General features: G+C 43.5%; 2 protein-coding genes across 3 annotated transcripts; one reads left to right on the top strand and one right to left on the bottom strand.

The window, feature by feature from the left end:
- Window positions 1–445: 445 nt before the first annotated feature.
- EAF1 (ELL associated factor 1) lies at window positions 446–26,024 on the bottom strand. The gene is made up of 6 exons (XM_075921943.2): window positions 25,891–26,024; window positions 20,609–20,703; window positions 17,582–17,718; window positions 15,615–15,781; window positions 8,162–8,392; window positions 446–3,265 (listed from the first exon to the last, which is right to left on the bottom strand). The coding sequence occupies exons 1-6, from the start codon at window positions 25,991–25,993 to the stop codon at window positions 3,219–3,221; spliced, it is 780 nt and encodes a 259-aa protein (XP_075778058.1). The 5' UTR covers window positions 25,994–26,024; the 3' UTR covers window positions 446–3,218.
- Window positions 25,958–40,327, top strand: METTL6 (methyltransferase 6, tRNA N3-cytidine). 2 transcript variants are annotated; one of them, XM_075921942.2, is made up of 6 exons: window positions 25,958–26,097; window positions 27,168–27,546; window positions 30,342–30,476; window positions 32,260–32,430; window positions 33,790–33,931; window positions 37,570–40,327. In XM_075921942.2, exons 2-6 carry the CDS (start codon window positions 27,265–27,267, stop codon window positions 37,716–37,718), a joined length of 879 nt encoding a protein of 292 aa, XP_075778057.1. In that variant the 5' UTR covers window positions 25,958–26,097; window positions 27,168–27,264; the 3' UTR covers window positions 37,719–40,327. The 2 variants fall into 2 exon arrangements, with proteins under 2 accessions (XP_075778057.1, XP_006120971.1); XM_006120909.5 differs by lacking the exon at window positions 25,958–26,097 and having other exon boundaries at window positions 27,092–27,546.
- The last annotated feature ends 10,548 nt before the right edge of the window (window positions 40,328–50,875 follow it).

Here is a 50,875-nt window from a genome sequence, read left to right as displayed (position 1 = left end):
TCAACTCCCTGCCCGTGCAGGATTTGTTCCCTACAATACATGCTTTGTCTAAACTAAACTGAAAAGGCCCAAGCAATTTTGTTTCCAATGACTCCCTTAAGACACTACTTCATAATCCAGCATCTGAATCAAAAAGAGTTTACTGATGTTCAGCCTCAAATTTTCCCCTTGATAATTCATCCATCACCCAAGTTCTGATTCCACACTGAGAGCTGAATCTGGGATCTCCAGTGTTAATAAGCATGAACTTCTATCACTTGAGCTAAAGGAGTGGCAGATGTAGTAGTAGACTAATGTCCTCTGGATCAGCCACTAGAGAGGGATACATAACCCAGTGAACAAAGTAATGAAGCACGAAGAGCTGCTGTAAATAAAACATCCTCCACTCCAAGTAACTCCAAGCAACACTTCCAATAGTTTCCCAGCTAAAAAGAACACAAACACATTTGGATTGCTAAACTTCATTTTTTATTTAAATAAACAATTTAAAAGAGAAAAAACTAAAAAGCTTTACACTGCAATTTTTTTTACATAACTGTAATAAAGCAAACTATGCAAATAAAACTTTAGGCACAGTATTCTCTAATAATTATATGCAATTCAACTTTGTATTATTCCTGAGTATCCATTTCTCTGACCCTAGAGAAAAGGACACAGGCTGAGAACATTTTCCTATCAGCCTTTCCTCTTAGGTCAATTGATTAAGGCTGGTTTCTGAGAACATGGGATTTTCCTCTTAGTTTTTCTGGAATATCAAGGAATACAGCAAGGGTATACAAGAAGCCATAAAACTTTCTGAGAGAATGGGATATATTTATGGCCTTAGTTGACTTTTGGGGTACGTATGTTTGAGGTCCGTTGGCTTCATGTGTGTCAACTTGGTACTGCTAGTGTGCCCATAATTTCTTGAATAAGTGGAAAGATGGGCAACCAGAATCTCAGACATGATAATAGAAATATCTGGTATATTCCATTGTATGTTGTCTTATCCCCTTTTAAATTGCATGTAATCTCTGAATAATCAGAACACATACTATGAAATACCCCATATTTTAGAAGGCACAATGCAGCCACTGAATAACTTATAATGCATTGTTACAGCAATTAGATACTTCATTGCTTATCTAAAATGTAAGTCAAGGGAAATTCAGGATGATATTTTGAAAGCAACATTACTACTAATTAGGTTGCAAACACACATTCAGATAAATAACTGCTATACCAAATTTTAAAACCAAAGCTTTTGCAGCTTGCTAGAAGAGAGCAACCTGTATTCCCTTTGCTCACAGAGGAAAAAAAATCAAATTATTTTGGTTATAAACCCAATGTATTTCTTAATTGTGTTAAAATATGCATACATATATTCTTTTATAACAAGATATTTTTAAAAACATATGTACAAGAAAATCCCTATTTAAACATATATCAAATGCAGATTGTATAACCTCCTCTCAAAATCCCCATAGTGGCCCCCAATGCATTTTTTTTAAAGGAAAAAAACCCTAACCCATAGGGCAACAAAACCACACAAATGACAGCAGACTTCCACTGATAAGGAAAAGCACAGGCAAGAAAACATTTAGCTTTGAACTTCCTGGCTTACATTAGAACTAGGGCTGTCAATTGACCTATGTTAATGCCTGCACGTAGGACAGGATTAACGAGTTACAAAAATTAACACGTTAATCACAGGTGTTAATGCTGCGCTGCCTCTTAATTGCCGCTCCAGCACTTCAAAGGGGCAGTGCAAGCAGAGACAGGGATCAGCTGGAGTGCCCAGCTGATCTCAGGCTCCATCCAGCACTGCCCCCATTGAAAAGCCGCCGCAGCATTTCAAAGGGGAGTTGTGCACGATTAATTGCAATTACAGTTTTTAATTGTGTGATTAATCACGATTAAAACTGTTAATAATTTGACAGCCCTAATTAGAACTATACTGCCTCTTGCCGAATGCCATGTAGGTAACAGCTGAAACTGAGCCCTGTGCTAAGTGGGCAGCACCAACCTCATGCACCACCTCATGTAAGTCCTAAGTAAGCACAAACTGAAACAAACAGAAACTTAGAGGGGTAAATGTCTCTTGCTCTGAAGAATGAAGGCCCATTGACTCTCCTGAGGACCACACCAAGGAGCAGCTTGGGAAAAACCTCCATGTAGGAAACCCTGGAGACAGTGAGCTTCTTCAAACTGCATCTGATAGCTGTTTATTTTTCTCCTCAGTGTAATCACCTTGTAGCAGTGGGCTCTAGCCCTGTAGTTGCAAATATTTTTTTTCTCCAGTTCCTACTGGAGGATTTTGGAGTAATTTAAATATGGATGATATCCTATATTTAAACCATTTTTGTTAGAGACTGAATACCTGAATTAAATGAGATTGGGTGATGTACTGGAGAAAGTTGTCCTGTTTCTTATTTACATAGGTAGGTACTGTTGTTACTTAAAACAACTAAGCACGTTACTTTGAGAGAATACCTGTCTCCAGGGCCCATTTTAAACATACACAGTGTGTGTGCATACACAACTGTGCAGGGTTAGTTTATTAAGGTAATTTGAACAGCTTCTAGTATTGTTTCCTTTAACAATTGCGGCAGCAACTCAAGTTTCATTTAAAATCATTCTGTAAGGCATTGGTGCAACAAGGTAGTGATTGAAGAGGCAATTTTATGACTTCTATTACAACTGTTTAAAAACACTCCCACATCACAGTTAGCCATAAACAGCAATCAATAAGCATTATAAAAGCCCCAAACTGAAGAAGACAGTTTAGTGATGAAATTTAGATTACACTCCAGCTCCCACATGAGTTTTTTAATGACTTGTTGGCTCATGTCTGTTCTAAACATGTATTTTTCCTTAATGTACTACTGTACTGAATATCTCCTATGAACAAGAAACATTCAGATTACATCAGGAGAATCTGCATTATGCTTTACAGATTGTTAACAGACAGGAACACAGACTGAGTCATCCACTGTACATATCTATTTAAAATTTAAAGACTAAGAAAAGAATATACATAAAATATACACTTAAAACACAAAGTAAAATCCTTCTCAGTGTCTAAGACAACATTTGATATTCCAGAGGGTTACACATTACCTCTGTTCACATTCCATGCATGGAGCTATTCCCATGCCAGTCCCCGCATCAGTAATAGACTCACTGAAAAATGAATTAGTTCTTCATATATGTGCAGCAGAAATCGAGAAACCTCAGCCCTAGTCATCACTGTCACTCCCAGACTCACTCAACTGCAAGTCATTTCCTATTGGGGGGAAAAAACAACAAAAACCACCAGGCCAGAAGTTAATTCATACTTGGATTATATCCACATTGAAAAATTACTGTATTTAAACAGGAGATTTAAATCAGATTTAAAACAGAAATCAGCAGTTTGTCTAATGTAATAATTCACCATATTCAAGAACATTAAAGTTTTCACAGAGTTTATTGAAGACCAATCCAGGCAAAGAAGAGTCTCCTTGACTCCACAATCATAAAAGGTACTACGGGTTGAAACTCTCTAGTCCGGCATCCCAGGGTCCTGACTGGTGCCAAAGCACAGAATTTGCCAGGGCACAGGAGGTCAATTTGTCTAGCAGCATTAACAACACTTCCACTGCTTAGGGGGCTATTAGAAGACATTTAAGGGTAAATTAGAGCTAAACAACAGCAAAGAACACTGAGAGCCAAGCCTGGTGGCTGTAAACAAATTGTATGGGATGGCAGGAAACATGGCCACAGGAGAAGTTGACATCCGGCTAACTAAAATCATGTAGACCACGGATATTGCTGGATCCAGCGAGTGCTGGACTAGGGAGGTTCAACCTGTAGTCCCTGTTCAGAAAGAAGCATTCCCCTTAGCAGCAGCTGTGGAATTCCACCCAGCCAAACTGCCATTTATGGCTTTTGGGCAGGACACTAGAGAAGTCCCTGGCTCCATCTACATTATTAAAATAACCCCTTCAAAAGGCAGTAGTTTCAGTTGTAAAGAAGGGGCTGTTCTTGGGGCAGTTCTATAGCCTGGGTCATTCAGCATATCAGGCTATTTGATCACACTGCTCCCTTCAGGCCTGTGGCTAAAACAAGAAAGAATATTAGAGCTCTCTATTTGAGAGCTCTGCTTCAGAAGTCAGTGAGGAAGGGGAAACCAAGGGGCCATGAGGCCCACAGACAGTCACAAGCAGGGAGGCCCAGAATCCTCCACTGTCTTTGTAGTATATAGCAGAGATTCCCCAAGCCGTGGAGTATGCTGCTCCTAGGGGTGCAAAGAAACATTTGGGGAGGGCACAGCTGGGCCCAGGTCAGCCTCCATGGGGGATGGGGAAGAAGTGATACCCAGCTCCGCTCTGCCCTAAGGATGTTAAGTAACCGTTAACTGACTAGTCGATGGAATTTCCATTGACTAGTCGATAGGCACTTCTGCATTCCTCCTCTGAAATGCACATAGCCGCCACTGACCCTGGGGCTCCATGCTGTGCTGCCAATTTGAAATGCCATGCAGAGTTGGGCTGCTGGCCAACCTGCTAACAAATTTACTGGTGGAGGAGGAAGGGGGGGCAGGGAAATGCATGTAGTCGATTGCATTAACCAATAAGCTTTTGCTTATTGGTTATTCGACTACACTATTACACCTTATTTCACACTATAGCAGGCTTTCCCCTGAACAGGTGGTCTCCATCTTACAGAAATATCCATGGATGCATGTTGGATCCAGACTTTGAAATTCAAGCACATTCTAAGCATAATAAATCTGAACTCCTAAATAAGGGCCTATTCAAAGCCCACTAAGTCAGTGGAAAGATTCCTACTAACTTCAATGTGCTTAAGTTTGGTCTTTATCTGTATCCACATCTGCGGATGCGGATACCTGCCGATATCTGTGGATTTTCAGGAGTCTACTAATTAGCTAACTTCACATTTCTCTCTATATACTCGATTAATCAAGGATGATTAGCAGTACCAGATTTTCAATGGACATTCTACACTGAACTGATAATATTTGAGAGTTCTTACACACTTGACCCTCTTCCACCCAGCAACCTTGGAAAACAGGGTATGCCAGATTCAAGAATCTGCTGGACCAAGGAGAGCACACGGAGTCTGGGCATGAGAGGAATGCAGCGGGGGTGCCTACCTGCTGCTCCTAGGCACCACCGCCTGCTGCCGTGGTAGTGGTGGGGGAAAAGCCTCAGGGATAGTTTGTCGTTACACTACCGTTCCCACAGCTGAGGGAGGAAGAGGGTGTGACTGCACACAGAGGTGTTCCCTGATTAGGGACACTCAGAGTATGGAGGTTCATCTATCTTCTATCTATCTATATGGTAGTGTGCATCTGTCTGTGAGTTCGTCTCTCTGTGCATCTGTCAGTCCGTTTGTTCAAGAACTCCTCCTAAATGGTGAGAGGTAGGACCACCACATTTGGCAGGCAGCTTCCTCTTACCCAAAGTCAGGGTTTGTTTGTGCCTGGAAAATGGGAAGTGTTGGGAATGAGACTGTTTTCGATAACATGGAAAGGGAGGGGCAGAGAGCAAAGGGACGCGAAAGAGAGGGGCACCGAGAAGTGGGACATGATACTTAAGTGGCCACTGGGGGCAGCTGCAGCACAAAGAGAGTGGGCAGCAGGGCCTGGGCTCTACCATCTTGCCCGCATCCAGGCCGGGTATGGAGCCCCCCTGTCCCGAACCTGGAGCCTGACCCCTCGTGGAGAGCCTGCAGGCTGCATTGGAGCCTCAGCCACTCCCTCAGACAGTATTCAGGACATGGGGGAAGGGCATGGGAGGAGGGGCAGCCCCCAGAACGTCTCCCCTCCCCAACAGCCTGCAGTTGGGGGGAGGGGAGAAACCCCTGGAGCCTGGTTCCCACCCAGACAGCCTGCAGGCCATGGGAGGGACCTGTTGGAGGAGGGGGCAGCCCTGGAGCCTCATCCCTGCCCCCAGACAGCCTGCAGGCTGTGAGGGGGGAGGTGCAGGAGGTCAGGGGCAGCCCCCAAAGCCTAACTCACCCCCCAAGACCGCTTGTAGGCCACAGGGGGGCGTTGGAGGGGGCAGCCCCTGGAGCCTGCCCCCCTGACAGGGGGGCTGCAGCAGAGTCTCCCCCCCGAGCCTGCAGGCCTCAAGGGGCAGCCCACAGAGCCTGGGTCCCCTCCCAGACAACCTGCAGGCCACAGATGGCAGCCCAAGGAGCCTGGCCAGCCCCCAAGATGATGCCCCAAGACAGGCTGCAGGCCGAGGGGGACAGCTGGCCTCTTTACCACCCCAAAATGTAATGTTCCCACTGCTCCTGTCCAGGTAAGGACAGCAGAAGAAAATGAACCACCTCCTCAGTACCTCATTTCAACTACCTTTTAGGTACCAAAACCCAGCAACCCTATCTCACACCTGTCTGGGTTCCCCAGCTGGAGCTGGATAGTTTTTACAACACAATTTTTTCAGTACAAAAACCTGCAGTTCAACAGAAATATAGACATAGCATGAAAAACTGAATTCAGTATAAAATTAAATAATACAAGCAACCCTGTACTGATGGCATGGTTTATTTTTATATTTAATTCACCAAAACCCTCCACATTTGAATTTACCTGAATCTGCTATAGAACCATGGGCACCTAGCATACATTTTAGGTCCAGTTTGTCACACAGCATATGGAGGAACCACAGATGAGACTCAGCGATTTGACTAGCCATAATCTCCTTACCCTGGCCCATCTCCTATGGTGCACAGAAGCAGGTCTCTCTATAGTTCCTCCGCAGCCTCACATTCTTTATGCATTTAAACTGGCAGTGAAAGATGGGGCAGCTATGAGTGTGGCTGGGTACAGTAATGTAGAAGGGGAAAACATTTGAGAGAAGAGTGTTGCATAATTTAGCTGTACCTCTGACCTCTCTGAATGCACCCTCTTTAGATGCTGGCCTCATCCCTTTACCTCTTGCAGGGTGGAATCCTGATTCTCCCACCCTTATACTTGGTCTCAGGATATAGAGACAAGACAGCAGGTAACAGCCTGTGTGAGACAGGGGACACCCTGCCCGCCTGCGTCTCTCCACACTGATAGTCCCCAAGGACTCATGAGTGAACAGTACACTAGCGAGGGATACTACAGTGTAAGAGGTTTATTATCTGGTATGAGCTGTACTCTCCTACGTGGTGTATGATTAAGTAAAACAGCACAATGCTCTGTGTAGGGTGTGGATGTTAAAACCTCTTGCAACACCTTCATGCCCTTTTGAGAGCTAAACTGTAATCAGAAGCTGCACACCTCTTGGATGGCATTCTGGGAGAGGAGTATGGTGGAAAAACTGGGTTATCTCAGAGGTCAGCACTGGTCCTGGTGACCTAGAACAGATGGGCTGAGGAAGCTCCATTTTGGAGAAGGGGCAGAAGAGAGTCAGGACCCAGGAAATATACCAGAGAAGGAACAGCACTGTTGCCCACTCAGATTCAGAAGTTTAAACCACCCAGGGGAATCCAGAGACACACAGAGTTGAATTCCCCTCCCAGCTCTCCCAGGGAGTGGTCACAAGGGGATGCTCACTACGTTCTGTAACACTTTCCTGCTGGTTTAATAGCTTTGCTATTAAATTAAACCAGTCAGTGTCCCAATAACCCAACACAAACATACAAGAACTACTTCAACATTGAGGCCACATGACATATTGATGGATTATTACACATTAGTACCACGTCCTTCATGCATCTATATCAACTTCTAGCTAACTGACACATATACACAGATACTTCATGAAGAGTTTTACTGTAAACGCCCAAGCCCACAATTTCAAAAGCTCAGATTTTTTTTTTCTATTAATTTGAAAAGCAATTCTTCTCCTTCCCCATGTGTATTCTACTTCTCCCTGATGGAGCTTTCCTGCACGGTCACACTGAGGACTGGCTCTGAAACCCATTGATACCGATGGGAGTCTTTTGGGTTTTGGCTTAAGCCCCTAACATCTAAGGAGCCTCTATACCTTGAAATAAATGAGAAATAAAATAGAGCTTTTTGTTAGAAGGTCTCTCTCCCCTGTATTTCAGGCTGCCTGCATGTAATTGCTTGGGGGTAGCTATTTGGTAAACTATGTTCTGCAGCTGTATCTAAGCCGTCTATGCCTTTTGGTGGTGTCACACAGGTTCCCACAGTGCCAACACACAAGCCTTTACTTACGGAGAGTGTTCATTAGCTGATTGCTTCCTTGTGGCCTGCTGGTACCATTAGCAACAGCATTTCTGTTGTTGTACTGCTGGGGTGGTGGCTGAGAGGGGGAGGTGCGTGCAGTCTCTTCACCGTCACTGCTAGAGCTTTCATCATCACTCCCAGAAGAGCTCTCAGAGTCCGATGAGCTGCTACCACTGCTGCTACTCATCTGTTCAATAATTTCAACCTCTGCTCTTAGCTCTGGAATAAGATGGCATGTGTTAGGTGAAAACATTAACGGAGAGGGAATGTTAAAATGCTACAGCTTTGTCAAGTATAATTTGCCAAGCACAATGAACAAGTCAAACTTCTCAACCACAAGGAGAGAAGGAGGGAAGGAAAACAAAAGACATACACAACTGTGCCTAAGTGCTGCAGCTGAATCTGAGAAGAGGTTTATAATCATTGGTTCTCTAAACTTCATTTCTTTCACGACCACTTATGCATTTTCTATTTTTAAAACTATTCCTCACAGTATTATTCGTTTACTTAGAGCTCATTGTGCCAGGCACTTCACAGGCAAAACAGGCATAAAATGTAAATCTCTTGGAGACAAGGTATAACAGCTGACATAATGGGTACAAATTTCAAAAGCATCCAATGGCTTAGGAGCCTAAGTACTATTGGAAAATCAGCGGGATTTAGGCTCATTTGAAAATGGTATCGGATGCCACAAAAGACAGTTACAATTAGGAGAGAAGGTGACTATAACAACAAAATTATGAACTTCTTTAGATTTGCCATGCATACATTTTAGTGGTTCCAATGGTAATATGTAAGTCATATCAGAACAGTCACATTACTTACCATGGATTAGGGATGTTAGATATCGGGTAACTGAATAGTTGTGTAACCACATCAAAACTTTGCGGTTACATGACCATTCGATACTCCGCAGGGGGGGGGCTGGCAACTAATGCACTCCTGGCCGCACTCCCAGGGAGTCCCCTGCCACCTTGAGCTGCTGCCTCTTTATCAGAGGCAGCAGCGTGGAGTGGCAGCAGCCCCTGTCCATGGGGGTCCCCACAGACAGAGGCTGTTGCTGCAGCAGGGGCAAGGAGCCCTCTGTGGACAGAGGCTGATCTGGCAGTAGCCCTGGTCTGAGCTCCCAGTGGACAGAGGCTGCTCCACTTCCCATAGACAGAGCAGTTGCTACGAAGCAGCCTCTGCCCATGGCAGGCCCAGGCCTGCCGTGGATAGTGGCTGCTTTGTGGCAGCCTCTCATGGGGCAGGGAGAGAATGCAAGTAGTCGACAAGATTAAGCAATAAGCATAAGCTTATAGGTTAATTCTGTAGTCAACTACTCATTGACATCCCTACTAGTGATTACGATTAGTCATCTGAAATTACATCACTGTTGTGTACTTTGAATATTCCACATTACTAAAAAATTGGAGCATCCACAGAACTGGCACTTTTAAGACCACCCTTTCTGTTTAAAGCATTCCCAAAATGATCTTGAATAGCTTTTTTCTATACATACAAATATCATGATATTAAAGTCCATGATCCTGTTCCTTGCAGGATTAAGGCTAAATATTGTATCTGATTGGAAAGGAGAGGGTTCCAGCTGCCCAATGATATAACAGCCCTCCAGGGTCAGGAATGGAGATGAAAGTAATCTGCTAAACTCTAAGCCAGCACTGTACTTTGGCAATGAAATCCATTGGGTAATTATGCACCGTCTAAAAGTTTCCTTTGATCTATTTAAAATTTGTTACTTTTCATTTTCTAAGTCAGTGACATTTGAGAAAAGAAAAAACAATATTATACCTATACAGCAGATAGGGTTGCCAGGTGTCTGGTTTTGAACCGGACAGCCCAGTATTTGAGCTTTCTGTTTGGGAAACAAATTGAGAAAATATAAATGAGAAAATATAAATGTCCGGTATTTTCTAAATAAGATGTAATGTAGATTGTGATGTAATGCCAAGTGTGTCCGGTATTTTTGTTGAAACCATCTGGCAACCCTAACAGCAGAGCAATAGACTGTCTAAATCCAATTGTATTTCATGAGGGATGGGAAGGTTGTTTTTGCTATTTGGCTGCCGAAGCAAAACATACCAGTTATGTTACCTGTAGTTCATCTGTTTGCAAAACAGCCTGTAGCAGGGTGCTGGTGCAAGATCACCCAATTATCCCCTTCCCTGTCAGCTCCTATCAAGGGGAACAGATTGGGGCTGATGAAAAGGCCTGACGCTGGCCTGAGGATTGGCAACACCTGCCAGCCTGAGCAGCCAAGGGCTATTAAGGCTGAGAAAGCCAGAAGAGAGGGGGAGACAGAGCAGTAAGGGAGGGAGCTACAGGCCTCCTAGCTGAAGACCAATTCTACCTGTAAGAGAAAAACTCTTTAAAGACTGCATACAGTTTGGCACTGGTGGTGGGACAAGCTAAGGTGAATAAAGACATGGGTGCTGCACAACCCTGAGGTCTATCTGAGGCTGATTTTGGAGGACAACTAGTGCCTGAGAAGGGTTGACTGGACTTGCACCCTGTGACACAGCCATTTCTGTTCAATCTTTTAGGTTTAAAAAAAACATGCCATCTGTTTCTGTTGGATTTACATAACGGGGATGATGACAGGAAATAATGCATCTTTCAAAAGTGATTTCTTTCTCTCTCAGTCTCTTCTCCACTTATTCTTGCAGCTCTTAGAATTTCATTTCCTGCTGGAGTTTGAGATACAGACAAGGAGCACTCCCAAATTTGGGTTCTCAATTTCTTTCCAAGTGACACGTTTCTAGAATCCCATAGCAACCTTCTGGTTTAGAAGCTCTCTTCTCAATGTTTAAACTGAGCATCTTGGGGAAATAAAGCCAAAGGAAACTAGAAATTCCAAAGAGTAAATATATTTTGTGCTAACTTGATTCTGTAAATTTTCCACATGCCTCAAGTGATACTTTATATCAATGGAGCTGATATTTATAACTACTCCCTGCCACTAAAAATGAACACGGTAAACATTTGCATAGTCTCTAACTCAAAGAACTGAGTCTAATGGACAAAGAAAATGCATGTTGGGAACCAGAGGAAGGGGTTTCCCCCCATTTTCCTGTTTATCAGCCTTGTGGAAGAAGCAACTCATTGTAGAAGATTTGAATGAGGAGTTAGGGCAACTTGGCACACAGACTGGGAGAGCCCTCCAACATCGGTGTGCGGTGCTCTTCTCAAGTCAGCCAAGAACTGTAAGCCACTGTTACCCTCTGCCTGAGCAAGAGAGACTGGCCGGAGATCAGCCTGCATGGGAGTTCCCTGCCAGCAAAGTTCTTGAGATTCTGCCAGTCTTAACTTTGCTTTGCAGGTAACAAATCAGTGAACCGCTGTTCCTGAGTTCCCCATAGATCTCTCTCTGAAGTGTCCAGCCCCCATCACTGGATACTCATGGAAATTAAGTATGCTGTCTTAAGAGACGGTATGCACACCAGCTGGTTAGGCTAGCTGAGGAATCACTCTATATTTCAGTAGAACAGTAACAAGGTGGTTTTCAATAAAACTAAAAGTAAGTCTATGAATAAAGACCAGAGACTTCCATGATACTAAGCAGAGATAATAGGAAATGGTTACAAACCAACAAAATAAAACATTCTTTCTAAGGCCTAAAATTTAATTCTAGCTAGTTATGCCTTTGCCTAAACAACTTTTTTACTTACAGCCCTTCCAGTTTCTCTTAAGATCCAACACACAGAATCAGGGGGTATGGTCCCCTAAGAAATGGATGAAAAGAGCGTTCTCGCCTCTTATGTTTATAGTGAAGTAAGCCTTTGAAATGCATTCTTTGACAAGTAAACCCAGACACAGTTCTTCCCTCCAGGTGTGTAGATGCCATGCTGTCTTCCTCATCCTCTAATCCACTGACTTTTTTCATTGGCTTACTCAGTTGGTTTACATCAGATGTAAAATGTACTCCGGCCTCACCTTGCTCAATTTACAGCTGAGACCCAAGCAAACTGACAAAACAACATTCCTTTGCTTACAACAAATTTGTTCATCAGCTCTATCCAAATTGCTTGGTCTGACTATTTTCAGAAGATACTTCTAGTACAGATCTAATACTTTACACAGTAATCATTCGTACATCATGCAATAATACTATTGACCATCATGTCAAGAGTTTTCATGCATACCTTACAAGATACTGTTTGGTTAAATATTCTGATGCCAGTATGTTGGATGGCATAAAGGGTCTGTTAGGATTACAGGGAGGCACCATGGGAGATGGTATGAGGATGATAGAAGGGAGGGAAAGAGGGGTAGAAGATGGCATCACAGGTGTAAGGAAGAGGTAAGGAGGCATGCAACAAGAGACAGTATTCAAGAAGGTGGCTGGAGAGGAGGTTGTATGGGCAGTTTGAACTGAATACAGTGGGCAAGAGGGAGCCAATAGAATAAATCAGAGAGTCAAGTGAATGAACTGATGGGAAAGGAAGATCGTTTGTCTGCTGAGTTTAGGATGGAATAAAAAGATGCAATGTGGATGCCAAGCGCGTGAGTGAGGACAATAAACAAGACAGCAAATGATTAAAGAATGGAAGAGTGTGTTAGCCATCAGGAGGGGAAGAAAAGATGTCTTGGAGTAAACAGTGGCAAGATTTGTTGCCATCCTTGATGTGTGTGGAGAAGAACAGAAAATGGCACCAACACTGTAGCCTGGGTAATAGGGATGGGAAGGTGGAAGTGTTAGCAGCAGCAAAAGAGCACTTAGGAAAGGAGAGAAGTGGTTTGGTATGGGCTTTTTTCAAATCAATTGCTGTCTCTTGGGCTTGCAGATTTCTTTCAGATATCTCTACTTTTTTCTCTAAACTCCACACACCCAATACTCTAAATTGTTCATCTGTGCAGGCAAGAAAATGTTGTCTTTGTGGATGTCACAACTGTTCTTATATCATTAAAATGTATCATGTAGAGTTTCTACAGGACTTTCAGGAAGCCCTACTGAATCCCAGTTGCTTCAGCCTGTCAAAGATGATGCCTGAGTCAACCACAAGACAAGGTCCAAAAGAAAAACAAAACTGAGATATTCATATCACAATTTTTACTTTCCTGTTTGTCTGCTATGTTGCTCTATCAAGACATTCTTTAGTGTAGTCATCATTATGGATGCCTTAATGTTCTGGTGCCTTTGCTTTTTTTTAAATTGTGTGATGATTACATTAATAGTCTACATGCTGTATTTAACTGTGAAAAGTCAAATGCTTATTAGCATACTTTTCATTCATTAAGATCAAACAAACAAGCCATGTTAATGCAATATTGAGGTTGAAGAGGCCTCAAGAGTCAGGAAATGCAGAATATAGTATTAAAATTAATATATTCTCTCTATGTAGCATATGTTAACATACCTTAATGAGTGCATGCCATCTGGCAAAGTTAATATGACTGAGGGAACTATAACTTTTCATATTTTGTGCATTTGATTTCTCAGATTTAGTGATTTACTTAAAAGAATAAGGGAGACAAAAACATTCTTCCTGTTCTACACAGAGAAATCAATTCAAGATTTTCTGGATTAAAATAAAATTATATTGAAGAAATCACTGGTTTCTTTATCAACAAATCTACTTCCTGGATATATTATGTACAGTGGTTAGCATAATGGGGTCCTGGTTCTTAACGGGGGCTCTTTTAGGTGCTATCATTATTAAAACTGATAATAAATCAAATCTATTTGGTTACTTCCATATCTAAGTATAGGGACTTTTTGCTCCTCTTCTTTGCTGTCAATGGCTAAAATGTATTTTAATCTGTTCCTCACACCTTTCAACAAAAATTCTGATCTAGAAGTCCCTGAAATGCACTGGGCACCTAGAATACCCAATATCACCAGTGGGAATTGGCGCTGCTCAGCATTTGGCACTATCAGGCCATAAGTCCCCTGGCACACTAGACAGAAGTAAACAACTTGATTTTGAAAGGCTGAATTTAGAGATGGCATAAAGAAAAAATGTTTTACACTGAAATTCAGCAAATGTGATTTACAAGTACAAAAGGAGACAACAAATATGCAATTGCATTAGGTCATCTTTAGAGTAATTTTTCAAAATACAATTGCACTTTAAAGCACATTTTAAATACTAAATTCATAGTTTTCTAGCAACACATATTCCCATACTTTTCCCAGATACTGGATATCATAATTATGTCAATATTATTAAAAATGTGTCTGTTGTGATTAAGCATGCTTTACAAATATGACAACAATTTTTTCCTGTACATACCACAATACAATCATTCATTCTCTTTGCACAGTGAGATGTGATCAGGTGCAGATAAGTATTCATAATGCATGAGAGTCTCACCTGTATTCTAGTCCCCTGATGCTGAGTAAAAAGGCTGCAGGGGCATAAAGAGGCCCGACCCCCATAACCAGATAGAAGAGTCCCCTGCTGCTAGCATTGCAAAGACAGCTCTAAAGCTGCTTCCCAAAGATCCTTATGCATGCCACAGAGGGATAGACCTGTCTTGTGTGGGGCCACGGGATGCTGTGAACTTCTAAACAGTACAGTAGCACCCAGGGCAGCCTACCATGGTCATTATAATTTAGAGAAGCTCCCAGAGTTGTGGTACAGGGGTCCCTGCTATAAGTCGCCCCGGTATACATCCGTTCCACACTAAAGTCATTGATGTTTGTAGCAACTGATGTGTTATAAGTCCTCCCATTCTCTGCTATAAATTGTGCAAAACACTCCCCACAATTTCCTTAAATGGAAATCAGCTGCGGGAAAAAAATTCCCTGCTTTAAACTGTTTTGCTATAAATCCAAGTTTTTTTGGAACGTATCTTGGACTTATAGTGAGGACCCCCTGTAGTTACACCATGGGCATCCTAGCCCCTGAAGTATCTTATGATCAGGAGGTTGCAAAGATGGATTAAGTCTACTTTATATCAAGCCCTCCACAATTCCTTTTTGGGTCAGGACACTTACACTTTAGATTTAAACAGCTGAAATAATGAAATACACTATTTTAAAAATCCTATGAGTGTGAAATGAACCATGAATTTGGTAGGGCCTTATGTACAATAACTATAGCAACTACATGGCAGTGTGGCTCACACAGAGCAAATGTGCTGCCTATCTAATTACTTGATGAATCTCAGATATGAAGCCTTTCTGCCAGATGAGATAGCCAATCAACTTCTGTTCCTTCCAACTGTGATGGTTTTCATCTTTTGAGTTAATATTATTTTTATGGAGAAACAGTCTGAAAGAGATTAAAATATGAGTAAAGAGGGACATACCTGAGGGGGCATTTGGATGACTACATTGACAGAAAAAAAATAGATATTTCACTAAAAATCCTTAAAATGAGATATACAGATTATAAACCAGCAGTCATGTACCATCCTTTAATGCTTTAAAGCTCTTGTGTATCTTTCTAAATGAACAATTATAAACAACAGATTACAAAAATAACCCCGTCATTACCTCTCTTAATGTCATCTAGCTGAGGTTCAGGTGAAGGGTTGTCTTTCAAAGGGGAGGTTTTGGGCCCAGCTGCTGGTTTGGATGGAGCTTTGAATTGTGAAGAAGGCTGAGAGGCTCGAGCAGCCTGCTGTTCTATTCGTGCCTGGATCTTACTGCTGCCCTCAGCTCTGAAACAACAGAAAAAAACAGTCAATGGTGCTGCAGAACTGTGCTCATTTGTTCCAGTAAGATCTTTATTAATATATATCTAATGAGTTTAGATTGAATGTAAGTTTACTTTGCATCCTGTGGAGCTATACGGTTAATTAGGAAAAACTTACACTGCTCTGGTACACAGCATCACCACTGCCTTCCTTGGGAAGCATGCCACGAAGTGACTGCAGAGTGAAACCATTACTAACTGTGCTCCAAATACATATAAGGTTTAGCAATGTCTTGTTCTCTAGTCAGTCAGCAGTAAAGGTTTATAGAGCACCTTTCATCCTGAATGGCTCCAAAGCTCTTCACAAACATTTAGAAATGAAATACAGAGGGATCATATTTATTCATCACTGAAATGCAGCTAATTATTAGAAGATGTACAGCAAGTCTGGCCAGAATTTTACAACAGGAAGTATCATCTTTGATTACATACATTGCATCATCCAATGAAAGTTGGTATATAAAAGTAGAGAATTGTTAACCATATTGATTTATGCTCTTGAAACTATAGGAAGAATTTGTGTGTGAAGAATGGAATTACTCCACTTTGAATTTAAGACTAAATAAAACCACTTTTCTTGCAAAGAGTTCCAAGACCAAGGTGATCTTTAAAGACCAAGGTGATCATAAAACAGTTTTATATGTCATCTGAACGACGTGACCTTTAACAGCCCAGTGCCTTGGAACGCTATGTTCATGCACTAATAAGGCACTGAGTCAGAAAAAAGTGTGGCAACTACTGAGTCACTACCAACACTTACAGCAGCTTGGATTTGTTCTTTGGAGATCTCTGACCTAGCTACCAGCCTGATCCTAAGCCTGCATTACTATAGTGAGCTCTCACTCAAAGTTTCTGCAGCTGCAGTAATACAGGCTTTTTTCATATTTTTAAAAAATGTTTACTAACAGCATGCTCTATTAGCCATGGTGTCCAACCGGTTCTGAAGCAGTAGCCACTATAGTGGCTACCGCTGTAGAGAACTAGCTACACTGCTCAAGCCAACCAGCCACACTCAACCAGTCAAATAGCCACATGTGGCTAGTGTGTTGGACACCATTGCTCTATAGAACTCAACTAACATGCATTCCTCTCTGCAAAAATAACTTGATTCAGAGACTTCAGGTACTTACATATTAGCACTACTCAGAAAAATATTTTATGTGAACGATACACAAATTACACTCTGAAAATGAAGTATGGCTATCAGATCAGTTAGAAGTTCTGATCTCAGCAGTTTTTAGGCAATTGCCCACCATACTATTTATTTCTCCAGAGTTCATTTTTTCAGAATTTTTGCCCATGAAAGGTTTGAAAGGTCTGTTTTATATATTATCATCTTGATGCAGCCATGCTTCCTGACTCTAATTAATATAGATAATTAGACTTCCACAGGAAGTTTCTTGGTCCATTACTTGCAACTTCACCATTCCACTTGACAGGTTATCACGTGCTTCTGCTTCAGAAAGAAATTACTGAAAGCCATCCAGTCTTTTGACCAGCTTCTAAACTCTTATACCATCAACATTGTCTAACCATGAACTACAATAATTACCATTCAATGAGGTAGAATCTACTAATTCTGTACTGTCTGCTATGTACATACAATGGAGATGTCCATAGTTAGGCATGATAATTCACCTCAAAGTCCAGGAAACTCAGTAATTAAACAGTAATAATAAATTTACAAAATGCATGGAAATAGTTAAAGTTAATGTGACTCTCTAGCAAGAATTCATTTTATTAACTGCATGTGCCCCAGTTTTACCTTGTTTTCTTGACCTGAATGCTACTACTAAGTTTTTCCAGCACATATTCCCCAGTGTCATGATTGATAATAAGTACACAGTCCTTCTGATATGGTCTTTTATTTCCTTTAAACACAGTCATTGGTGGAGTTGAACCCTGTGATTAAGGAAAAAGCACACATTCATTTATTTATACTCACACTATACAGATAATTTATACAATAAGTCTAAAGAATATATGCGTGCCTCTGAACAATATCAAGAAACTATCATTTACTTTGGATTCGAAGTGTATCTGCATTTAAAGAAGGGATGAACACATCGTATTACATCCAATTCCTCCTCACTCGCTAGTTATACTATGCTTTTATTCATTTTATATGGCTTTGGCATGATAAACACACATAGCTTTTGGTAACTATCATTTGTAGTTCTACTTTCCATCAGGGTAATAACTGAATTTTATTAGTTTGCCATGACAAATATCAGAAACCTCCCTGATACTTCTACCAGCTCTGAAAATCCTGGGTTTAGCTACTGAATACAAATCTAGTAATGCATTCAGTAGATCTGTGACATGATGAAATGTATGTGTACCCTACATGTACTTCATTTAAACTGCCTTTATATTTAATCCATCAAATAAAAAGCAACACTTTTGTCTTATGATGCAAATTTCACACACTATACATTAACAATGACTACTTTCATACAATAGCTATATGGATACACAGAAAAGCAAACAGTTCTTACAACTGAAGAAGAGAGTGCTTGCTTCAGAGAACAGAAGGCAATCTTTACACATGTTCTCATGAAGAATCCTGAATTAGGGACAGTGCACAAAAGCACAAGCTCCCACATCTATCACTCTTAACGTTGAGAATAAAATGTCTTCACACTTAACCAACTGAAACTAAAATTTTAAACTCTCAGCACTATCAAAAATAAGGTACACGTATAAATCTAAAATAATTATTGACTATTACAGACTGTCTACAATTGGATTCTTCAGAGTTGTTACAATAAGAGAGGTTCCAGTTTGGATAAGATCATATTCTCCTAAAGTAATGTCTTCACGGATATTTACAACATTTCAATACTACTACATTTAGAAACTGAAAAGTAAAAAAGGATTGAAAGTAATACAAAATAAGCTGAAAGTCCTACTCATTCTTGATAGATAAAGAGAAGTCAGACAAACATAAAACACCAATATAGTAGAAACTGCTCTAAGCGTCTATCCCACCATTCCTATTCTGTGGAAAACCTGGAACTTAAAGAAAAGTATAATCTTTGCTGAGAAACAGAGGAGAAACTAAAGTTCCAATGAAGACACAAAAAGTCCCTCTCACATGCTTAAAATTAAACAGGTATGAAAGAGTTTGGAGTACTTAAATGCTATACAACGGAAGCCAAAAAGCTACTTTACAGGCTACTCTGTTACAAAGGCCAGAAAAACCCCAACAAGTGAAAGAGATAAAGTTTAACCAGATTATGACAAAACTGATAACTACAACAAGAGACAAAAAATATTCCTCAACAATTATTTGACCATCAAATACAGGCTGGACTTCCCTTGTCTGGCACCTTCAGGATCAGGGCTGGCCCTACCACGAGGCAACTGCCTCAGGTGCCAGACTCTGTGTGTGTGTGTGGCGGGGGGGGGGGGGGGGACTGCAACTAGGACCCAGAGTGTAGAAAATTGTATCTGCTGCTGGTGCATATATAGGTAGCAGAACAGTACCATGAGGAGTAGAATAGGAAGAAGGCAGAATTGAGACCTTTCAAAGTTTTGGCCCAAGCGAGGGGGTATGGGGGCGTCATTTGAGCTCCTCGCCTCAGGTGACAAAATGTTGTGGGCCGACCCTGCTCCAGACCTGACTGGTTCCGAACAAGGGGATTTGCCAGACAAGGGGAGGACCTTCCGAACATGATCCGTACTGCCCTGCTGTCCCTGACTCATAAAACAGTACATTAAAAATAATATCAGAACTGGTATGTAGAAAGGGGATGCACTAGAAATTCATTCACTTCAAATAGGAATATACTTCCCAGTCAAAAGGGAATATTCTAATTCAAAGGCAGCATTACTGGTATTAATTATGCTGCTCTCTGCTCTCAGACTTACTTCAACAAGTTTAGTATATTTTATAGGTTAAGTTGAGTTAACATTAAGAGTGAAGAAGGTAACATTATGTAGAAAACTTTCTTGGGGGCATAAATTAACTGGTGTAAATTGTCAGCTCCAACCTAGATTTATTCAATGGAGGATCTGCCACTTGGATTCCAACGTGATGCCTTTCTACACTAAAACTATCTATGTTTATATATTCATGCTTGCTGGACTGGTAATTAGCATTAGCTTCAGCTAACATACAAATTCAGTTCCAGAGCTCAAGTGTAATTTTTATTTTGTTTCAATACTTATTTATTAAACAGAATTGTGTACAATCATTGGGCCATATTCTTTACTGTCACTTGTCCATCATCCTTGTACAATAAATCATTGCTATATAATTTGTAGAGTGATTGAATTTAACCTCATTGCAATTGAGTAGGAACCCCTGCTAGTTTCTGCAGAGTGAGGGTGCAGAATGCTGTTTTTCTGTCACTGAAGCTGTGCAGAGTTTTACCAAAGGCCTACAATTAGTTTTCTGAAAAATTGGATCTTGCAAGGATAATCAAAGTCACAGACTTAAATGCAAAACTAAAACTTGATGGAAATTAGGTGGGACCCCAGTTAGGATTAAAAATCTTCTTGTACTTCAAAGGGATTAATTATAAGCAAAGTAGATTGGACCTTTACAGAAATAACACTTTACTCCATTTTACAGCTCTCTCTTGGAATTATACACTGAAATGCTAGTACTATAGGGCAGTGCAAACATTCGACTCATTTGTTTTAGCTTCATGATAAAAAAATGAAGGGGATAGATACAAGTCTATTTACACCAGAATATACCTGACTAGCAGACACTAAAACTGCAGGATGAAAATTTGCTATAAAGTCAAATGGCAAATTACATCATAATACAAAGTAAACTTACTGGAATATGTGGCAGTGTAATTGTTACTTCATCTCCCTTACCAACTTGGAGCTCCCCTTCACAAGTTGTGTCTATGGATGCTGGCTTAAAATCATCTGAATAGGAAGATAAACGATATTAAATACATTTCATATCTAAATTGTTCTACAGTGTCCATGGTTTCTCTTTTTCTGAGATAACATCTCCTGCTTTATTTCTGATTAGAAGGAATGTAAAACATGGACCAATGCTACTATTTAAAGAAGGGCTAATGCATAGGCACAATAGGTCTAGTTCTGCAAACACCAGATCCATAAATCATGGTAAGTTTTTAGGCCTTCTTGTTAAGGAAAAGCTTCATTGTGTGACTCAGGTATAGCCAATGCAGTGACATTTGAGTCTGAAGACAGTCTGAAACAAGCAGCCAATGCTTGCCAGGATTACCCGGGTATAGTCTCACATAGTCATTTCTCTGCTTTTGCAGAGTTCTTAGGCATTGTGGTTCCTCCTCTTCTCTGCCTGTGGCACAAAACGGACTAGTCTCTGGGGAGGGCTGTAAAACAATGGTCTAAGTTCAGTTGTTGGGTTTAGTCAGTGGATGTTGGTGGCCTATGAAATACAGGAGTCAAGACTAGATGATTTGGTTACCCCTTCTGGCCTTAAACTTTCTGACTCTAAATAGTGAACTGCTCCACACGTCTCAACAGATTGTTAACTACAAGACTGAGCAATTTGTGGAGGACTTGCCATCATGACCTCAGGACTCTGTCTGACAGAAGGAGAATACTGTGGGCCCAGCATAACCTCACATGCAGACACCCTTTGCTGAGAAAGTCAGGATCTGTAGGCTTCTACCACTACCTCTAATGGGTAATGATTGTCTAGGAAGGAGTACAGGCAGTCCCCGGGTTACGTACAAGATAGGGACTATAGGTTTGTTCTTAAATTGAATCTGTATGTAAGTCGGAACTGGCGTCCAGATTCAGCAGCTGCTGAAACTGATCAGTTTCAACAGCGGCTGAATCTGGAGGCCAGTTCTGGCTTACATACAGATTCAACTTAATAACCCCAGGCATCCCCAAGTCAGCTGCTGCTGAAACTGATCAACAGCTGATTCCAGGAAGCCCGGGGCAGAGGCTTCCTGTAGTCAGCCACTGGTCAGTTTCAGCAGCGGCTGACTTGGGGACACCTGGGGCAGAGCAGCTGGGGTGCTGCTGGCTTGGTCCAGTGGCACCCAGAGCGGCGCTACGGGACCAACCAGCAGCGCCCCAGCTGCTGTACCACAGGCGTCCGGAGCAAAGCAGCGGATCACGGGGGCAGCGGGACAGCCCAGACGCGCCGTGGCTATCCTGCTGCCCTCGGGCTCCGTGGCTTTGCTCTGCTTTGCTCCCCGTCCCCCTGGTCTGCAGACCAGGGGGACGGGGAGCAAGCAGAGCAAAGCCGCGGAGCACGCGGCCAGCTGACAGCCCAGACGCGTCTGGGCTGTCCGCTGCCCGCGTGTTCCGCCGCTTTGCTTCCTCTCCCTGCTGGAGACCAGGGAGAGGGAGGGCCCCGTTCGTAACTGCGGATCCGACATAAGTCGGATCCGCGTAACTCGGGGACTGCCTGTACTGCAGAAAGGGACCTAAGGGTCACAGTGGACTACAAGCTAAAGCAAACATGATTCTGGAATGCATTAACACGAGTGTTGTGAGCAAGACATGAAAAGTCATTCTTCCGCTCTCAGTTGGAGTACCGTATCCAGTTCTGGGTACAATATTTCAAGAAAGATGTGGAGAAATTGGAGAACATCTAGAGAAGAGCAACAAAAAATTAAAGGCCTAGAAAACATGAGCTATGAGGGAAAACGGAAAGAATTGTGCTTGTTTAGTTTAGAAAAGAGATGACTGAGAAGGGACATGATAGCAGTTTTCAAGTACAGTAGACTTCCAATAATATGGCACCTTTGGGACCTAGGTGATGCCGGATTATTGGATATGCCGGAGTATTGGGAGGCACTCAGGGGGGGACTGTGACGGGTCTGGAGGGACCCGCACTGCGTCCCGAGGGGTGGGCGGGGAATAGCACAGCAAGGGGCAAACCCTCCGCCGTTTTGCAGGAAGGCAGGGGAAGCCCTGCGCCGCCACCGAGAGTTTCCGGGAGGGGAGCAGGATCCTCACCCCCCAGACTGCAGTAGTTATCGCCGAGCAGGAGGGTAGGAGTGGCACTGCGGGACCAACCCGGCAGCACCCCAGCTGCTCTGCTCTGTCACTTGTCAGTTTAAGCAGCGGCAGTGGCAGACTTGGGGAAGCAGCAGGGCGGAGCAGAGCAGCTGGGGTGCTGCCTGGAGCTGAACAGGGGGGTGAGCGGTGGCGTTGCGGGATCAACCCGGCAGCACCCCAGCAGCTCTGCTCTGTCACTTGTCAGTTTCAGCAGCGGCAGTGGCAGACTTGGGGAAGCGGCAGGGCGGAGCAGAGCAGCTGGGGTGCTGCCTGGAGCTGAACAGGGGGGTGAGCGGTGGCGTTGCGGGATCAACCCGGCAGCACCCCAGCAGCTCTGCTCTGTCACTTGTCAGTTTCAGCAGCGGCAGTGGCAGACTTGGGGAAGGGGCCATGGATCCTGGTCACGTGCCACCTAAGACACTGCATATATGCTAAGAAGCATATAAAACTGTCCAAGTACTATAGAACCTCACAGCCAAGAGATGATGAAAATGAGTTTTTGGATGTTATAAAGGAGAGAAGAATTTTGGTCTATAAGATCTTACAGTGGTATGCCGGAAGGAGGGAAAATCAGTATAATTGATCCCAGGTTAAATTTTCAGGTCCAGTGGTCACAAAAAATATTCTAGTTTAGAAAGTGCATAATCTGATCTGAAGCTATTTCAGACTATGACTACATTCTAAATACTTCAAAAGCTGTAGTTTCTCCTGAAGATATGATCCACTGTCTTCATCCTTTCAGATATTGTCCTTTAAAGTGACTTATAAGCAAGTGAGAATGATACAACCCCAATGTATTTTTAGCTGTATACTTCTAGGACTTCTATCACTAGAAGAGCCTAATTTTGCTCATTTGAGGTAATGGTGGGTATATTTTTGAATCTTTGAATTACAAATCTTTCTCTATATATAAAAAAGATTTTCCTGCTGGATGACAGAATGCTCCTGCTGGGTGACAAAATGACATAATCAGCGTCAACAAGCTCTCTAAGCAAAGCAAAAGTAGCCAGAGAGAGGGGGGTAGGAGAGCGCAGCGAGCAGAGGGTGTAGCCCCCTAGTAAAAACTTGTTTCAAATATGTTATTGCTAGATAAGGCTATCTGCCATTTACAGAGGCTCCCAGGCTCCAGCTCCCACCAGTTAAACATAAATGATAAAACATTCACATCCCTAATAGTAAGAGGCAAAAAAGAGCAAAAGTAGACTATTTTCCCCAACAGAGAAGCTTGAAGCACTCTGAGAAAATAGAATCATAGGATATTAGGACTGGAAGGGACCTCAAGAGGTCATCGACTCCAGTCTTCTGCCCTCATGACAGTACCCAGTACTATAGACCATCCCTGAAAGACATTTATCTAACCTACTCTTAAATATCTCCAGAGATGGAGATTCCACAACCTCCCTAGGCAATTTATTCCAGCGTTTAACCACCATTACAGTTAGGAACTTTTCCTAATGTCCAACCTAAACCTTGCTTGCTGCAGTTTAAGCCCATTACTTCTTGTTCTATCCTCAGAGGCCAGGAAGAACAATTTTTCTCCCTCCTCCTTGTGAAACCTTGTCAAACCGCTATCATGTCCCCTCTCAATCTTCTCTTTTACAAACTAAACAAGCTCAGTTCTTTCAGTCTTCCTTCATAGGTCATGTTCTCTAGGCCTTTAATCATTCTTGTTGCTCTTCTCTGGACCTTCTCCAATTTCTCCACATCTGTCTTGAAATGTGGTGTCCAGAACTGGATACAATATTCCAACTGAGGCCTAATCAGTGCAGAGTAGAGCAGAAGAATGACTTCTCCTGTCTTGCTCACAACCCACTTGTTAATGCATCCTAGAATCATGTTTGCTTTTTTTGCAACATCACACTGTTGACTCATATTTAGTTTGTGGTCCACTATAACCCCTACATCACTTTCTGCAGTACTCCTTCCTAGGCAGTCGCTTCCCATTCTGTATGTGTGAAACTGATTGTTCCTTCCTAAGTGGAGCACTTTGCATTTGTCCTTATTAAACTTCATCCCTGTTTACCTCAGACCATTTCCCCAATTTGTCCAGATCATTTTGAATTATGACCCTAACCTCCAAAGCAGTTGCAACCCCTCCCAGCTTTGTGGTATCTGCAAACTTAGCTATCAAACTTGGTATCATCTGAAAACTTTCAAAACTCATCTTCCAGACTGGCTAAATATTACTCATCCAGAGATAGAGGCTTCCTCCTGGAGGGAATAGGGGACAACATGTTGTGCTCTTTACATTGTATTGAAGGATTCTGATAGACATTTCAATAAATCTTAAGAAACTGGGTGGCTGTGGTTTCCCTCTTTCAGACTCTCTCAGGTGAAACCATAGTCCTGCATCTTTCACAGTATAATATTTAAACTGATACATCATCTGATCTGACATTCACTAAGAAGCTCGCTGCCCTCTGTGTGCATGCGCTCTCCCCTTCCCATAATTTTGAGTTACTTTCAGATTAACCTCACTTTATTCCCCCCTCCCTCTAAATTTGTAACGGAAAGTTGCTGCTTTCCACAGAACTGGCAAGAACCTAGGAAAGGGGAGCAGAGAGAGTGGAGGGGGAGCTGGTAAAGGGTGTGCGCAAGAGTTGGGGTGGTGGCAGGGGAAACTGGAGAGTTAGGGGCTAGGGCTCAGAGAGGATTTAGGGGAGCTGGGTAGGTTAAGGAGGAAGATACATGGGGGGGGGGGGTAAGGGATGTAAGCAACTAGTTGACTACTGAAAAAGCCTAGGCTTATATCAGAGGCACCAAGGGATGGGGGGGGGTAGCAGGAGCCGTGCTGGGGGCAGCAAACCTAAAAGCCGTTCCCCCAGCACCGTCTCCGCGGAGGGGCAGAGGCAGGCGAGGGTGAAGGTGGGAGCAGGGATGGACGCAGCGCCCACACCACAGGGTCCCCGCTGCGCCTCTTCCTTCCAATTGGGCAAGAGCCGCCGTGGGAGGGCGGCGCCCCTGAGCGACTAGCCCAGTCCCGATGGAAATTCCATCGACTACTCGATTAGCGGATTAATCGAACGTGACACTGGGGGGGGGGGGTGCGGGGGCGGGGCGAGTCCCGGGGCGGGGCGGGGTGCCCGCGAGGGGGGCGCTCACAGCGGATGGTGTGGAACGAGGCCTTGGGCCGCCGCTCGAAGCTCTCGCCCAGCTGCAGCGCGTGCTCCTCCTTGTCCAGCAGCGGGTTCGCCGAGCCGTTCATGCCCCCGCCGCGCCGGATCCCCCGCCCGCCCCGCTCCCTTCCGGGGCCGCGTGTCACCGCCAAAGCCGTCCGGCCCGGCCTGCGCCCCGCCCCGCCCCGCGCGGGTAGGAACCGGGAGAGGGGGCGGAGTTTGGGGCAAGACTCGGTGTCCGCGCTAGGAGAGCGGGAGGGGCTGTTTGGGGAGGCGGGGGGGGTCTCGTACAGGGAGGGGCTGTCTGGGGGGGGGGCGGACGGGGGGGTCTGTACAGGGAGGGGCTGTTTGGGGGGGCGGGGGGGGGTCTGTACAGGGAGGGGCTGTTTGGGGAGGCGGGGGGGGGTCTCGTACAGGGAGGGGCTGTCTGGGGGGGCGGGCGAGGGGGGGGTCTGTACAGGGAGGGGCTGTTTGGGGAGGCGGGCGGGGGGGTCTCTGGTACAGGGAGGGGCTGTCTGGGGAGGCGGGGGGTCTCGTACAGGGAGGGGCTGTTTGGGGGGGCGGACGAGGGGGGTCTGTACAGGGAGGGGCTGTTTGGGGGGGCGGGCGAGGGGGGTCTGTACAGGGAGGGGCTGTTTGGGGAGGCGGGCGGGGGGGTCTCTGTACAGGGAGGGGCTGTTTGGGGGGGCGGGCGAGGGGGGTCTCTGGTACAGGGAGGGGCTGTTTGGGGAGGCGGGCGGGGGGGTCTCTGTACAGGGAGGGGCTGTTTGGGGAGGCGGGCGGGGGGGTCTCTGTACAGGGAGGGGCTGTTTGGGGGGGCGGGCGAGGGGGGTCTCTGGTACAGGGAGGGGCTGTTTGGGGAGGCGGGCGGGGGGTCTCTGTACAGGGAGGGGCTGTTTGGGGAGGCGGGCGGGGGGGTCTCTGTACAGGGAGGGGCTGTTTGGGGGGGCGGGCGAGGGGGGTCTCTGGTACAGGGAGGGGCTGTTTGGGGAGGCGGGCGGGGGGGTCTCTGTACAGGGAGGGGCTGTTTGGGGAGGCGGGCGGGGGGGTCTCTGTACAGGGAGGGGCTGTTTGGGGAGGCGGGCGGGGGGGTCTCTGTACAGGGAGGGGCTGTTTGGGGAGGCGGGCGGGAGGGTCTCTGGTACAGGGTGGGTTTGGGGAAGGAAGTGGGGGACGGCTGCCTGGGGGGAGAGGTTGGGGAGGAGTCTCTGGTACAGGAACTGCAAACTATAATTCTTTTCTCATTGTTTCTTATGTTTCCAGGTTGTCTGATCTGAAATGAAAGATGGCAATAAATACATGAGGGGGGAAAAAACCACTTTAAATCTGTTGTGTTTGTATTCCTGTGGATTAATCCAGGATGTCCCAAGAAAATACATCTGATAATTATGTGAATTCAGTATCTCCAATTTGTGAAGATGATGCTTTCCAAAAGAAAGGGCATAGTGCAAGGACCCTTAGCTCTGAAGAAGCTGAGAAACTGGCAAGAGAGCAAGTTTTGGTGTCTGACTTCAAAAAACTGAAACTAGAGAAGGAGGCACAGAAGAACTGGGATCTGTTTTACAAAAGAAACAGCACAAACTTCTTTAAAGACCGGCATTGGACAACTAGGGAGTTTGAAGATTTAAAAGCATGTCGGGAGGTGAGCCATATACACTAATTCTACAAATAAAGGAACAAATACTACTAATGAAGTAGACATACCCCAAGTGCACAATGTTGTGGAGTTGATAGCTTCCATGACTTTTAAGATATAAAAAAATTGAAGAGTTTTTTGATTGGTCCTTTCATCCTGTTTTCCCCTCCCTGTCTCCAAGAGGAGGCACTGTCAAGACCCAACTGAAAGTTTCAAAAGTTAAAAAAACCAAAACCTATTACAAAATCTTTGAATAATATATTATAATTGATCTGTATTTTACATTCAGACCCACTCTCTAGACCAGTGGATCCCAAACGTTTCCTATTGTGCCTCCCCTTACCAGTAATCGAATTTGTCCACACTCTCTCTCTACCCCACATTACTGCATCATTGACTCAGCAGAGGAGCTTGGGTGGAAGGCAAAATTGGGGGCAGCATTGGAAAGGGGAAAGGACCTTGAGGCTACAGCCAGACATGGTTTAGGATTGGAGAGGGAATCGGACAGAGCTGGGCCAGGAGTGGGAGTGGAGCTTGGACCACGGGTATGGCTGTGGGGGAAGCCAGGAGCAGCAGCTGTGGCTAGGAATGGAGGCTGGGGCAGAGTTTGGAGACTGACCCATCCTTACCTATACTTAGAATACACAGATGTGTAGAGTACCTGAAAATTTGGGTCACCACTGGTTCTTAATGTCTACCCACTGCCTCCTCCTATTCCTCTTCTGTGGCTCTACTTCTTCCATAGAGGATATAGTTCACTTAAAAGTGAAAAAGCATGTCAGACCTACTAGCAGCACATTGAACCTGTGAAAGAGCCATTCAGATAATAATGAAGCCATTGAATAGGCATTTGCCAACCCCAGGTATATACTAGAGATGTAAAATCCCACTTAATCAGTTAAACATTAGGTTAGCCTAACATTTAATTGGTTATTTGACTAAAGTGAGATCAGGGCTGGGGACCACTGCAGCCTGGCTGGCGCAGCCCCCAGCCTACAGGGCTCCCACTCCCAGCATCATACTGGGTCTGGATCTGCCAGCTCACTACCCCTGCACATGGGCTGGGGCTGATGCTGACACCCAGCCCTCACAGAGCAGCTCTGCTTGTGGGATGCCCGAGCTCCTCAGAGGCTACTCTGGACAACCCCTGCCTGTGGGGCGCCTGGCTCCCCCATGGACAGAGGCTTCTGCGGATGCTGGAACAGTCCCTGCCTGTGGGGTGCCTGGGCTCCCCATGAACAGGGACTGCTCCCCGACTGTGTCCACGATGGGCCCCCGGTGGGGTTGGAGCAGCTCCCTGCCCACAACAGATGGGGAGCTACTCCTGCCCCCCAATTTAGGGTGATGCTTCCCAGTTAACTGGTTAAACTTCCACATCCCTAGTATGTACTGTCAGGTTCTGAATGTACTGTGTGAGTCTATAGAACGACTACTCAACACACAGCCCATGGCCTGTATGTTTGCGGCCTGCAGTGCAGTTTTGGTTTACGCGGGGCTCAACACGTGGCCTGCAGGTGGGAATCTTTGAACATGACCTCCACTGGGAACACGCTCCACAATGGCAAGGCGTCTGCCAGGTGGGGTGAGCATTGAAAGATGCAAGCGGACGGGCTGGCGTTTCTAGCCCCCAGGGAGGAGGTGCCGGGAGTCCTGGGGAATGTGGGAAGTGCTTTGTATTCATGCCAACCCGTGTGAAAGAAGCAATTTGCATGTATAAGCAACGACACTTAAGTTGCGGCCCTCGGCATGTGCTGTATTATTGTGGCCTCTGAGGCTTCCAAAGTTGAGTAGCCCTGGTCTACAGGATCTTGGTTTAAAATTTTCTATAAAAATATGTTAGTGTGCTGCTGAAGATTTTAAAACCATGTGTCTAAAGAAATCTCCCTCCCCAAATGCTGTTGGGCATAGAGACACCAGTTTAATAGTACTGTATAGGGCCCCATAAATCCTAAGTATGGCCCTGGTTGGAGAGGAGCTGGGGAGCTGAGTAAGGCAGTGTGATGCTCTCTCCTCAACTCACCTGGGACCTGCCATATGTTGCTCTGCAATCTTTATGGAGTTGAACGCCACAGTTTGGGAACCACTGCTCTAGAACACTTGCTTAGTGTCCTAAATTAGATCTAAGATCCTCTCTCTCTCTCTCTCTCTCTCTCTCTCTTTTCCAACACAAGTTGCTCAAAATTTTGCACCCTGTTACAAAGTTGACTATCTAGAATAGTCAAAGCATTAAAATATACATTTAAAAAAATCATATTCAAATGCATTTGTTCACCCTTTTTACAAAAGGGCCAGGGCATAGAGGAAAGCATACAGGAGACCCTCGTGATTCGCGGAATTGCTCTCTGGGGTTCCGCATATTCATGGGGTCTCCATTCCTGACCTGAAGGGGATGGTGTGATCAAGAGCTGTGGGGAACTCGCTGAGGTGCCGGGAGCCATGGTGAGTTTCCTGTTAGGGAGCCACGGGGAGCTTCCCCCAGGAGCCAGGGTCCATAGCTCCCAGTATTTGCAAATTTCGCCATTTGTATATACCACGAATGGTGAGGGTTTCTGCTAATTTGATCACTGCTGAAATGAGTAGATCAATAATGAGTTTTTAGTAGTTTCTAAAGAGAAACTTACTGTGATCTAAATGAAAGCCTATACTTTGCTGTGCCCTTTGCGAGTGACAGGTTCCATCAGATTTTAGACGGATAATTGAAATGCTGATCCTAACTTTAAAGTGTGAAAAGTGGTATCTTCGTAATATAAAGATCAAACACAAGTGACATGCTGTATCCTTGGCCTCTTTCTCCCATATAGTTTGAAGATGAGAAACTGACCATGCTTGAAGCAGGCTGTGGGGTTGGAAATTGCTTGTTTCCACTTTTAGAAGAGGACTTGAATATCTTTGCTTATGCCTGTGATTTCTCTCCAAGAGCTGTTGAATATGTAAAGGTTGGTGTGATATTTATTTGTATTTTTAGTGCTTCTTTAGAAATTTGTGCTTATCAAATTCCAGATGATATAGCTTTGTTTTCTTCTATTAGGATGGTAAACTGGCCTGTATGGAAAAGGAGAGAAACTGATACACAGTACTGATGCTTAATTTACAAGAATTTTAGGACCTGATTTTTTTACTATTAAATCATATTACTGTAGTAGTAAGCATCAGTGTTGTGCTTGGATATTTCCTAGAAGTTAAGTTTGGCCAATGAGAATAATAGACTGATTCAGCAAAGAAGTCCTCTTTTTTGGGGGGAAGGGGGAGGTTTGCAACATAACCATGTTGTGGAAAACTACACAGTTCAACCACAATTTGATTTGGGACATGAATTCAGCTGTGGCATCCTTTGCAGGGAAGGGGGAGCGACAATCAGAGTGATCTTTAAAACAAAAACTGAAGGGTCTCTTTTCAAGAAAAATTGAAGACCTGGTATGAATAGATAGTATGTTTATATTCGCTAATTCATTTTTATACAATTCAGTCCTGCATCCTACCTCCAGTTCCAGGGTCGCTGGCATAATTATATATATTTTTGACAGATAAAATGGGCAGTATTTAAAAATATTGTGTGTAGATTTATTAAATTTTTTGGTGCAGAATTTTTAAAGTTTTTGGAACAGAGTTTCCTCAGGGATAGTGACACAGCACTTCAGTGGCACAGGTGCACTGGTGCAGTTGCTCCACTGCAGTGTTTAGTGGAGATGCTACCTATTCCAACAAGAGAGCTTATTCTGTCAGCCTAGGCCAGGGATGGGGAAACTCAGGCCCAGGGACTAGATGCGGCCCCCGGCTTTCCTGGATCTGGCCCCAGAGGCTCAGGACCCCCCAAATTGGGGAGCCTGCACTTGTGCTCTAGCCTCTCCTTCTCCTCACCCCCCAGCTGCTCCCCCATGGGGCTGGAGCACACAAAATCTACTAGGCAAGGCCCCCCCTTAGGCTCTGGTGTGCAAGGGAAATGTGGTGTGCAAGTCTTTTTCCTCTGATGGGGAGTTTGGTTTTTTTGTTTTTTTGTTTTTTTTTTGTTTTGCTTCTCACTTGTGCATAGCCCCCAACTGATTTTTCTGTGTGTCAGCAGCCCCTGACCCAAAAAAGGTTCCCCACTCCCGGCCTAAGTAGTAGGGGATTTTAAAGAGTAACCGGTTAACTGGTTACCGAGTAAGCATTGCCTTATTGGCATGCTTACTGGAGTAACTGGTGCCCAGCCTGAGCAATCTCCTGCCTGTGGCGCCGGTGGGCCCTGCCTGGCTGGGACAACCACACCACAGGCAGGGGCTGTTCCAATGACCCCATCCCACCCATCCATGGCACAACACGGTGGGCCAGTTAACTGGTTAAACATATAGATTAACAGGTTAACATTTTAAACAGGATTTTTCATCCCTAGTAGGTGGTACTCCTCTCCAAGAGTTGGTTAGCTATGTCAAAAGCCTTTCCATCAACATAGTGCTGTTTATGCCACAGTTTAGGTTGGCATAACTCCATCATTCAGTGGTGTGGATGTTCCACATCCCTGAGTGATGAAGTTACACCAATATAATTTCCTAGTGTAAACCAAGCCTTAGTGTGAGTTTGGACTGGAGTAAACAGAAAGCTTGGTATGAATGCACTTTTGTAGTTCTGTTTCCTTCTGTTGCTTTCCCAATTAAAAAAAATCAGAAAATACAATTTTGTCTTTATAGTTTTATAGTCCATGTTGCTTTAGGTGAAAAATAACAGCATCTTTTCACCCCATAGAAGAACACTTTATATAATATTGAGAGATGTAAAGTATTCCAATGTGATCTGACCAAAGACGACCTTCTGGAAAATATACCAGCAGATTCTCTGGATGTTGTCACGTTAATATTTGTGCTTTCTGCCATTCACCCTGACAAGATGCACCTTGCCTTGCAAAATATTTATAAGGTAAATGTATAAGTATGACTTAACAGTTTTGGGGGTATTGTTTAGTCTTCTTTGACCCAAGAAGAAGACTGTTCCACTCTGAAAATAAACTGTGAAAGTAGTACCATCTTAGTTAATTACTCTCTGGAAGAATTCAGTCACATTTGCTTATTCTGAGGACTAAAATAAGTTTTGACTATATTTTTCTCCTATGAGCTCTGAGTAAGTGAGATGGATTCTCCTCTGGCTTGTGCATTGTCAGCATAACTAAATTCATGTTACAAAATTATCATGTTGATAATATGACATTTAGATGGCTGTTAGAATAAATATTTTTTTGCAAGTAAACTAAACATACTTGCTGTATGGTCCTTGAGATGTAGCACATGGAGCCTCAATGCCATTTTTACAGTATGACTTTTTGCCATTTTAAGGAATATCATTAAGAAAATGCTATTATGGCTTATTTTTATAAAAAGGAAATCATCTGATTAATTGGCTGAAAGTCAGGTCAGAAATGAATGTTGCTTTCTCTAGGTTTAATTACCATTTTTATCTATACCAAGCACCTTAATATGCATGCTAAAACAAAATGCAGTGTTGTGACGGTATCTAGTTCTCATTAAAAACAACTTTTTTTTCATTTATCTGACTTAAAGGTTCTATGGTGGTATGTTATATTTATAATGATTAAGTGTTATCAGGTTCAGGGCCTAACTTACTTGCTTAACTTTACACACTGAGTAGTCCCATTGAAATCAGCAAGACTACACACAAGTTACAAAGTTAAGCATGTACATAAGTATGTGTAGGACTGGGTCATTAGGCTTCAAAGAAGAAGTCAAGGAGGAGCATTAGCACTTCACAGGGGGAGATGCTAAAATGTTTTAACTCAGATTGAGGGTACTCAGCATCAAGTAGGAGCAGGCCCTAAAATGAGAGTTGAAAAATGCACAACTATTTTGAGATAACGGTGGTTACAAAATATTGGCTACTGATTGTAAAGAAAGGAAAGCACCTTTACTTTTTGATTTCTCATTCTTTTGTTAGCACCATACATATTTTTATTTGCACAAACAACTAAATATAAAATTCAGTTCATATTTTGATTTTTACATTACTGAATATTTAGTGTGTCACATCTATAGTCTGAATAATAGAGGTTAGGTTTTGATATACTTCAGAGTTTGCTTTCTAAAATAGAGATTTATTTCTTAGCTCAAATGGAATAGTGGCTAATGACTTTTCTTTGTGAGGATGGTTAGCTCATTTAATGCATTTGTTCATTTCTGCAGAAATGTACAAGTCACGAATGTTCTCTCACCCTTAAGTCATTTTGTTTTGTCCACTTTACTGATAAATATACATTTTATCTGATAGGTGTTAAAACCAGGCAAGTGTGTCTTATTTAGAGACTATGGGCTCTATGATCATGCGATGCTTAGGTTTAAATCTGGCAACAAACTTGGAGAAAACTTTTATGTTAGACAAGATGGGACAAGGTCATATTTCTTTACTGATGGTAAGATATGTAATACATTTTTTTCTGTAGCTTTTTTTTTGGTTTAAACTTGCTTCAGTGAATTGTTGCTATGCCTTAAGGGTTGTCTGTTACACCAGTGTTTCAAAGTTCGTATGTGTAATTTGTTTACCAGCTGCATATGGTTATTTTATAAAATGGGCAGGACTGAAGGAGCAATTTGATCTGTTGACGGTCCTTCATGGTGAGTTCACTACTGCATAGGTTTAGAACTTGTTAACTGCAGTGGCCTCATTCATATCAATGCTTTGAAAGAAAGAGAAAAATGCTTAGGAAAAGATTTGGTCTCAGATGTGACTACTAAGGGGTGTATGTATATGAATTCAGATTCAAAATTGAAGTCAGTGGGCTTAGAAGCAAAAATATGACTGGGTGGGAGGAAAGCTTCAACAAAAGTTTTATTGAGGTAACACTGTGCTAATAATTTGACTAGTTGTGATTGTTGTCTCTTCTAGTAGATTATTACCAAGTTCAGCCAGCTCTACATTTTAGTATAGATTACTTATAAAAGTATTTCATTATCATCACCTTACAAAATTAACAATACTTACAGTAGTACAGGCATGGCCAACCCATTTAGCAAAGAAAGCTGAAACAGCGGCAGAAAGAATGCAAAGAGCCACACCAGAATTGTCAAGCCAAAAAAAATTAGAAAAGGGAAGGCTTCCCCCCCCCCCCCCCCCGAATTGTCAAACAAAAAAAAAAGAAAAAAAAAGGAAGATGTCCCTTTAAGGAGCAAGCAAGCTTAGGCTTTTTGGCCATATCAGGTTCCCTTCAATGGCTGCCATCTTTGGCGCCATTTTGAATCACCAACCCCATGAGCATGGGGGGGGCCAGGGACTGTCGGGGGGGGGGGACACAGGAGCAGCTTTGCAAGCCGCACTTTTCGGGGGGAAGAACCGCATGTGGCTCTCAAGCCGCAGGTTGGCCATGGCTGCAGTAGTACCTCAAAGTTATAAACATCTTGGGAATGGAGGTTATTCATAACTCTGAACAAAATGATATGGTTTTTTCAAAAATTTTCAACTGAGTGTTGACTTAATACAGTTTTGAAACTTTACTAAAAAAAGGAAAACACCATTTTTCTTTTGCTTAGTGTGTTGTGTTTAACACAGTATAGTTCTGTATTTGCTTCTTTAAAAAAAAATCTCTGCTACTTTGTGTTACTTCTGGTTCCAAATGGGGTGTGTGGCTGACCACTCATTTCATAATTCTGGTATTTATAACTCTGAGGTTCTAGAGTATGTAGTCTTTCATTCGGGGATCTTAATGCTTTATAAAAGAAGATTCATTGTCCCAATTTTACAGATAGGAAAACTGAAGCACAGAGAAATAAAATAGTTTGCCCAAGTTTTGTACAAAGCTGGGATTGTAACTCTGGTCTCTTGGCTCCCAGTTTTGCTCAATGCACACTAGAGAACAAATACTTCCCTATAACCATTATGGGGCTTTGTAAAGAAAAAAGTATTTTTTTTCTTCTTTATAGCATAATCAAGCATTGAAAGTTTCTTGGGTACCAAAATTGGAGCTAAGAAAATAATTTTGATATTTTATGACATAGTGGATTACCTAGTTGCTGCTCATATTTCAAAATGAAAACTAATTCCATTAATAATTTTTAAATGATTCTTTTTTTTTAAAGGATATTGACTAAATTTAAGATAAATAATGCAAGCAGCTATACAACTTTCCCTAAAGCATTTCTATGGTCATTTTTATTATAATCAGCGAGTTTGTTTAATTCCACTTATAATGTTAATGGTAGCGAAGTGAGCTCTGCTGTTGGAGGGAAGGAGTGAGGAGCCACCCTAGAAATGGAAATTTAAATCCAATCCCTTGTTTGGCATTTTGGGAATAAGGTGTCACGATTGAGTGTTTGTATGGGAAATTTCTTGAGGTTTTTTTTTTTCTTGAATTTTGAAGATTCTTCTGTTACCTGCAGTCTCATTTTCTTGTGGTGATATGAAGATAACATGTATATTAAGTTGTAGCAGCAAATCTCTCTAAAATATCATTAACCAGAGTCAGTTCTTTCCAAAATGGCCTATTGGGTTTAATTGTGATCTAACAGATGTGTTTTTCCAGAAGTTTGATAGTCAAAACACAATGTGTATTGCAGCAAAATGTGCTGTGTGATCACTTGGTAGCCATTCACGGAGGAGGTTTGCCAGTGAGGAGGTGCTAGTGCTCTTTATTTTCAGCTGAGAAAAATGAAACATGAAAGAAATGAAAGGGAGAGGTGAAAAGAGGAGCAAATGCCGACTATGATTGTTCTTTTTTTGAAAGGGGTATATGTCTGGCTCAGACAAAACTATCAGTCTTTCATGTTCTCAGGGAACTAATTTTTCACTACACCAAATTATTTAATATATTTAGTAGAGGAGTGAGTGAGTAGGGAATCGATCATAGTGTGATTTCATTATAGTAAAGTTGCAGTGTTGTATGGCGTGGTATCTGTTAGTTGCATTTTAGTATCCTGTATTTCTCATACTGTATAAACACAGTGTGCAACAATTTCTGCTATGGAGAGTTGACAGTCTAATTAGGTAAAACAGATGAAGAAAGGTAAGAGGGAAAGCAAAGGAGACATGACTTCCTTCCCCAAGATCACATAAGTCAGCAGCTGAGCTGGGTCTTCTGACTCTGTCCAATGTCTAGGTCTATGTCCTCTATGGAAAGAATTATTCCACTAGGAGTTCTTCTATGTATACAGTATACGAAAAGTAAGTTTGAACTGCGGAGGCATAGAATCAACATTTCCAGTTTGTCACCTTCCCTTTCTTTTCCTGTTTAACTACAATGTGAGAACTTGTCATATTAACCTCTATGTAGAGAGCAAGCCTGAGTCAATCCACCACTGAAATCTCTGAAATGGGGTTTAAACAGGACTTAGGATGGTGCATTGGCTTTGTGTTGGCTCTCTACAAAATCTGAAAATAATTTGTCAGCCATAAGAGGAAATGGAAAACTTTCCATTTAAAATGATAAATGTACACAATAGCTGAAATAGGACTGTGTTAGCCATTTAAAGCCCCAGTCCTTTATAAGCTGCTCGGAATGCCAGCAGGGTCGGATTGAACAAACACTTGAACTATCTTACACATTATCAAGATAGCTTTCCCAATTATCACCTCTAATACCATTAACTCACAAACATCCCACTCTCCCCACCTCTAATATCGTCAATTCACAGACACTTACCTTCCTTCCTCCCCCCCCCCCCGCATCTCCCTCCTGTTCTGAAATGTGATTTGTCCTTTTCATATCTGTTCATTTTTTTTAATTGTATCCTTTGGTATATATGGTTGTGACTATTTTCTTCCACTATTTGATCTGAGGAAGTGGGTCTGGCCCACGAAAGCTCATCATCTAATAAACCATCTTGTTAGTCTTTAAAGTGCTACATTGTCCTGCATTTTGCTTCATTGACTTCAGTGAGGCTCAGTGCAGTTGGTAGTGTCTGCATAGAGCAGCTTGCGTATTTGAAGCCTTTGGGATTTTCAAGAAAGTGCATACCCTTAAGTAGTTAAAAACAAATCCTTGTATAAATGCTCACTAGTGCTTAAAAACAGTCTAAACTAACTTTTAGTAACACCACCTTTCATCTTTCTTCCTTGTAGAGTTTTTGTCTCATCTCTTTATGGCTGTAGGATATGAGCAAGTGGTCAATGAGTATGTGCTACGAGAAACTGTGAATAGGAAAGAAGGCCTGCGTGTTCCAAGAGTTTTTCTTCAGAGCAAATTTCGAAAGCCTCTAAGTGAAACATGAGTATTTGCTAATGAGCACTAGAAATGCTTCTTTTAATGGGGGGTGAGAGGCTGGATCTAGCATGGTGTTTTTTCTTTTTTGTACTGTCCTGGTGACAGAATGACAGAATTACATTTTTCAGAACCTTCTGTTTTTGATCCTTGGGTCTGGAAGGCAAGAGTGAGTATTAAAATACAATTTTTAAGATTGGATAAAGGTACAAACAACCTCTTTGGATACCTACATTTCCTTTTTAAAGTAAATTCTATGCATCATTGTTAGAGACTCTTGTATGCTTTTGATATAAAAATGGTTTAAATAAGATTGTCTGTTTTTAAATAATTCTTTAAGGATTTTGCATACGATTGCAATTTTCATTAAGGAAAGTATGTGTCGAGCATAAAAGGGCTAACAGTTATAAATAACTGTTTCCACTAGCTGCAAGAACAGATTAGTGTTCTGTCCCTTCTCTTTCACATTAAAACTATTTTATATTTCTGGTAATGGACATTTTTTGTTTTATTTTCATTTTTATAAATAAGAGCTATTAAGTTATATGTATTTATTCTCCTTTCAGTGCATATAGCGCACTTCATATCGGGTGTTAAGAGAAATGGGCACACTTCATGCATGAGAGATTAGCCAAAATACTGTTTTTATTATGAAAATAATAATCTGCAACAATTTGATGAGCTATTTCTTAAGACATCTATTAATCATTTATGAAATATTATTGGATTTACCCAGCATTGTTTGGGACCTTGTGGGGGCTTCAGGGCAGGGGATGCAGGAATCAGGGCAGTGAGTTGAGAGGTACGTGAGGGAGACTATGGGCAGGGTATGTGGATACAGGAGTCATGGAAGGGTATGCGGGGAGCAGGAGTCAGTGTAGGGGGTTGGAGGCTTAGGGCAGGGTGTAGGATAAGTAACAGTTCATTTACTAGTCGAATAGTCGATGGAATTTCCCTCAACTAGTCGATAGGCACTTCGGTATGCCTCCTTTGAAATGTACAAGAGTCTCTGCTGGGTTCTTGTGCATCTCAAAGGAGGAGAATGTGGAACTCCCCATGCAGCCCGGGGCCAGCAGGAAGTCCCTCTGGGCTGCATGCAACGTGCCAGCTTTGAAATGTACAAGAGTTCCTAGTGGGGGCTCTTGTGCATTTCAAAGCGGCAGTATGAAGCCCAACTGTGCTGCCCATTTGAAATTCCATGCAGAGCTGGGGACTCCCCAGCTCATTCTGGGCTCTGTGCAGCATTTCAGCAGAACCCGGGATCAGCTGGGGACTCCCCCTCTGACCGCAGTTCCGCGCGGCATTTCCTCAGAACCCGGAGTCCCCAGCTGATTCCAGGTTCCACACGTGGCAGTACTGCACAGCTGATCCCGGACTTACCTGTGCGGTACTGCCCTTTCAAAGTACCCCTTCTTGTCCCCCCTCCCCTCCTGCTGCCTCTATTAGATAGAGGCAGCTGGGTGGGGGAGGGGAATCGAATAGTCGACTAGTCCTTAACATCCCTAGTGTAGAAGGTGCAGGAGTCAGGGCCTGGGGTTGAGAGATGTGTGTGGATTTCCTCAGCTGGCGACTGCTCTCCAGGACTGGCCGGCAGCTGCTTCCTGGCTCTCTGGGGCTGTCGAGATGGCGGTGTGATGAGGAGTGGTCACAGACGACTTCTCAGGGGTGCCTCCTAGGGTGCTGACACGGCCACTGCCACTCACCTTCCCGCTATCTGGGGCTCCTCAACACCCAGTCCTGCTGGGCCAGCTCCGCTGGTCTCCCCCAGCCAAGATCCCGAGCTTAGGTCCCTGCCCCCACCGAGAAGCAGTACAGACACTGAACCACTTCACGTCCAAGGAGAGTGCAGTTTAGGGCCCAGTCTGCTGAGGTAGCACTCCCTAGATTGTAGGCTGACCCTCTGTCATGATAAATAGTTATGTAAAATTGGTTAATAGGTTAATAAAGTTTAATGGTATTATGGACTGTTTGGGTAAATATCAAAATGGAGTTGATATAGATAAAACGGAGTTTGTAAGATGTGACTTTGCGAAAGGGAGGGGTCCTTCCTATGGAGTGGTAAACAAGAACCAGTACAAACTGGATTTTCCCGCCTTTTTGTGGACTAAGGGCAAACCACCTCAGAGGTTTCCCACCCAAAAGTTTATATAAGTTCGGATGCAGCCTAGGAGGGGGCTGTCCACCCGAGAGACAGTGTTCGCGTGGGTACTGAGAGACCTGATCCTGCTGTGGACCAATCTGGAGAGCGGAAGAGGAATCCCATCTATCACCTTCCATCCTGCAAGCACCACCTGCCTGCCATCCTCTTCGGGGTTCTTTTACCATCAGCGAAGGACTCCCCGATGTACCTCCCTGAGGGCTCTCAACCAGCCTAAGGGTTGTAGGTCCTGAGCAACTCTCTCCAGATCCTGTCACTCCAGTCTGAGAAGAGCAAGTAGCCATCTGTAATTGGGGTACAACTTACCTTTACGGTCGCGCTGTCTGTGGTTATATAGAGCTTTTTTACTGTTCACTTTCACTGTTTTGTTTATGGTTATTAGTTTGTGCTGGGCTTCTTCCCCTGCTCTTCCCTTTTTTGTTCACAATCCTAATACAATTCCTTCTTGTTTTCACCTTTAATCGGAGTCTGTTATTTTTTTCCCCTTTGTTTTCTTACGGGCCTAATTCACAGGTGATAGACCCTGAGGGAGGGGGCGGATCTGTTTTCTTTTGACTGGGGCTTTTCCCAGCAGGCCATGTTTGAATGTTATCCAGGCCCCATGGGTAACAAGATGGGATCAGACCCCAAGGAATTAGGTAAGCCCCCTTTAGCAACGAAAGGGGGAATGTGCACACTGATTGCCCCCCCAGGTAACACTCGCTTACACTGGGTTTGCTAGAAAATAAAAATGGTTTTATTAAGTTGAAGCAGTAGGTTTTAAGTACAGTAGAGTCCGGATTATCCTTCATTTGGTAATCCGACACTCCGCTTTATCTGACCCTGCAGCTCCCAGGGACAAAGCAGTGCTGCAGCATCAGCGAATCCAGGGCACGGTGTGGGGGAATGGCCCCGCTTGCTGCCTCTGTCGCTGTCCTGGAGCCGCTGATGCTGCCCCTGCCGGTGCCGCTTTGTCCCCGGGAGCTGCAGGGTCGGATAAAGCGCGGGCTGGGAGAACGGCCCCACATGCTGCCCCGTAGCTCTCCTGGAGCTGCTGATGCCTGCAGCTCCCTGGGACGAAGCGACGCCGGCAGGAGCAGCATCAGCGGCTCCAAGAGAGCAACGGGGCAGCGAGCGGGGCCATTGTCCCACCCCGTGCCCTGGAGCCACTGATGCCGCTCCTGCTGGCGCCACTTCGTCCCCAGGAGCTGTAGGCATCAGCGGCTCCAGGAGAGCTATGGGGCAGGAGAGCTACGGGGCAGCAAGTGGGGCCATTCTCCCTGCCTGCGCCCTGGAGCCGCTGATGCCTGCAGCTCCCGGGGATGAATCAGCACCGGCAGGAGCAGCATCAGCGGCTCCAGGGCACGGGGCGGGAGAAGGGCCCCCGTTGCTCTCTTGGAGCTGCTGATGCCGCTCCTGCCGGTGCCACTTTGTCCCCGAAAGCTGCAGGCATCAGCGGCTCCAGGAGAGCTACGGGGCAGCGAGCGGGGCCGGGCACCAGGGAGCTGCAGCAGGGAGGGAAGGTGCCAGGGCCAGGCAGGAATGGGGCCAGGCTACAGTAGAGTCCCTATCATCTGACATATTCGGTAATCCGACCACGTGTCAGCCCCGTTTAGGTCGGATAATTGGGACTCTACTGTAGTAATAAGTGAGAACAGGCAGAGCAAAGTAGGTTACAAATCAAAAGAAAGAAAACCGCTTGGCTAATTCTACATTGAAACCTCAGTACAAACTTAATCAAACTCGCCCTAAAACCTTTTTTCCAGCTGCCCCTCCAAACCAGGGCTTTCTTCCACACCCTGGGGTCCCTGGCCCCTTCCTTCAGGTGCAGCCCAGCCAAAAGACCCTGGCCTCTCCTTTCCTTTTCCTTTTGTTAAGGAATTGAGGCCACTCCCTACCAACCACAGGGGCAGCCTGTGATTACGTCACGGCTGTGCAGACGGGGGCGCCAATCATGCCTTCGGCCTGGAGCCTCAGGCCGCTCCTGCAACCACTGCTCAAACTTAAGGACAAAAGATTGTTTAACAGTGGCTCACCTAGAAGTTTCAGGTAACACCCTCCATGTCTCCCATTCACACATTTGAGACTCACAAAGTATTTCCCACTCCATCGGTCTAATTTTACACACACAAATGATACATACAACAGAGTAAGATAAACAGAACCAGCTCTGAAATTTAGTATTGTTCAAGGTATACATTAGTGCTGTGCTTCCTGGGTGAAGCCTCATCCTGTTCTCCAGATGGGTGAAAGGAAGAAGAAACTGATCCTAGCCCACATCACATCCCAAAATCAGGGTGGGTTTGTTCTCCATAGGGTTATATTTGGGGAAGAAGAGGGCAAAAAAGGAGGCAGTGCTCTTGGCTCAGCTCTGAATGCCATTAGCATTGTGGTTCTGTTTGTCCCAGAGGGAGGAGGTGTTGACCTAGTTAGCCCTTGCCGGTTGTAGCATGATTCATCTACTGTTCGTGTAGTTAGGGAGGAGAGGAGAAATGCTAGCACTTTCACGGTGACCAGATTTACAGCGGGGATTGGAGCACACAGGGAGGGTGGAGTAGCATACAGGCAAAGAAACTTAACCCTTCCACCTACAGAGAACAGGTAGCACAGAGAAACCTTAAGGTCCTCCCCGACCCTATCTGGTGATGAATGGGAAAAAGAAAGGAGAAAAGCCCAATGATGTGAAAAGGAAGAAAATGGAAATGACCTTGGCAGATGCTGGATGATGGGTGTGGTTGGTAAACCATTGCCGCTTTCTCCCTCTAGAAGAGACATGTAGGTAGAGAGCCCCATTTCTTGAAGTTTATTTGAAATGGAAGATCATAGGGCCATGCTTGTGAGCTTCCATATTTCTAGACCAGCATCTAGTATTCTGGATGCTTCTCTGAATCCCAAATCTGTCTTCATAATTAAATTATAACAATACTATAATTATCAGGACTCGCCAAACCGCGGCAAGCCCCGTTCGCCAGCCGCACTGTCCGGTGTTCTGCGCAAGTCATAGGCGAGTAGATTACATAGATTGTCAAGCCCTGATAATTATAACCTTAACTACAGCTCACACATGATCCTGTGGCTGCAGAAGATTTTGTAGCCCTAGAATCCTGTCTTGTTTTAAGACTTCTCCTGAAGGGGAAAAAAATAAATGAGGATAAGGTGTGTAACAGGGTTTACAATAGATATCGATGGTATCCTACTCACCTCTCCTGCTGAGAAATTCTATACAATACTTTTAATGAGCGTGTGTTGTTCATCTTGCCACTCAAGTTCTTGTCAATCAAGCAAGGCTGCTGTTCAGTTGACATGATTTGTGTAGATGGCTTCCTTCCTCATTCTTCTGCTCTACTCTGTGCTGATTAGGCCTCAATTGGAGTATTGTGTCCAGTTCTGGGCACCACATTTCAAGAAAGATGTAGAGAAATTGGAGAAGGTCCAGAGAAGAGCAACAAGAATGATTAAAGGTCTAGAGAACATGAGCTATGAGGGAAGACCAAAAGAATTGGGCTTATTTAGTTCAGAAAAGAGAAGACTGAGAGGGGATATGATAGTGGTTTTCAAGTATCTGAAAGAGTGTTACAAGGAGGAGAGACAAAAATTGTTCTCCCCTGAGGATAAAACAGGAAGCAATGGGCTTAAGCTGCAGCAAGGGAGATTTAGGTTGGACATTAGGAAAAACTTCCTAACTGTCAGGGTGGTTAAACATTGGAATAAATTGTCCAGGGAGGTTGTGGAATCTCCATCTCCGGAGATATTTAAGAGTAGGTTAGATAGACATCTATGAGGGATGGTCTAGATGGTGCTTGGTCCTACCATGAGGGCAGGGGACTGGATTCGATGACCTCTCAAGGTCCCTTCCAATTCTAGTATTCTATGATTCTATCTCCATTACGCTCAAAGGACTGCTTGGGCTAGTGTGCTTAAACTGATCCAGGGAAGTGCTCCTTGCTAGATCTGTTTCAGGCAACATGTAAAACAGTAGAAAAATAACTATGCATTTGAAGGAGAAAAGAGTCCCCTAATGGCAGGCTTTGTGTTAACCTTGGGAACTAAAAGACTGTTTATATGTTGGGTTCCCTTGTGATGTCCTGGTTCTGCACAGTGATACATTGGTTTTATGCAATTATTATTGCACAGCTTGAATGGAAAGAAGATACAAGCTGTGAATATTGGCCTGAAAATGTAATTAACTTAAAGTTGTACATCTACAGATGTCAGTAAATCATATGCCAGTGTGTAGGAAAAGATACAGGCTTGGTCTCAAAGAGCCAATTTGCACATGCTGTTCACCATGAAATCAGGGACATGATTGGATCTGACATCCTTTTTCTGTTGTTGTGAATGATAAGTTCATGGAGATATAAGGTACCACCAAAGAAGTGTTTTCCTGGTGTAGAAGAGTAACTCCTGATGTATATCTGAAAGCTTGCAAGAAAATATATAATGAGAATAAGTCTTCAGGGAAAAAATATTACAACAGATCTTTGGATTTCAGAAAATACTGTCTTTTCTGGGTTCTGGATACTGGATAATATGCAACTAAAATTAATTGTTTTTTTGCATAGTGAATCTTCTGAAGGATGCCACATAGGTCTACAAGACTGGCTTAAAAATGCTGCAGAAACAGATAATGCCATTTTCTGTGCAAATGATGGTCCATGATATCACTGATAAAATGTGCAAAACATTTTGGAAAGCAGAATTTTCCATTGTTGACTAATTTTTCTTCGTTCAGTTCAGCTATGCATCCATGATGGGTTTTCCAGCAAATGAGCTGTCTGATTATGCTTGTAATTAAGAAGAAAAATTGTGAGCAATTTCAAGCACTTGAGTGCAATGTCTTCACAGTTAGGCATTCTGCAAAAAGATGTTGGCCTCCCAGAGGTCCAGTTGATTCAAGCTGTAAGTACATGTTGGCACTCCCCATTTCTGCTGCTAATACATTTGCTAGAACAAAGGCTGGCAATGAGTTTGTGCTGTATAGAGGCACTGAGACTGTATTTTGCAAAGATAATGTAACTAACCTAGTCAGTGACTTTTAGCAGAAAATGTTTTCTTTGTGGTGTCTAAAACAGATTGGAAGGCAGCGTGATAGTTTTAATTTATGTGGACTTCCTGGTGTTATGTTTGGATAAATTGTTAATATCAAATATATTGGTAGTCTTAGTAGCATCAGTGAAGTGGCACATGTGATACATGTGTGTATCATTTATTGGTCTGTCCATTATTTGGCTTCAGCCTTTGTTCTAGCAAATGTATTAGCAGCAGAAATGGGGAGTGCCAACATGTACTTACAGCTTGAATCAACTGCACTTCTGGGAGGCCAGTGCTGGAAAGATTCTGTTGGTTTGATGAACTGCTGGTGAGAAAAGGGTCCTTGTGAGGCGGTATGATAAAAGGTGTAAACCACAGTAACCAGGATGGTTGGGGTTGGCAGAAGTAGAGCTCTTTCACTTGGGGTACATCTAGACTACATGCCTCTGGTGACAGAGGCATGTAGATTAGGCTACCCGGCATAGGAAAATGAATTTAAATTTAAATGGCTGCCGCGCTGAGCTGATCAACTGTTTGTCGGCTCAGCGCGGTAGTCTGGACGCTCCGCGGTCGACATCAAAGGCATTTGTTGACCTCCCAGGTAAATCTCATCCCAGGAGGCATACCTGGAAGGTTGACAAATGCCTTTGATGTCGACCACGGAGCATCCAGACTACCGCGCTGAGCCGACAAACAGCTGATCGGCTCAGCGTGGCAGTCATTTAAATCTAAATGAAGCGGCGATTATTTAAATCGCCGCTTCATTTTCCTATGCCTGGTAGCCTAATCTACATGCCTCTGTTGCTAGAGGCATGTAGTCTAGCCGTACCCTTGGTCAGATCCTTAAAGGAGTCTGGTGAAGTGGACATTCATGCCTTCTGCAGCCTAATGATAATTCTTATGGGTTGTTCATGGATTGGTCGAAGTATTGGAGACCAATTCAGTTTAACCACACGCTGCCCAATTCCCACTGCATACACAATTTTTTTTTCTTGCAGTCAGCTTCTGGACTTCAATTTGCATGATGTTTGAATGCAAAGAGGAGTTGCTGATGTACAAGGCTCTATAAAAGGACCGTGATGTCATGGGATTGTAGTGCAAATGAGGTACAAAAACAGTAACTTCTGAGGCTTTTATTGAAATCTTCAAGCTGCTGCTCTGGGAAAATGATAATTTAATCTGAACACTTACTATGATGCCACATTTAGTGGTAGCTTGAGTCTTTTTCACTTTTATAGACTTGTAGCTGCTACACAAAACCTACACTGTAAAAACTAGAAGAAAATAAGATAAAGCTTTTAAATAAAAACTTGGTTCCTCTCTGCACCAGTACAACAAATAAACCTGCTAATTTCTTTAGTAGTGTGATGATGCTGGTCATAAAGGGAAATGCTTTCAAGGACAATCTGTGATATCCTCTAGGAATAGTCCCCGTTTAGTCAAACAGGACCCCAATGCTTTGACAATCATTAAGCTTGGATGACTAGGTAGCATTAGCAACAAAAAATTCCGGATTTCATCTCCAGCTTTCTAGGATGATTCATCTTTTCCTGTTGGCCAATGCCCTCTCTACAGTGATACAGGCATTTGCCATGTCATGGCTGGATTGCAGTAAGTCATTTTATTTGAAGGTGAGTGTGAAGATGATACGCAGGCTCTACCTCCACAAAATACAGCTGTCCACCTCCAACAATGTAGGCCATTATGAACATAGGTCTGATGTGCTCACATCCCTCCACTGGCTCCCACTTAGCTTCTCATATCAGTTCACGGCTTTGGTCATAATCTTCAAAGCAATTAATGGATTAAATATCCCACCAGCTACATTAAAAACCACATTTTTATCTATGAACCACAGTGACAGTTGCACTGCTCTGTGACAGTAAAGATTACAAAGGCCATGATGAGGCATTTGAGAGCTGAGGACAAAGCGCTCTTGATTCAGGAGATTCAGCTTTTGAGAGAAAGTTTGAGCAGAGATTATCTGGAGTCCTGATCTGTAGATGGAAATTGCTATGTGACAGCAAGATGGTGACACATTAGATGATGTAATTTTTCTCTGAAGTTACTACTGCTACAGCTATGAAGCTTTCTTGAAAGTTAGTGTGTTTAAGAAGCAAATGAAAACCAGATCAAAACGGAAATGTTCAGGAAATCTGAGTGACACATTTTCTAAGTCCAAAAGACAAATAAATAACCCCCTCCTCCCAGAATTATTTTGAGGGGCCTGATTTTGATCCTGCCTCCATTGAAGTGAATGGTAACATTTCAATTTACTGAATTGGGAGCAAAGGAGAGCCCCTAGCTTGCAGTTTTTACATAAAGCTCAAGTGTCAGTTTTGGTCACCCTCAATGCATGAATTGGCTCATAGCTATGGCAGTTATGACAAATTCTTCCTTTGCTGATCCTCAGAGGTTGCGGCGGATTTAGGGCAGGGCGAGCGGGGCGGCTGCCCCGGGCCCCACGCGTCCCGAGGCCCCGCGCATGTGCGTTGGCACCACGGCGCATGCGCTGTGTCAAGGGGGGGGGGGCCCTGCAAAATTTTGCTGCCCAGGGCCCCGCGGCGCTGCCCTGGGCCCTGCGGCACTCTCATCCGCCCCTGCTCAGAGGTTGAAGATGAAAGGAGGCACTGCTCATGTCACCAACCCCAATCTTTCAAACTAGTGAATTAGACCCTTCCAAACTATGGGTTTTTAAAAAAATAATTCATTGTAGGGGTTTTATTTCTCTTTTGAATTTCGAGCTCTTGGAACTTATCAGCTTTTTATCTACAACCATGAGGGCTAAAAGTGTTTTTCTTTCATTGGAAGCCAAGATTCTCATAATCATGTGACTCCAGAAGCTGGGTTTGAAGGAATGTACTAAATATGATGATTGGCTACCCTGAACTGTTCTTCAGCCCAGTCCCACCCATCCCTGAAGCTCAGTGATTCTCATGCTCAAAGCATCAATAGGGAAAGGGGGAGAGAGGATGCTTCTGGATTATTTTTTGATCACTACAGCCTGACAACTTGCTGGATTTATAGCATAAACCTTTTGGCAGTTGTAGTGAATGGGAGGTACACTATCCTTCTCTGGACATTCCAGCCATTCAGTTAAATGGCTTGACATCCAGAGCTTGGCAAAGACTATATCTTGGAACAACAGATCTGCAAGTAGAACAGGGAATGTTTAGTCAGATCCAATCAGGTTACTTTCTTTGTTTTTACATTTGTTGAATTTCTCTGTGGTGAACACATTACAGCCGGTCCCCGAGTTGTGAACAGTCGACTTACGACTGTTCACAGTTACGACCGAAGCTGTCGTAAATGGTGGACCCTGAGTTACGAATGCGATCCACGCTTATGAACAGCGCAGTCGCGTGTAACTCTATGGGGTCTGACTTATGAACGAACCAAGTTTCAACCAATTGCTTGGTCCGTAACCAGTTCGTAAGTCGGGAAGAGGCTTTACACTGTAAGTCTTCAGTTGCTCTGTAGCACCTAGCAACCAAGTAATGTTTCACCAAGTATGCTTTCTTTGTTTTGTTAATAAAAATCATTTTTAAAAGCTATGATCTGATTCCTGTGTGTAAGTCCCTAAGACTGCAAAGCCAGCTATTAAGAAAAATTAAAGTTTTTTTCAAGCTCTCTCAAGAGGGAGGGCTAAAGAGCTTGAGGAAATCTCACAGGAGGAAATTCCCAAAAGCATCTTTCTGGGCTCTCAGAGAGGTTCTTCCATTTGGGTGGTGGCAGCAATACCAATCGAACACCAGGGAATCTGTGACCTTGGGGAGTTTTTAAATAGAAGCTTTTAGTGGCAAGGTATTTTAAAGTCTCTTTAGGATCCCCACCTTCAGTAGGGAACAGCCTTGACAGCAATACTGTGTTTTTGGTACAAGCCTCCTTTATACCATTGTTTAATGTCCCACCACAGAAGAGCTATTTATCGATACAAGAAGAGGCCAGGATTGTTACTTTTGTTGCCTAGAATGTCTGTGTAGTCAGTACAAATTGATGGAAACAGCTACATGCATGATTGAGAGCCTTTTTTGCTTCAACTATTACCGGGTGCAATCATCACTGATATTAGCAATCATTTACCATTCAATTTAAGTTCTCTTTTTGATTTTATGAATTACAGTATATGCACACTGTGTAGGTGTAAGACATGTCTATGCCATGCCAAGACTCCTAGATCTTTGTGGTATCAGAGAGGCAACTCAACTACTCACCACCTTTATGCTACAGATAATTTGCATGAACAATTTCATTGGTTGTATAAGGAAAACTGGACAGATGATGGATTTCTTGGCTAACTGCCACGCCCAGGCGACAGCACAGGCTTTTAGCTGCTAATTTAAAAATAATAAACCTTTACAGAAATGTTTTTGTTCATTTGTATCATGTTAGAAATATCTTCAGTTAACACAATATATATGTTGTATTACGATAACTTTCAATGGGTGGAACAGAACACTAAATCACTAGTCTTCTGTGTGACTATGTAAAATTATGTCCCTTGAGAGGCTACAACACAATGTAAACTCAAACTGTTTGACAAGGCTCTAACTGGTCCACTTGGAAAGCAACTCATCCTCACATTCTTTCTTTTAAATACCCAGAGATGCAGAGTCCATCAGCAGAATTGGTGACTTGTGCAGAAATTAGAGGAAAGGAACAATTAAATTAAAAGTACATTGACTTGAGAAAGGAATACCTATTGATATTTTGCTCACAAGGTGGCAGTAGATACTCATCAGTGCTACCTTCCTTTTAAAGCTTAACAGTAAACTTCCACCTAAATCATTAACCTAATCATAGGGGGAAATTATATACAGTTGGGTCTATGGCCTTTCTGATGTGCTATTAAGCCTTTGTTTCCTTTTAAAATAGCTCTTGGGTCCTGAAGAAAGAAGGGAAAATTAGGAGTTGCTTCAAGAAGGGGACCAGCCATTTACACACTAATTAGGGGGAACATCTTAGCATGATGCAAAGGCAGGATAAGGTGAACCTCCTATTAGTGTGAATGGCAGCTGTGCTGCTAATTGTTTCCTGTAGCTGTGAAACATGCTGTGTGTTGCACTGACAATTCGTTTAATTTTTTCCCTCATTTGATTTTTATGAAATTGTTACCTTAGAAACTGTACTATGGTAAGATACTTTTTCTCTGAGTTGCCCAGCCCATTGCTTAACATCTGTCTCGTCTCCAAACATTTGGGCACATTTTACAATAAAATAAATTGTTTCTGTTTTCTTCATACTTGTGTTTTATAGGTGACGTACTCTTCCCTCGGTTGGTCATTCAGATGGAGCTACAGACGATGTGCACCGTTGAGTGCTGTATCTTGTGTATTAATTATTCTGAGCACATCTGTAGTTGTTTGCCTTTTATGACTTCCAGTTTATTGTAACCCTCCTCTTGTTTTTAATAAACTCTCCTCGCTATAATGGAAGGAGGAGGAAGAGGGTAAAATGGCCTTTGCCTAGAGGTAGCTTGCAGTATTATTAAATAGTGGGAAGTTACCATAAACTTTGTATAGCAGCTTTAATAGCCACATATGAAATTGGCTCAAAAGCATCTTCTACAATAATTCTTGCTGGTTTTTAATATTGTAAACTTTTAATTTCTGCACTGGCAGGTGCGTAGATTTGTAATAGTGCTGCCTCCCAATCATCTTTCTCACCATTTCCCTCCTATCATTTAGTGCAGGATTGTGTCCTGGCCTTTGCATCCACACAGGCCAAGAGTGAGGATTCCCCCTCACCACTGTGCCGGCAGAGGGCCTTGGGGAAAGGCTGTTTGGATTGGAATGCAGGGCCTAGGCAAGCATGGAGGCTGAGTTCCAGGTGCTTTCCTCAGCAGTGACCGAGTGCCAAATAGGCAGGGAGTAGATAGCACCATGGTTCATCTCTGTACCCCCTTATTCATAGGTGAATGGAGTTGACCGGCCACACAAGCGGCTGGATGCTGCTGTACTCTTTATATGAGCGTCATAAAGCATTCCCTTCTCCATCCT

The sequence above is a fragment of the Pelodiscus sinensis genome, chromosome 2 (assembly GCF_052426305.1).
Source record: "Pelodiscus sinensis isolate ZL-2025 chromosome 2, ASM5242630v1, whole genome shotgun sequence".
NCBI lineage: Eukaryota > Metazoa > Chordata > Testudines > Trionychidae > Pelodiscus > Pelodiscus sinensis.
The sequence above is the reverse complement of the archived record's forward strand: the minus strand, read 5'-3'. Positions and strand labels throughout refer to the sequence as shown.

Coding starts and splice junctions, on each gene's coding strand:
- METTL6 (XM_075921942.2), top strand. CDS start 27,265: ATGTCCCAAGAAAATACATCTGATAATTATGTGAATTCAGTATCTCCA. Junction 27,547..30,341: donor ATTTAAAAGCATGTCGGGAG/GTGAGCCATATA, acceptor TCTCCCATATAG/TTTGAAGATGAGAAACTGAC. Junction 33,932..37,569: donor GTCATATTTCTTTACTGATG/GTAAGATATGTA, acceptor TCTTCCTTGTAG/AGTTTTTGTCTCATCTCTTT.
- EAF1 (XM_075921943.2), bottom strand. CDS start 25,993: ATGAACGGCTCGGCGAACCCGCTGCTGGACAAGGAGGAGCACGCGCTG. Junction 17,719..20,608: donor TTACACTGCCACATATTCCA/GTAAGTTTACTT, acceptor CCTTAATCACAG/GGTTCAACTCCACCAATGAC. Junction 8,393..15,614: donor GCTAGATGACATTAAGAGAG/GTAATGACGGGG, acceptor ATCTTATTCCAG/AGCTAAGAGCAGAGGTTGAA.